Source organism: Nelumbo lutea, chromosome 3 (genome assembly GCF_056320005.1).
Source record: "Nelumbo lutea isolate HS-2025 chromosome 3, American lotus-T2T, whole genome shotgun sequence".
Lineage (NCBI taxonomy): Eukaryota > Viridiplantae > Streptophyta > Magnoliopsida > Proteales > Nelumbonaceae > Nelumbo > Nelumbo lutea.
The window spans coordinates 20208015-20280103 of NC_142686.1; the positions used below are offsets into that span (position 1 = coordinate 20208015).

Below are 72089 nucleotides of genomic sequence, written 5' to 3' on the forward strand. Positions count from 1 at the left end.
AATGGGTGGTCCGGAATCATGTTGGAGGCGGTGTTGTTGTTCCATGGGAAATAGGCTAGGTTTACAAGCAAGCATTTTAGCATCCTTTAGAATATCCAACGTGTACTTACGTTGGCTAAGAAATATGCCACGATCATCACGAGGTACCTCAATGCCCAAGAAATAATGTAAAGGTCCAAGGTCCTTGATGTGAAAGCAGTCGCTAAGATACTCTTTTAGGGCTACAATGGCGGAAGCATCATTCCCAGCTAGTACAAGGTCATCAACATAAGCTAACACAACAAGAAAGCACCCCAGCTTGGTCATGGTGAAGAGTGTATTATCAGCAAGATATTGCATAGATCCCCGTTGCTTTAATGCTTGTGCTAAGGTATCAAACCAATTTCTTAAAGCTTGTTTCAGGCCATATATGGACTTATCAAGGCAACATACACGTGCATCTCCTAGGGAAAGTAAACCTGGCGGTGGTAGCATGTAGACTTCTTGCAATGCTTCATGTAGAAAAGCATTATTGACATCCATTTGGTGAAGTTCCCAGTGACGTGCCGTAGAAAGGGACAAAAGACATCGAACAGTGACAAGCTTTGCTACAAGAGCACATGTGTCAGTGTAATCCATGCCTTCGGTTTACGTGTAGCCTTTTGATACTAGGCATGCTTTGAACCGCTCAACACTGCCATCTGCTTTGTGTTTGACTTTATAAACCCACTTGTAGCCTATGGACTTGTTTCCAGGCAGAAAATCAGTGAGGGTCCATGCATTAGTTCTTTCTAAAGCGGTTAGCTCATCAACCATTGCTTGGCGCCAACAAGGGAATTGATGTGCTTGGGCAAATGACTTTGGTTCAATGGGTGTTTGCATAAGGTTTATTTGGAAAGCTAAAGGTGAAGATGTAAGATAATTGGAAATGGGGTATCGTATTTTGGTAGATGATAATGTAGGACATACAAAATCATTAAGATGGAATGGAGGACGATGAGAGCGAGTGGGTCGGCCCAAGGTAGGCGTTGACAAATATGAGATTGTTATAGGATCAATATGTGAATCAATCTCACGAGGTGGGTCAACATCAATAGTTGGACCATGGGTTGGTTGTGAGCTCATGTCAGCATCATCACATGCTGGTAATGGGATCACAATATCTAAAGAGTAACCATTTTTAGATGAATGTCCAACAAACGGAAATTGGTCTTCAAAAAAAATGACATCCCGTGATACAAATATCTGCCTAGTTTGTAAATCATAAAGGCAATACCCCTTTTGTCCTTGATGGTACCCAACAAACACACATTTACAAGAGCGTAGCACAAATTTGTCTCAGGCCACCTTGGAGGTAATAGCATAAGAGAGGCAACCAAATGCCTTCAAATGATTGTAAGAAGGAAGTTTGTGAAATAACAATTCATATTGAGTTTTTCCTTCAATCACTAGGGTAGGTAGATAATTAATCAAGTATGTTGCATTTAGGATGCATTCTCCCCAAAATTGTATGGGTAAGTGGGCCTGAAATCGGAGAGCCCGCGCCACCTCAAGGAGATGCCTATGTTTACGTTCGGCAACTCCATTTTGTTGTGGAGTGTCAACGTAGGACTACTAATGCAAAATACCATGTTCAAATAAATATTCTTTCATGAAATCAGAAAGAAACTCAGGCCCATTATCTGAGCGAACAGATTTTACTTTGGCTTGAAACTATGTATTGACCATTGCACAAAACATAGTAAAATAGAAGTACATATCTGACTTGTTATTGGGCAAGTAGACCCATGTGGCTCATGAGTAGTCATCCACTATAGTGAGAAAATAATGTGCTCCACTAGGAGAAGGTGTACAATACCCTCCCCATAAATCATAGTGAATCGGTTCAAAAGGAGTTGCAACCCTTGTGTGACTAATGGGAAATGACAATCTAGTTTGTTTTGCTTTCAAACAAGTATCACAACAATTATTCTCAGGCATCATGATGTGCAAACTAGGGATACAAGATAAGCAGTCATAAGAGGCGTGCCCCAATGATGAGTACCAAAGGGCGGAGGGAATTGTACGTTGAGTATGAAAAGCAATAGAAGAGCTCAAAGCTTTGAAATGGTATAGTCTGTCATGCGTTGTCCCTACCCCAATCAGTGTCTTGGAGGCAAGGTCCTACAAGACAAAAAAAGGTGGGGAAAAATAAGGCCACACAATTCAATTGTGTAGTAAGTTTGCTTATGGACAACAAATTGTAGTGAAAACCATGAACAAATAGGACATCACGGAGCATAAGATTAGGGGTCATCTTAGCATCTCCTTGTGATTGAACTGATAGTAAAGAGCCATTCATTAACTACACGGGTTTATGGGTTGAAGTGGTATTAGAACCACTAGAGACGTGCTCAGTAGGTACCATGTGGTCTGTAGCGCCACTATCCAATATCCATTCAAATGGATTAAAAGACCAAGATGACGAATTTGTCTTACCAGCAAAGTTGGCTGAAACTGACGTTGTTGGTGGTCCAGAAATAACACTAAGTAGTTGTTGATATTGGTTAGCAGTCAGCCATGTAATAAGAGAGGATTCCACAGTGTTGTTGGATGCTGAAGCAACATTAGATTGATTCCTTTCATTGCTGACCTTTGACACAGCACGTGGTTTCTTTTCTCAATTGTCTGGATAGCCTACCAGCTCATAACAACAATCTTTGGTATGCCCGGTTTTCTTACAATGATCGCATCTAAATTCTGGATGTGCCAATAACGTGAAGAGCAGCTGCCTCCATAACTGGTGCCTTCTAGACAAATAAGAGATGATGTTTCTCTTCTTGTGAAATTATGGAATATACTTTACCAATACTTAGTAGAGGATCCATTCCAAGGATGTTGGATCTCACTGTATTAAACCGATCATTTGGCCCAAGGAGAAATTGATACACCCATTCCTTCTCTTTCAACAAAGAATTCTCTGGCTGCACCACCGGATGAACATGAAGGTACATTTGTATAGATGGAGAGCTCATCCCAGAGTCCTTTCATCTTTGTAAAATAAGAAGAAACTAGGAGATTTTCTTGCCTTAGTAAGGTTAATTCACACTTTAGGTGAAAAACCTGTGGAGCATTTCCTTGTGAGTATTTGTCTTCAAGATCCGTCCAAATCTCACAAGCACTTTCAACATAGGCAATGCTTTGATGTAGATGTCTAGACAGGGCATTAAAGATCCAGGAAACCACCATTGAGTTGCACTTTCTCCAAACAAGTAATTCTGAACTTCTGGATTCATTAGGCTTCACAATCGACAAATTTGACCTTATTTGTCGCCCAGAGAGCATTTAACATGGCTCTTTTCCAAGTTGAATAGTTATCACCATTCAATGGACAGGACACGAGCACAGTTCCAGGATTATCAGACGAATGCCGATAAAAAGGTGATGTCGGATATGTGAGGATTTCATTGATGTTGCCGCTGCTAGTGTTAGCCAAATTGGTCACCATGATCACCGATCAAGAGAAGAAGCAAATTCGTGATTGAGGAAAGAAATAAAGAAATGACCACTAATCAAATCGTATTGCAGAGAAAAAAAACACAGAGATGATCACCGATCAAGAGAGGGAGTAAATTGAGAAAAGAAACAAGAATCGATGGCTGATCAAGAAAAGAAACAAGAAACGATGATGTATTGCAAAGAAAGGAACCAATAATGCACAGATGCAGTGCGAACCACGCTTTGATACCATGTAAAATTGCAAGAAGCAACTAAGAAAAACAAAGAAAAAGCACCTTTGTTTATTATAGAGTTCAATATATATACTTACATAATTACACGTGCTCTAACTAATGCTAACTAACGCAAGCTGTCAGTCCAGTTGGATAGCTGGACTAACAGAATCCGTTCCAACAGATTTACATGTGTTGTTATACTTTATCTTCCATTTCATTCCACTATTCACCATCGATATGTAATCAATTGAGGTAGTAGTAGCCAAGGTTCAAAGTATAGGCCCATATCGGCCAATATGTATCATTCTGGGACCCCTTCGATACGCCCCTATAGTGGGTGTATCGAGAGTCTGATCGGTTCAAGGGACAGAGGAGCCCTAAACCAACCCCTGAACCGATTTCATAAAAAAAAATAATAAATAAATAAATAGTATCGATTCACCTGATATGCCCATATTGGCGTATCGGGTGTATTGATATTTTGAGCCTTGGTAGTAGCCAAATACTACAATCTTTCTCTATTTTTATTAAATTTATTTGTTTCAATCGAATGTCAAAATGTTCAAGCCAGCACAAGGATTAATAGTCAAACCTATTACACTTCCTAATCTACCGACCAATTCAATATCAAATCAATAGAAGCCCTTCTCATTCTCCCACCATTTTTTCTCCTAAAACCTTTCAATCACCTTAAAATTATCTCTCGACATCTCGGTCCACCTTTGTCTCTATCTCTCTACAAGGATTCCCTTCTCTATCTCTTGCATAGGCTTTTAAATCTATCGGTGAACCTAGCCGTAGAAGAAAAGCATAGAGAAATGCTATCAAGGATTAATGGCGTCGTTGGGATGGAGGAACCATGAGAGAAAAGGATGATGTTTCATGGACCAGGAACAATGTTGAAGGAGGAATAGACAATAAAGACAAGATGGGATCTTCGTTAATGTTCAAGTCTGTGCTTAAGGATGACTTGAACATGAATAGCAACGAAAACCCATCTCACCATGACTTTCAAACCATCCAAAACCATCACGAAATCAAAGGCATTGCTTTCTTAGTGTTATTATGGTTCAATCTTAAGGTAGAAGACAATGAACAATGTTTTATTTTCAAGGGTAGTTTTGACATTTTGAAAATTTTTAAGTTGCACATGTCATCACATTATAAGATAACTGACAGACTATTAATAGTAGGGATTAAATTGACACTTTTTGAAAGCTTGAGTAGTGCAGTGACACATTTGAAAGTTCGGGTACTAACTTGACACTACCCCCAAAGTTCAGGGCACTACTAAAGTGGAATTTACAACAATTCAAAATTATAAACACCTCCACCTATAACACCCATATGCGCCTATAAATTGGAATCAATTCCGAGTTGACACCTACTCCTACCGTACGATGGAGTTAAGATTTTTGGGAGTGGACTAAACAATAAAAGCCCCTATTTATTTACTTGCCCAACCTAGTCCCTTCGGGTTCACATCCACCCTCCACAGAGTTGCCCCCCAAATACATCCCACACGTTGTGGGCACACCGCGTGTCCGCCTACACGCAGATTAAAGAAATTCGTGCAAAGCTAATGGGATGGCCATTAGATCTACCCCATTAACTCTCTCTCGCCCAAAAGGGCATCATCCCCTAGGCTATTCTGTGTTTGTATCCTCTTTCTCCAGACTCTAATATCATAGTTGAAACCTTCACCTTCTATAGCTCGTCAGAGATTGCCCCCCTTCGAGTTCCGTCGGTCGACGCCAACGACCATTCCAACAGGAGGTAAGTATCCTCGACCTTCCATAAGTTTTTATCATTTTCTACCTTGTTTTTTTTTTCTCATTTTCTACCATTCTCAGATTTGAAACTCGCTAGAGTGGGAGCCCCCTTCGAGTTTGTTTATTTTGACTTTGTTTTTCTTCACTATAACAAAACCAACTGATTTCTCCGTATAGATGGTTCCCCTGAAAAGCTTCTCACCTGCAATCTTTACAACTTTTTTCTTCTTTTTCACAAAAAATTTAACTATTTCCATTGGCGATGCAGGCCATGAACGCGAACCAGACATTACCAGTTCACCACCACCACTAGAGACTGTGGTTCCTTTTTTTTTTCTCCTAAAAGGAACCACTAAAATCTTTTCAAGATCCCCAAAAGCTCATTTTGGGGTTTGGGCGATTTCTCCTTTTATCCTTTTCTTGTTGTTTGCTTCTCATGGCGACCATGTCAAATGCCACTACTAGTGCTATTAGTGTTGTTACAGTTACACTAAATAAAATTCTTTCCTTCGAGATTCCAAACTGATGTGTCCACTTCCTCCCAGGCTCCCATGGAAAACGGGAAAAGATAAAAACTTGTGGGTTAGAAACTTAGAGTTCAGAGAGAAAAAGAAAGAAAGAGATGAAAAGAAACAACTCCAAGTATGATCAAAACCAACCAATTTCAAGTTCTATCAATACACATTTCTACAACTCAAAAACTAGAATGTCATTGCCAAGTATTTTCTGTTTTTTTTTTTTTCCTATAATCATCATCAAATGAATAATTACATTCACTCTCCCCATAAGAAAGAGAATTAAAAGAGTGAGAGAAAATAAAATTGAAAAAATGGAAATAAGAAAATTCTTTATGGGCTCTTAAAGGCATAGATCAACAAAGAAAACTCAACTCTCTCTTGGTCCTTCTGCACTGTCTTCTCCAACAAGCACAACCGGCCGTCCAATCCACTTCTTGTCCTAAACATGAAAACAACATATCTAGAGTTTGGATTGAAGAACCAGTCATGAACATCCCACATCATATCAACTAGCAACCCATCAACAAAGATAGTCTGGTTTCTTCTATAATTCCACTCAACCTCTTCACTCGAATTACATTCCTTTTATCGATATAGATTGATAGCACCGGATACTTCAACCCTTCGTCTTCTCCACTGCATCTGATCAAAATGTCGTGGGCCGTCCCAATATCACATAATTGCGCCTTGGTCGAATACAAAGGGTTCCCTGAGAAATGCTCTGTTTGGAAGACCAAGGAGAAATGGGCAACCAAAACAACAATCTTGAACTTCTTGCAAATCACTTCTTCACCCATGTCTCCAAAGACCAGTCCAAGCTCGGAGTCAACCAAGACCATAATATAGAATCCATCAACTGGTTCAGGGCCTGAATTTCAGCTCTGAGATTAGAGTCTGGAGTAAGAAGATACGAACACAAAATAGCCTAGGGGATGATGCCCTTTTGGGCGAGAGGGAGTTAATGGGGCGGAGGTCTGCACGAGTTTCTTTAATCCGCGTATAGGTGGACATGCGATGCGCCCAAATACAAAGCATGGGATGTATTTGGAGGGCAACTCTATGGGGGGCGGATGAGAACCCAATCCCTTCTCTCTCATTCATTCCTCTCTCCCCCTTACCCTACTTTCTCTCTTCCTTCGCCCCTCCTCCTCCTCCCCCTCTCTTTCGATCACCACCACTACAAGTCTACAACCAGAGACCCAAACAGTAATGGAGGCCACCGAAGAAGAGAGCTTGCTGAATAAATCATCTAACTCCTGAAGATCGATTAGATCAACTACCCAAAGCACAACCTTTTCTTCCTCCATTTATATTAGCATTTGCATAAGTTGTACAATAACAGATACTCTGGCACTGGGCTGCGCATTCTTCAAGACTCATGCTTGTTGGGTTTGTTCCTGATTTTTGGTTTGAATTGCTACTTCTTTCATGATTGATTCAGAGTTTCTTTATTTTTATTCTTTAAAAGAGTTTAATTAATTAAGCCATGGGGTCAACATCATTCAAACTTGGAAGAACAGAAGCTTGGAAAATTCCTTTTTTTTTTTATCTACGCTTTGTTCAAATGGATTTTGATAATTCTATGGCCTGATTGCTTTTACGTACTGCCAATGAATTTGCCCGATTCTTCAGAATGAAAATCCCTTGCCTGTTCTGTATGAGGAGCGATCATGTTCTTGCTACTAGAGGCCCCAATTTTTGTTACAACACTCCATCTGTGTGTGAAGTTCACAGGAAACATGTATCATCCCCTTGTGTATTGCCATGTATCATCCCCTGTAAGTTTGGCCAACCATGTCTCTTTCTTTGCCGAGTATCAAAATATCAATATGCATTATAACACCATACCTACCTTATTACCTAGGATCTATTACAATTTTAGTTAACGGAATCGTTGGATTTTATTTTGAATTGAACTGAAACCGTAAATCGAAACTGAACCAAAATCAATTAGTTAAACAATTGACCGATTCTACCTTCGGTTTTTTTAAAACATTACACCAAAACCAAAACCCAAACCAAATTGATCGATTTGGATAATCAGATTTTTTTGTTCAATTCCATTGGTTCGATTCTATTTTTAGGTATTTTGGTTATTTATAAAAAGACCTAACCAATACTGTTTTATTTTATCAACACGAGAGGAATGCCTTTTCTCGTTTCAAACTTAAAAACCCCTATATATATATCAATGTATCATGTGTCTCCATGATCAATGATAGAGATATAATACTCCTACACACTACAGGAAAATGGGGCTACAGCTACGGCACTTAAGCTACGGTAAAAAAAAACCATAACTAAAATATGGGATATAATCACGGACAATTTGATGTCCGTGACAAAAAGTTGAGTTATAGCTATGGACAATTTTGTCCGTAGTTAAAAGTTATTATGTCCGTGGCTAAAAGATATTCATAGCCACGATTATAATATATCTGTGGTTATAAGTTATCAAAGTAGAAGTTGAGCTTTAACTACGGACACTTTGTTTGTGGTTAAAAGTTATTCTGTTAGTGGCTAAAAGATATTTATAACCACAGTTATAATGTATCCGTGGCTATAAGTTATAAAAGCAGAAGTTGAACTTTAGCTATGGACAATTTGTCCGTGGTTAAAAGTTATTCTACCTGTGGCTAAAGAGCTATTTATCACTATAGCCACGGATAACTATAATTCTGTGGCCATAATTACGAAGTTAATCATCTTTAGCTACAACCATTTTATTCCTAGATCATAAATAGTAATTGATGTAACCGTTTTCGGCCACGTACCAATGTTTTGTGATATAAAATTTTTTGGCAAAGTACCTCGTTATTCAACCCGGTGGTGGCGTACCTTAGTGACGAGCTACTTGGTGGCGAACTGCCTGGTGGCGAACTGCTTTGGTGGCGAACTGCCTGGTGGCAAACTGCCTGGTGGCGAACTCCCTGGTGGCGAACTGCCTGGGGGCGAACTGCCTTGGTGGCGAACTGCCTGGTGGCGAACTCCCTGGTGGCGAACTGCTTGGGGGTGAACTGCCTTGGTGGCAAACTGCCTGGGGGCGAACTACCTGGGGGCGAACTGCCTGGTGGCGAACTCCCTGGTGGCGAACTGCCTGGGGGCAAATTGCCTTGGTGGCGAACTGCCTGGGGACGAACTGCCTGGTGGCGAACTCCCTGGGGGCGAACTACCTAGTGGCGAACTCCCTACTAGGCGGTCGATGCCTTGGAGAATGGAGCTCCCTGGTGCGGCGCAATCCGACTGCCCTCAGCATGAGGTGGTCTTCTTTCCTTTGTAGGCTGCGGGAGATGAGGGACCTGTGAGAACTTCATCTTTTCCTCCTCTTTGTAGGTGGCGGGAGCTGAGAGACCTACGAGAACTCCATCTTTTCCTCCTCTTTGTAGGTGGCGGGAGCTAAGGGACCTCCGAGAACTCCATCTTTTCCTCCTCCTTGTAGGTGGCGGGAGTTGAGGGACCTCCGAGAACTCCATCTCTTCCTCCTCCTTGTAGGTGGGGGGAGCTGAGGGACTTCTGAGAACTGCATCTTTTCCTCCTCTTCGTAGGCGGCGGGAGCTGAAGGACCTGCGAGAACTGAATCAGAGGTCCCAGGGGTACTTTCCCGGTGGGGGCTCTCCGATGCTTAAGTTAGCACTCTTATTGTAGAGAGCATTGAAGATAATATGAGAGAGCTAGAGAGCAGGGTTACATCCCTTTCTTTTCCATCCCCTTCCCCTTTGGGGGGTGAGGTCTTTATATACCGGAGTCTTCGCGAGTTAGGTGGGTGAAAAGCCTCCAAACGGTAAGACTCGTCGCATCCGGTCAGAACCGGGGTACGGTGGTGAACTCCTCGAGGTCGTCAGGCTGGCGCTTGTGTCAAGCGGCCAGGTCGGTGTCTAGATCAGGTCGTCAAGCTGGCGCCTTGGCCGGATCATGCGCTAGGCTGGTCCAGGTCGGCCAGGTCGCGCAGGTCGTGCACAGTTCGCGCAGGCCGCGCGGGCGCCGTGCAGTTCGTGCGCGCCGCGCAGACGCGCGTCAGGCTGCACGCAGGTCGCGCCAGGTCGGCCAGACAGGTGCCCGGGTGGGTCACCAACTTCGTAAGTTTGTTGGCTGGGTGTTTTCCTAGTTGTCACGATGTGCCACGTGTCACAATTTTACTAGAGGGCCAAATCTTCCCTCATCAGTAATCATATAATATTCATTTAAAATATATTATTTATTAATTACCTTTTTAAAGTATATTAATAATTAAAATTTTATTAAAGTAAATGAATATAATAATTAATGATTTCTATTTAATAATAATTAAACTAGAAAACAAATTATTAATAATTTCATAAGTATATTAATAAAAAGAAAATAATTTCTAAAATAGAAATAAATAAGTATTAATTATTATTTGATTAATTAAATATTAACTAATAATTTATTTAATAAATTATTTCAACCACTTTACCAATTTTTTTGCCTCTGTGTAATTTTTAACTTTTTTTATTTGTGAAAGATGAAAAACTAAAATAATATATATATTCTACATATTTCAAAACAACATTATTTATTCTATATATAATAAAACATATAACACTAACCAATGTTTAGAAAGTTGGACAAGACTGGCTAGTCAAATTATTGTTAAACCATGACCCAACCCTTAACCAATCCGATCATACACCTAACCCTATTTACTCCAAAAAAAAAAAAGTCAAAACCATCCACCAAACTGGTCTAACCCAAGAACTAATGAATTGGTCTTGGGTAACACTTTTGCTACCTATGTGTTTTAAAGTATTGAAGGCACCTTACCCTGCTATTTTTGCCATAAAACAAGGGTGATCATTTTACCGAGTTGGAAAATTTCACTCATGGTCCTAGATTTTGTGTTTAAGCCCTGGCTGAGACTTGGGCCCTCATTAGAGCCCCAAATTTTAGGGTTGGGCATAGGCCTAATACTTTAAACTTGCCTGGGGCTTAACTTGACTCACAAGCAATGAAAGCTAGGGTTAGTCAAATTTGGTTAACGAAATGAAAGCCAAATCGAGTTAAACTAAATAAGCAAATTTATTTTGATTTATTTGGTTCTTGGTTTCATGGTGGCTTAATTAGTTGGTAGGATCTCTGGTCATTGTAGCAAAGACCTAGGATCAAATTCCATTGCCACTAGTGTTGGGGGATATGGTACCTCTCATTGTGTAGTATATAATTATTAAATTAAGTAAAAATGTTTTGTATTTTTATATATTTTATAGTTTATTATTAATCAATAAGTATTGATTATTAATATACTATTAATTAATTAATATTAATAAATAACATTGGTATGGTACCATTAATAAATAGTTTCTTAACCATTTATAAATATTTTATTATTTATTAATAAATATTAAGAAGTAAGTAATAAAAATACATGACTGGCCGGTTATTAATAAAATATTAATAATGCATATACATTTATATATAATATATAGAAAATATGTGACATATATGTAAAATATATATAAAATATACATATAAATATATACAGGTCGGTTCAGTTAACCCATGGTCTTTTATAGGGTAACCAAAAAACTGAACCGATCCATCGGTTTTTCAAAATACCAAACTGAAACCGAACCGATCGGTTTAGTTAACAGCATTTTCCGATTTAGTTTTCTTGGTTCAGTTTGGTTTTTTGGTTTTTCATGGACGCCCCTATTCAATACTAATTTCCAATGCTTTAAAAACCAACCTGGAGGCTGAATCATTTTTGTCTTTGTGTTGTCGGTCACTATCTCAACTGATTGGGTCAGACCATGCCATATGGATATATGTGTGTGTGTGTGTGTCTAGTAATATATAAACATGTATTTTATCAATAAATAATATATAATTATGTTTTACATATAATATATGAAATTTTTTATATTTAATTTATGTTTTTTAATTTAGTTTTAAATTTTTATTTGTAAAAAATATAAAAAATTACAATTTGAGGCCAAAAGGGTTTTTTTTTTGCAAAACAATATCAAGGCAAGGTTGGGACACATTTCAAAAACAAAACAAAAAAAAAAAATCCCCTCAATCAAACATTGGAGTGCAAAGTCATGACCTCCTAAAGTCTGCATACACAGTATGCAACTTATAATCCGGTCACCGGGTCGAGCAGGTCAACAATCCAACCATCCATGTTAGATGGTTTTTAACAAAGTCAACGATTTTTTGACCTGTTTTGGGTTTTACTCAAACCAAACCTAGAATCTTGACTAGGTGGCTGTTATAGCGATTCAATTGACCATGTCATCGACGAGTTGAAAACACTACTAATTTCAACACAACTAAAATGACCCTAACCTATAGAAGTATGGTTCAAAACTCGAGAACAAGTCAAAACTTATTGACCAAAATGGTTGAACTATTATTTATAAAAAAAATGGTTGAACTATTGATAAGTTTTACCTAATCAGGGTTTTGGTCTACAAATTACAATTTTTATCTTTTTTGCCTCAAAATATAATTTTTATCTTTTTTATTTATAAAAGCTTAAAAATTAAATAAAAGTATATATAATTTATTCTATATATAATAAAACATATATACACTACCAATGTTTAGAAAGTTGGACCAAATCGGCTAATTAGACTATAGTTAAATCATGACCAAACCCTTAGCTAGTTTCCTCAAAAAAATTTGACCAAAACTGATTCAACCTAGAACTAATGAATTGGTCCTGGTTTTGTATAAACCACTCGATTTTTTTTTTAATTATCACTTTTAAATTACCGTGTATGTAAATTTTTGGAGGCCATAATTTTGCACTTAGTTGTCCTATTGGGGTTATCTTTTTTTTTTCTTATTATTATTTTGGGTAACTTTTTGTTATCTATATGTTCCAAGGTATTGAAGGCACCTTACCATTGGGCTTGGTTTGGGTTTATGCCTTTAGTCCAATACTTCCAAAGGCCATAATTAACTTTTTGCTTAGTTATCGGGTAATCTATTTTTTATTTTATTTTAGGTGCTTTTTGTGATCTATGCACTACAAGCGCTAGAGCCCTAGCTCAGAAGGTCAAATTGTTCAAACCATTACACAACCCCCATTTTAGGTTTGGTTTTCCTAAAACCCGCAAATCAGTAAAAAACCATTGATTTATTCACTTAGTTAGAGACCCATTTACCTTTGCAGTTGAACCATTGACCCATTTGACCCGATCACCAGGTTAGAGGTTGTACACAAAAAATAAAGCCCAAAGGATAGGCCCAAACCCAAGTCCAACTAGAAATTTGAAAACAGATTTTTTCTTTTCTATTCAATAAAAAATTATTTGTATTAAAAGACCTCAAAAATTATTTATATTCAATTAATAATTATAGAAAATAACTTTCAAAAAAATAACATTCATTATAGTAGTAATTTAACAATAATAGTGTATATTCATTATATTTATATATATACTAAAATAACATTTATTTTATTTTCAGTATTTATTTATTCTATTTTTGATAAATATGTTTTCAATAATTATTTATGAATCTATTTTTGTTTTGTTATTTAATAGTAACTTGTCAATAATTATTGGAGATTAAACAACTATTGTTTAACTTTTGAAATTTAATTTATTGTATTTGTTGTATTTTTGTTATAAATTTATTTTTAGTAATTATATATTTTTTATAATTTATTAATTAATATTTATTAGAGATTAAACTATTATTTGAGATTACACTATTTATTTACTTTTGTAATTATTGTATTTTTATTAGATATCTATTGTATTTTCATTCGAAATTTATTTTCAATAATTGTATAGTTTTTCTATAAATTTTCAATAGTTATTGAAGATTAAACTATTGTTATTTATTAAAGATTAGATTATTAATTTAGTTGAAGTTAGGAGTGCTCAAAGATTGGTTTAGTTCAGTTGCAAGTTGTTTTACTGATTGACCATTAATGAAAACCTGCCAACTTTGGTTTTATCAGTTTGGGTCTATTTTTGGTCTGGTTTGTTTGTTTAAAAGATCTAAACTTAAAAATTAAATTAAATTTAAATTTAATAAATTATAGCGGTATTATTAGAAAAAATAAATGTATGATATAAAATGTTTTAGACCAAGAAATATAGGAATTTTCCCAATTTTTTGTATTAAAAAATTATATTTAAATTATTAAATTATAATATATATCTATGATCGACTCAGTTTAGTTTTGGTTGATTTACAAATGGCCAAATTGAAACTGACCTAACTTGGTTGAGTTCGAAAATTGCTAAACCAAAGCCAGATGGAAATACTAGAAAATCGACCAACTCGAGTTGAGTTCGATCGGATTGGTTATTAAAAAGTTAAAATATAAAACAATTATATACTCCTATGTATTTCTATTGTTTAACTTTTGCCTTTAGCAAAGCCCGTGCATCGCATGAGTCCCTACTAGTGTGTGTGTGTGTGTCTATATATATATATATATAAGGAATGTCTTCAAGCAACAACTCCCACCCTTTTGACACGTGGCATTGTTAAACTCTAACCCCTAAAAAGTGGCCACTTCAAATGTTAGGGTAGTAACTGAATTTTATTCAAACACACCCATTTCGAAAGTAATGATTAAACAAATAATTTAGCTTAAAAATATTCAAAATATTAAATGGATAAAAATAAAAATAAATGAAATTCATAAAAATGACTAAACAATTAATACAAATGGTGTGATTCATTCTTTTAGATTTAACGTTTTTTGGAAGCATAACCTAATTTAGCTTTTAAAAATAAATTCATCAAATAAATAGTAAATACCAATTAAAGTGGGTTATTGCTTACAAATAAGACCTCATTTAATCTCTTAAATCATATTAAAAAAACATAAATTAGTAGTGATTTTCAAATAAAATAGATCAGAATAGATTGTCAATTACAAAGATGTAAGACCAATAATGTTAATTTTTCTAATTCAATTTTTTATAATTAAATAGCAAATCTCAAATTAAATGATACTATAATTGCCACTTAGTATGGGGTCATTTTCTAGATAAAACATGATAAATTTCTTAAAACAAATAAAAAGCCTAATCTAAATGTCTAATATAAATAATTTAAAAAATTAAAATAAATCAAATTAATGATTCCCATACTTAGTATGGGTCATTCCTAATAACTAATGATAGGTAACCCTAACATGGCTAACCCCGAAAATCCAATATGACGTTTATCTTAATAAAAGTGAATAAAGAAATTACAAAAGCTCAAAATTATCTTGGGTACCTTGAACTTCTCCCCTTGCATACCTTATACCATCAACCCACCTGGGTTAATGCAAGCTTGTGGACAAGGAACCTCGATTACCTCTCCATGCAACGCCACAAATCTTTAAATGTTTCTTATTTTTATTTAGTTTTTTATAAACAGCATAAATTATTGGCTTGAAGATATTTTATTAGTTGTTGTATCATGTATGGCTGGAAGCCACTGGTGTACTTTGTTCAATGTCAAAAATTCTGAAATGCGTGGATCGTATAACCATTAATTTCTCTACCTGAGGGAAAGCTGTAACACTGTAACGTGTATTTTATATGTTAATCTAATTGATTTAATTACTGAATCAATTGGACCACTGAACTGGCTTAAAACACAACCTACGAAAATAGTGCTTCGGTTATTAATAGTTTAATTACCATACTTGCAATAAGCCAACAATGTCAAAAGGAGCAAGACTGATCTAGAAATATTCTATGGACGATCAAATTTGAGAAGATCTCCCCCTCTTAAGGTTGGGAAGATCCCCTCTTCCCTCCTCCCCACGAGACACGAGGTCTTAGGGCCAATTGATAACAGCTGAAAATACTAAATCGAAAAGTTTATCATTTTATTTTTTATCTATTATATTTAGATTTAGGTGGCCTTTGATAAATATAAAATCTGAAATATGAAAAGTTAAAAAGATATTAAGTGTATGAAATCTAAAAAGAGATATAGATGCCTTTCAACTTTTTAAAAGCTCTGAATAGAGAAAGTTGTTTGCGTTGGATCAAACCTTTAGCATATGAAATTCCTTAATTTTGCAATTTTACCCCTAGAACGGATTATTTGGTAATTTTGAGTTTAAGTTGTACTATTTTATAAAATAATAATTTATTAAATTTAAAATAATATTGAAAAAGTAGGAATAAATTATGATAAATTATAAAAAATATTAAAATAAGAATTAAATTGAAAAAATATATAAGTTTATAAATTCAAAATTAAAATAATAATGAAAATAGTAATAAAGTTCATGAAGCAATGAAAAACTATTTAATACTTATCAAATTATTAAATTTAAACTATTAAAATATTTAATAATTAATAAAAAATTCAAATAAATTAATACTAATAAATTATTAAGAATAAAATTCAAATGCCGCTACTGAGAGTTGCAACAGTAGTGGTGGGAAGACAGGAGAGAGAGAGAAAGAGAGAGAGAGAGGGAGGGAGATGGAAATTGAACACTGTTGTTGAAAGTTGCAATGACGGTGGTGGGAAGACAGGGGAGAGAGAGAGAGAGAGAGGGAGGGAGATGGAAATTGAACACTGTTGTTGAAAGTTGCAATGACGGTGATGGGAAGACAGGGGAGAGAGAGAGAGAGACAGAGAGAGAGAGAGAGAGAAGGAGAGGGAGATCGAACACCATTGCTGAGAGTTGCAATGACAGTGGCGAGATGAGAGAGAGAGAGAGAGATCAAACACCACTAGTTCACCGTCAATGAAGAAGAAGAAGAAGAGAAGGGGGGAGAGAGAGAAAAGGGCAAAGGGAGAAACTTGCGGTGGAGATCGAAGAAGAAGAAGAAGAAGAGAGGGAGAAAGAGGGGCATAACGAGAATGGGCATTTTTTGTCTTTTAATGTGGTTTGAAAAACATTTGAGCGCATTAAGTCGTTGGCCTGCCTCTTACAAATTTAGATATGAGAATGCATTTCAGATCTTTTTTTCAGACTCAACCCAAACATAAGTGGCATCTAAAAAGCACATTTTCAGACTTCAGAGGTCTACAAAGTGTTATCAAATGCCACTTTATAGTTGAAATCAGAATGGGAATATTTCGAAATCAGAATCACTTGAAATTAGAATCAAAATGGTGTATTTCCCTCACCTATTTGGTTCAAACTGAAAGAATAATCAGAATTATAATTCTTGGGAGGGGGGGGGGGATGATGGGAGAATGCCATTCCACCTAGGGCTGTAATTGGATTGGGCTCAGATTGGATTCAGCAAAATCCAAATTCGATATGACTACTGAAATCCTGCACCCAAACTCCAATCGGATTTGAAGACATCAAATTCGAATTTGAATCCTAATGGATTTGGATTGGATTCGGATTTAATCTGATTCTGTTTTTATTTGTTAAAATAGCAAAAATAATATAAAAATTTTAGTTACTTTTCAAGTTGTATATGAAATAGATTAATGTAAATATAACATACTGAAATTATTATATATTAAATTCATATTTGTTATATATAAATTTATATAGAATATAATATTAGAATATATGTTTTTTATAATTTTAAATATAATTATATAAATTTTATATATTAAAATCAATAAAATTTATAATATAATCATATTCAAATTTTAATCGGATTGGATGGAGTCAAGCCTGAAACCAATCTGATTATGTAAATGCATAATCTGAATTTGAAATAATCAGATTGGGATTTAAGTTTTCAGATATCATTGACAGGCCTAATTCCATCAGGAATGGAAATTCCAGAATTATAATTGATTAAATGTCAATTTTCTATTTGATGTCTTGAGTTAGAAACAGACATAAAAATGTCTCTACTAAAATCATACATGAGTGGGGTGTTGGAGAACATTTCATCCATCAGTTGTCCATTTGGTACACGAATACACCATCGGATGCTCAAACCCTACCTTCTTTTGATTCTACACTCCATGAGATCTGCATATATTAATCCATCTATATTTCTGTAATAATAAGTATGCTCATTAGAAAATATTTATTTTTAAAATTGACCATTGAACGAAAATCAATATAATAGGGCAGTATCACATTCAATAGCAAGAAATCAAAAACAACGGCCACACATGAACAAAATTACACCATTTTTACTGATGTAGCAATTGTATTTGTTTTCAAAAGCAAGAAAGCAATCATGATATCAAACACTCCCTAAATGTTTGAAGCTGAAATGACAATGATACCAAACAAAATCAATTTTCCGTTTTTTTACCTAATGACATATAAAGCAAAAAATAAGTTTTATTTTAATTATGCTTGTTAACATTGTAACTTCACAATTCCTTGACAACTTGTTTTAATTTAATTTTCATTTTCTTTATTCGGGTTGCATGTCTGACTGCAACTACCGCCTACAATGTCAAAGCTTCCACACTTGTACTACAGTCTTAGCCTAAGATATCCATACTGTGCCATAAATGCAACGCGTATGAGTGGGGGGTATTCTTGTTTATAGAGTCTTGTGTTTCGACTTTCGAGTTCTGGCACTCCCAAGCTCCTAAGTCCTACCCCCTTACCCTGTAACCCTGTTTTTATCTAAATCTGACCCGTATATGACATGACGAGTTGACGACCCGATCTACCATCCAAGTTTTCGATCTCACACCTGACTCATGAACAACCCAGCAGTAGTAGCATGGTAGAACCAACGGTGCAGTGACCACTGGCCAGAACACTTCTCAATAATGTCTCTAATGGTGGGTTTTCCGAGGAACAATTAAGTTAGATTAATCAACCATAAATGGATGGTGGATGAAACTCTTTTGACTTTTTGGTGTTTTGATCCCTGAATTCCACCGTTTTGAATCCACCCCATAATCGATGTCCAACGTGTCTGTCTCTCTCTACTCGACTGTGTCGTCACCGCTCGTTTCTCCATGAATATTTATAGCATTTGTATCTCGTCTCTCTGAGCACCGATCGGTTTCTTTCTTTCTTTAATTTATATCTTTCATCAGTCCACTCGCCATTCATTGCTTACTACACCTCTACTCCCTGCCTAACCCTCCCCTTCTCACTCAAATGCATCTCCCACCGCCAGACTTGCCGGTTTAATCTCATTCTCAGCTCAAAAACTAGAACTACTCCTGCTTCCTTCGATCCAAACTTCCCGGCGGCAATGGAAACATCAAAGGTCTTTGTGACCCTCCTTTTAGTTCTCGCACTAGCTTCTGTGTCTGCTGCTAGACCTCTTATCACTGCCACCAAGCCTACCATCTCGTCGGAATCTGACCCACAAGCCCTTATTTCATCATCACTGGTAAGTCTCTCTCTCTCTCTCTCTCTCTCTCTCTCTCTCTCTCTCTCATGTTCAACTGTTGGTATGCAAAACTAGCTTTTCATATCCTTTTGTTCTAATTCCTTTGATGTGGGCAGGAGGAACCAAGCGTCATCAGGAATGTTGAATGCGAAAGTTTGGAGGACAAGGAGTACTGTCTGAGAAGGATGATGATGGTTGCTCATACAGACTATATCTACACTCAAGATATAAAGGGTCCTTGATTTTCTTCATTTACCTTTATTTTTTTTCTCCTTCTTCTCTCTTGTAAATTGCATCTTTTATGTTGATGTAATTTTGGAGACATGAAAATTTCTTTTTGAGACCTTTTTGAGACGCCTGAGATTCTCTGTTAGTCCCTGCATCTCTTTAGGAATGGACTTTCCGGGTTAACCATTTGATTTGAGTTGTCAAGAATTGGACTAGAATGCAAGGAAATTCATGGTTTCGTACGAGTTTCTGGTGGATTTACTCAAGCTTTTCTGAAATCAACTTCCGTTTTCCATATTGTATAAATGATGCAAATGGGTATCTCAAAAATCTCAACTGCACACAGATAACTCCCCTCAACAACTCTCCTCCCCCAATTACCACTATCATCCTCCCCCCGGCCAAAATAAGGATGATGAGGAGGCAAGCTTTGCACCAACCACCAAGTGGACTGTGCGGTTGAATCCCGGGCCGAGGTGGTGATAAGGAAGTTGGGGAATTAATGGTGACTGGTTAGCCCATTGTCGTATTATATTCACAACAGCCACCCAAGCGATGGAGATTGGAGTAGATGGATTGTCTCCTTACGCTCATAAGCAGTCAGGCCCTTAAAAATGGCATTAATTTGACCTAAGTTTTGTAGGATTTTGATTTTCTTAATTTAATTTGAGCTGAATAAAAATCGAAATAATCGGATTAATTCCATGTTAAAAGAGAATTAGATCACAATTAATAACTAAAAGGATTATGTAAATATATAAAAATATCGATTTTATGAATGTATTGATGGAGGGTGATTTGGTGTGACCTACATGTGGATGCGATCTGCACAAAAGATGACAACTCAGCGAAAAGAGTCCAATCAGCAATAGTTAGAGTTCGGGTGTTTGGTTACTTCGGCACAAAACTATTTCGACGTAAAGGTATCTCGGCACTTAATCTAGTTTGGGTTCAAGACCTGGAGTGACACGTCATCAATTCCAGAAGCTGCCCAATGAACTCCGAACCTCACAGGATCACAACACATAACGAAAGGCCTTATCTTCTCCCCACCTGGATCAGGCGGAGACAATAAACCTCCTTAATTGGTATGTTACTCTTCGACTAAAGTGGAAACGGACATCATCTACTCAGGCTGAAGATTTCCGGACTGTTTCGTAAGATCCATGGCAACTTAGCTATATAAGGGCTGCAACCCCTCCAAAGCCCAGGTATGCACGATTATTTATGTTCAAGTTCTTTAGCATCCAATGCTCTAGCTCGCAATCACAACACATTGCTAACTTAAGCATCAGAGTGACTTCATCAGGTTTTCCACCTCGGGTTTTCTAATCTGTTTTCTTGCTTTAAAAATATGAAAATGACAAAAAGCATAAAATTCTCATTTACTTCTCAATAGTGTGGCATTTTCCCATTTGAGGGAATGGCCATTCCCTTTCCATTTCTTGAGATGATAATTCATTTAACCTGATTTTAATTTCAATTCCGGTGGTTCTTGTCTGAACCAAGCATCCAGTAGGAATAGACTATTTTGATTCGATCTGATGGGAAAGTAATCTTAAATAGCCTGATACTTAATTTAATTATATTTTTAAAAATTCAAAAAAAAAAACTACAAAATTCTAAATGGGTTGAGAAGCAATATGACAAATGTAACAAACATTTTAGAAATAGTACTAGAAGGGGCTGTTGCAATGCACAAACTGAAGTTAAAAGGATGCGCATGTTACCACATTCGATCAGTTTATAACAATTGGTTCTGAGCGAGTTTAAATAGCCTTGCTGTTCTTTTTTCTGTTTTTAAAAATAAAAAACACTGAAATTTAAAGGGGTTGGGAAGCAACATTAGGAATCTGACATGGACAACTGCACTTGAGAATATTGAATAGATAAAAGATATATAATAAACGAATTCAACTATAATGTAGAAAGACATGATACTAAAAAAAACTTGTAATCAATCATCCAGTATTATAAGAGTGGTAATAAATTAGGTGGATTTTCAGCAAAATTCATTGGGGAGGGGGGGTTGATTGGTCATTACCTTTCCAATATCATGTCTTTCTTGCATCATAGATTTTTTCATAATAAAATATTATATATTAATTAATTTTTGAAAACTTTCATTTCCCTCGACCAAAAGAAAATTAATGCAAAATTATTACACAATTAAAACTCTTGGGCCACTTTAATTCCTCCCATATGAAGCTCCATAGTTCATACCAAGTTGGATATAATTAATTTCTATACAATGATGCATTTTTCAACTTAAAGATTTGCATAGAAGCATTTTCTTAAGAGGGCTGTGTTTGGTTGCAATGCAAAAACAAATATGTACTCTACATAAATACCCTCTTTCTAATTCAAGAATGCAAAACGGATTTACAATGTAACCTGTTTTTTGCATTCTTCCTGTTTGTTTGAAATCAGTGAAAAGCATGGGCCCCATCATTAAATGCCTTAAACTTTTGGTCAAATGCACAAATTATCAGACGAGTACAAAAAATATATAAAAAAGATGGATACAGTAATGTTCTCTCCTCAAGATACAAAAATGTCATAAAGCACATTTTTGGCCTCTTCATTGCATTTTTGCATGTCAAATAAACACTCACAAATCCGAACTGTGGTACATAAATACCCCAATTAGGCATTTGTACCACAAACAAGCGCAGCCGAGAGAACAAATTTTGCAACTCTTGGAGTTTGTTTTTTTCCCTATAATATGCGCTTGCAAATATAATCCAACCATTTGTTTGGTCGGAATCGGATCCAATTCTCATTCTAGTTTGCAAAGAAGAAAAGAAATCATAAGAAAAGAACCCCTAAACCCTAAATTAAATAATAAAATATTAGTAAAATAGTAATAAAATAGTACTATTATAATAAAATATTAATAAAGTAATATTAACAAACAAATATATTAATTATTAAATAACAATAAATTATTAATAGACTAGTAATAAAATATTATAAAAATAATAACAAATTCATAATATTAATAAAATATTCATAGTTTAATAATAGATATAAAGATATTAATTATTAAATACTGATAACATAATAATAATAATAATAATAATAATAATAATAAAAACTTGTAATAAAATTCATAATAAAGTGCTAATAAAATAATAATTGAATATTCATAAAATATTAATAAATAGTAATAAAGTACTAATAAAACAATAATAATAAAATATTTATAAACTAATACAAAATTAAAAGTTTTTTTGTTAATTCCAATTATGACTCAAAGGAGCCGAACAACATTGATTGGAATATAATCTAACTGCGATTCTCATATGAACCAAACAACCGTTTGGCTGGGTGGAATCATAATGATTCCGGTTTCTAGTGGAATGGCATTTCCTCATGTGAGGGATTGAGATCCCATTCCAGTTGATTTTAATTCCAATTCTAATTCCTATAATAACCAGACAAGCTATAGGAATGGATCATTCTGATTCCAATTGCTAATAAAATGGACCCTTAATTTATTAAATGCCCTTAATTGTATGAGGTTTTTTAGAAGATCCCTTAGGGCAACTTCATTCATCAAAAGAACTTGGTTTACATCTCTTGTACAATAATAAAAGAAAGGAAATCTGGAATTTTTGATCAAGTTTTTACTTTTGTACAAGAAGTAGAATGTTTGGCTACTTTGTGTGCAGCCATGTTTGTTTTTCTAGAAATATGGCAAACCGAAGAACTTGAAAAGCAACGCAGTAGATGCTTGCACTCAGCGACCAAAGTGCTAATAGACCACGGTGGCTCTGGCAACCCACCAACAAACAATGATCAAAGGGCTTTCTTTCTGACGAGGAACCACTCTAGCAAAGAGGAATTCATCAGCACTGCTACCAAGTACCATGCCACCACCAGACATGTTTATTCCAACAACGCCACCCACATTGAGTTTTACCACTCCCCATGGTGGTTTTGACTTTTGACCACCTAACTGTGCTTAGATCTAGAGAGGAAGGTAGAGTGTTGTGGGCCATGGCATCAGAGATAGAAGCTTGGATGATTGTTTCTGCAAGAATCTGGGCCCAGTTGATGATGATGGAGGGAGGACTGAAATTTGAGCCCTTGAAGACTTGATCATTTTGAGCTGTCCGTATGAACCTTATCTTAATAAAAGGTGGTTTTCATTATTTTGTTGCTTGTCCAATTCCAGCCAGGGATCGGTCCAATTAATAAGGTGGTTATCATCACTCTTCGTGTTTGAAAGTTTGCTGGATCCAAACGAGATGCAACGAACCAGCTGAACCAAAAAAAAGAAAAAAGAAAAATAGATGTTTCATTGATTCTTCTTCTGAACTGCAAAATGGGACACGACCTTTCTGGTACGCGATCAAGTCTGAAAAGGTTATCTTTGATGAACAGGAGATTGTATGGGTTGAGGATGACATTTTAAAATGATGGAAATGAACCGGGCAAAGCATATTATCTCATTACTTTGAATAAGAAAAAAACAAGATACGTAAATAAAAAGGTTTATACAGATATGTGAAATTAAGGGCAGAATGATCCCAACGGAGGGTAATTTAGAGATTCAGAAATGTTAAATAAACACAAAATAAATACATAAGAATATTTTTAAAAATTAATTAACGGAATGTTAACGGAGGGGGCAAAGTGTTAGAATCTGAGTTCATGGGAATCTTTGTGTTAAATATGGAAATAGGATTAAACTAATTGAATGCAATAGCTGTTTAGTGGTTACATGCAGATCTGTTCATGGGCCGGGTTGCCTGGCTCAGCCCGTCTAAACTTGGATAAACTTTTAAACCGACGGGCTTGAGATTGGGCTTACTTGGGCTTGGTCTTTTTCAAATAAGCCTGGCTCAGGAGTCAAGCCCGCCCAGCTTGATAATATTATATACATAATAGGAAATATAATATATTATATAATATTATGTAATAATAATATTAGTAGAAAAATGTATTATATAATAAAATATAATGTATATAGAATATTATATAATATGAAAATGTTATTAATATATTGTAAAATATCTGTCTAGGTCGAACTTTGGGCCTTATATAGGGCCAGGCTCGAGTTTAGTCAATTTCTGTTTATAAAGAAGCAAAACATGGTTGAGCCCAGCCTGTGAATAGGTCTAATTTCGTGGCTCCTAAGTCATGGTTTTCAAAATCAGATTGGACCAGATGGTTAGATCAAAAAATTTAGGAGCCAGTTCTCTTTCACCTTAAAATTATTTTTTGGCCAAAAATCATTAATTTGGTCAATGACCCGCTAACTTGGGTGATCAAATCATCGACCTGGACAGTAGATTTTGACCATATTTTATTATTTATTTTTTAAGTCAAAATTGGCCTTTTGAAACAAACAGTTGGACCATTTGACTCAAGAATCGGCCGCCAAAACAGTTCTCTATCCAGTCTGGTTTTAAAATCCTTGCCTTAAACAGTAAAATTAGGGGTCGGCCGCTATGAAGAAAGAAAAGCTTGAAGAAAATTCGCAGATATTTTTAGCCGTCTACGTTTATAGACGGTATGCAATCTCGATTAAAATACCGCCAAACTTTCTCTCTCTCTCTCTTATCCACCATATGTTTCTTTAACATACTTGCATGCTACTTCAATAATGAAATAGATATTTGCAGGCGCAACAGAACCCACTACTCCAACTGAACTTCACTAATCATGGCAACTTGTTCTCTAACTCCTATCTCTGCAATTTCTCTCTCCAAATCAACGTTGCATAATTCAACTAAAAGGTCTTCTTCATCTGCTTTGAGCACAAGTGCGATGGCTAAAGAGCTCTACTTCAACCATGATGGTTCGACCATGAAGAAGCTTCAGGTCACAATTTCAGTTGGGCTTTTCATTTTCGTTGTTTATTCACTCGTGTTGTGTTTTTTCATGAATTTCATGCATTTCGTGATGCAGGCGGGGGTTGACACGGTAGCAGAGCTGGTTGGGGTGACTTTGGGTCCCAAGGGTAGGAATGTGGTGCTGGAGAACAAGTATGGACCTCCAAAGATTGTTAACGATGGTGTTGCCGTCCTTAAGGAGGTAAACCGCGGATGCTTTTCAGTTTTTCTCTTTCTCTTAATTTCTGTTCTTTCATTCTTTTATGATTTGGTGTCCTTACTTGGTACTGATGTTGGATTATGCTACTTAAATCATGGTGCTCCTTGGAGAGCACTGTTTTCTTTGTGTTGTTCTTCGTACTTGGGCCAATTGTTAGTTCTTATGCGTTCCTCTATTCTTCTTTCTGGAGATGTGGCTCTGAATCACGGTTATGAAGGGTGAGCCCTTGAAAAGTATAAGTTAAAAACGGAAAGAGAAAGAAACTCTGTTTTTCCTATTTCGTCTTATATTTTAGTATCTATTTGGGTCTATGCTGCATGAAATAGAATTGAAATTTGAGAAGCATTGATTCAAATTACAGTGTTCTTTTTCTGAATTAGCAAAATGGTGGTTATTATTCTTGTTCACATTGATCGGGCTGCTGATGTGTATGGCTTCCTACCGATTATGGAATAGTTTTTTCAGATTTAATTTGGCTTGGTGAGGCCGAAATGGAGGGCAGTGTTTTTTCTCTTCTCTTCTCTGATTATGAGGGTTCTAATTTTTCATTTAATTTGTTCCAACTTGAAAAGACCCTCAAAGTCAATGATCAGTTACTATAATGTCCAAGAGGTATTTCTTGTACAGGTTTTATTTTGAGTTTATGAAGGTTGAATTGACTGAACAAATTAATAATAACGAGTGGAAGTATTTCTGTTTTCTCACTGTATTTTCCTTAGAGAAGTATAACCCTTTTGGACCCTTCTAGTTTTGGCCCTAGTTGGATAAATTGTGCAACCCTTGTACTTCGTGCTGTTTACTTACACTCATGGGGGAAAGAAAAAGGGAGAAACAAACAAAAGAGAGAGTTAACTATCACTTCTTGCTTTTTCTATATAACATTCTATTTCTCTTCCACTTTAATTTGCTTTTATTTGTATTTGTTTAAGATTCAATTGGAGGACCAACTGGAAAATGTTGGTGCAAAATTGGTGAGACAAGCTGGTGCAAAAACTAATGATCTTGCTGGTGATGGATCCACCACTTCTGTTGTTCTTGCTCAGGGTCTTATCACTGAGGGTATGAAGGTATAAATTAAATCCTGTACTTTTAATAGTGTTTCTCTTTTTCTGTAGCAGAAAAAGGAAGGAGAAAGGAGGAAGTGTTCCCTTATTCTTTCCTTCAGTGTTTTGAAGTAGTGAAGAGCCACGGTTATTTTGCAATTCTGCATACTATCATGGTTGCATTTGTTTTTTATTATTTTTTTGATAGGTCTGGTTGCATTTGTTATTAAATTGGAAATGTACCTTTAGGATGACATTCTTTTTGAAGTCCATGAAACACTTTTAACCTTTGCAATATTTTGTTTTTGTGGTTTCCTTGGGTTCAAGATACCAACATGGGCTCGTTGACAATGAGCCTAGATAGAAAGACTTGCACTTAAGAATATTGCTTCTTGGCAGAAGAATTACTTGCTAAAAAAGTTCAAGCTCATTTGTTTTTCTTAGGTTATCGCAGCAGGCATGAATCCTATTCAGGTCTCACGTGGGATTGAGAATACTGCAAAAGCCCTTGTTGCAGAACTTAAGTTGATGTCCAGAGAGGTAGGTTGCAGAATGAAGCTTCTTTATATGTTTGAGGGTAAATTCTGTTGGGGAGCTTCTTACATCATTGGTTCCAATTGGATTGTTGGGTTAATTCTGTTAATGGGGTTATGGGAATACCAATTTGCAAAGACGTAATTTATGCCACCAGAACTCCTGATGCGTGTTGTTTTGCGTCAATAGGATCTTAGAAAGCTGTCGTTTAACCAATTATCTCATGTACCTTGGCAATCATTTAGCTGCCAGGTCATCCCTGATATAGGAACCAGCAATCTAATATTAGAAACTTTTGGTTCCATGCCAGCTATCCTTATAGAAACTAAATGAGATGTTGACTGGATACAGACCTAACCTTTGTCTTTTTTATCATAATTTTTTTTTGGCACAAAGTGGCTGCTCTTGCACTTGAACCTTTGTTCTCAAGTTTGTCAACCTGAGATTTTACCATTGCACTAAGCAATGGCCCCCTTCTACTCCTATCAGAACGAAAGTAAAATAAAGCAGACAGAACTATAAGGAATAAGAAATTAAGAATATAGTTTAAATTCAGAATAAAAGAAAATATGCCTTTTGACTTGGACAACTTTTATATTATCTCATGCTGGCTGAGGTTAGACTGCCAAAGGTTCTACACCATGCAGGTTGAAGATCATGAACTTGCAAATGTTGCTGCAGTTAGTGCTGGAAATGATTACGTGGTAGGAAACATGATTGTAGATGCTCTCCAACAAGTAGGGAAGAAGGGTGTGGTCACCATCGAGAAAGGGAGATGCACCGAGAACAGTCTGCAGATTGTAGAAGGAATGCAATTTGATCGTGGATACTTGTCTCCTTACTTTGTCACTGACAGGCAAAAGATGTCAGTAGAGTTCCACAACTGCAAGGTAGGACCCTGAATATTGTTATGTTCTATGCTGTCATCCTATTAAGAAATTAGAAAATTGGAATTTTTTTTTTCTTGCAGTTGCTTTTGGTTGACAAAAAAATCATAAACCCAAAGGAGCTGTTTAGGATATTGGATGGTGCAGTCAAGGAGAAGTACCCCATTGTGATAGTAGCAGAGGGCATTGAGCAGGAAGCTCTGGCTCCAATTATTAGAAACAAACTCAGAGGTGTATTGAAGGCAGCTGCTATTAAAGCTCCTGCTTTTGGAGAGCGCAAGAGCCACTACTTAGATGACATTGCAATCCTGACTGGAGGTAGTGAGCTTATTATTAGAATAATAATGTCCTGAGTGTTCCAGATGATCTCTCGTTTATAATTACTAGTACCATATAAACTTTGACACAATAAAATGCAAGTGGACATTCATAATTAGAAGAGGCAATAATTGTCATTTTTCTTTGTAATAACTGTATGAGATTATGAATCTTGTATTGTATGTAGGATTTTCCATTGTTTTGCAGGTACTGTAGTCAGAGATGACATGGGGTTAACACTAGAAAGGTCTGGCAAGGAGGTATTAGGGACTGCTTCTAAGGTGGTGATAACCAAAGACTCGACACTGATAGTTACTGATGGGAGTACTCAGCCGGCTGTTAACAAAAGGGTTTCTCAGATCCGAGCCCTTGTTGAGGTCTGTACTCTTCCTTTTAGTGCTGATGCATGTTTCTTTTCTCCTCCATCAGTTTCAAAAGCACTATATACAAATGTCACAAACTACATTTCAAATTGGTATTTTATTTCTCTGTTCCAAGTGTAGTTCTTTGATTGGAGTAGAGCTTTTTATGTCATATGCAGGATTGAAATTCTGTTGTTTTATTGAACTCTGTTTATCTTTCTACTACATCATAATACTTATTAAACATCTCCTACTCTCCCTCTCTGTCTCTTCCGTTTTCCATATTCTCTACTGTATCATGGTTTGAACCATTTTCTTTCCTTTTTCCAACTCTCTTTATGATATACTGAATTTCTGATCCTTGCAGAATACAGAGGGAAATTTTCAAAAGAAAATACTGAATGAACGAATAGCAAGGTTATGTGGTGGAATTGCTATTATTCAGGTATCCTATTTGATAAAAGAATCTTCAGAAGTTGGCATTTTGAAAACTTGGAATCTTCATGTTTCAATGCCTTTCGAATCTGCTATGTTTTACTGTATGCCCTGATGACAGGTTGGAGCACAGACAGAAGTTGAATTGAAGGACAAACAACTGAGAATTGAAGATGCATTGAATGCAACAAAGGTAACAGATTCTCATCTACTCATGCTTTTAGTGAATTTTCAAGTGATTTATTGCATTTCTCTAAACAATTAACTTTCAGGCAATTTTTTTCCCCTGATTGGAAATGGTAAACTTTCAGGCAGCTATAGAGGAAGGTATTGTGGTTGGTGGTGGCTGTAGCCTGTTGAGGCTATCTCTGAAGGTGGAAAATATCAAAGACACGTTGGAAAATGAAGAGCAGAAGGCATTATACCTTTTCCTCTCCTTTAGATTTAGATATAACAATTGATCCTGTGGTAAAACTAATAATTCAATTCAGTTTTAGAGTGTTGGTTGTCTATTGTGTATTATGTTCTTGTTATCTAATTTTAAATTATAAATGTGGTAGCATTATTTGAGTCTTGATGTACATAAGACTAGGATATCTTATTCTAAATCACAAAACAGATCACTATTACAATTTACAGCCCAACAACACTGTCATGACAACAGCTAGTTGTAAATGCATTGTTTTCTTGTATTATTCCATCTGAACTGAGACACTGTACTCCTATAGAACTCAAATGTTATACATTATGCTATGTATATTTTCTTCCATATCATACATACTCTTCATACAGTCTTGTTGTTGATTTTTTTTTTGTTTTGCTTAAATATTTTACATTTTATAGTTACTTCTTTATGTTTTTGTTTTTTATTACTGTATTTGATTATGGGGCCAATGATATGAAGATTGTGTTATTTCATATAGAAATTATTTTTATTTTTGGGTGCAGATTGGAGCTGATATCTTTAAAAGAGCCTTAAGCTATCCATTAAGATTGATAGCCAAAAATGCAGGTGGAAATGGAAGTGTTGTTGTAGAGAAGGTCTGCATATAATTCCTTTTTGGAATACTTGAATGCGATTACTTTTTTACTGTTTTCTTCTCAACTTGTTTTCTCTTTTTATTTTAATTTTTGAATTTTATAAGAGCAATTATGCTAACATTTAACAAGATGTACTATTACAAACTATTTTGGTTTGCCAGGTCCTGTCTATTGATGATGTGCGGTATGGATACAATGCAGCAAAGGACTGTTATGAGGATCTAATTGCTGCTGGAATTATTGATCCAACAAAGGTATACTTCAATAGATCTTATAGAAATGTAATAATTATTCATTTATTTCTAATAGAAAAATTCTTTTACACCCTCATAATTCATAAAATGTAGAGACAAGCAGTATTTCTAATGCAGTGAAGCAATAACTAATCTCCTCCTAATCTCTTCAGCCACCTATGCGATGCCACATCCAAACTAGTGCCTAGATGTTGATAACATTGGAGACAAGTATTTAAATAAATATTGAAATACATTAGATTAGAACTGTACAAATGGTATAAAATGTTTTCAGGTTGATGGTTAAGTCCATCTTATGTCTCGAAACTATGTTAGTATCTTATTAATAATAAAGAAAAACTATGTTAGTAACTTGATATATAGGTGTTTGATGATGGTTGACATAGTGTGCATATGGATGCATTCTATTTGTTCAAAGACCAATTCTAGTGGTTTTCTATTAAGCTGGACATAGATGGTATATCATACATGATTCTCCATTCCTAATTGATCCAGGTGGTAAGGTGTTGCTTGGAACATGCTGCATCTGTTGCTAAGGTTTTTTTGACATCTGATGTGGTCATTGTTGACATCAAGGAATTAGAGCCTGTTCCAATGAGAAAACCAATTCCAAGCTCAGGTACTTTCTCTTAATATTATACATAATTTATATTTATTCCCGAACACAACCATTTCTTTGTTTCTATTTTTATTCTTATCCTCATGAGAAGGTCTTGTTGAAATTTTAAATTTTCAGCAGCAACACAAATTGGCAGTTCTTTTGTTCCTCTTTCTGCTCCTTGCATCATTTCCAGTGTCTTCCCCTGTTCAGCAGTCTATCAACAGTTGGGCACTTCTCTAGAGTTGCAGTTCACACCAGGAACTTCACTTTATATGGAGATTGGATCTGCTCCCTGCATCTACTGACAGGACACTACAGCCACACATCGGGAACTTCTCCCATAGTTGTATGTTGTCATTCATGGGAGATGTTCCAATGCACATCTGTAGTGTCCCATGGGTAGGTGTGGGGAGTGCTCTTGTGGGGAGCAGATCCAGTTTCCTTTAGATGGTGCAGCTGGGCTCCAGATTGTGTGGCTAGGGAAGTTAATATTAGGATTATAGTCCAGTTTCTTGAAGAAGAATTTGACAGGAAACAAAACCGACTCATCCCACTCCCAGCACCTTTTATCTGCCTGCCCCACTTGTGGTGTTAAAGTGTGAATTCTTCAGAGCAGTTTTGCTGCTTGTTCTTTTTTCCTGACTTTCCTGTTATGACTCATGAGGTTCCTAGCAAGCTTTACAAAGTAATTATATTGTGATTTGAATAAAAATGAATTTTTAATAATAATCTTCACATCTTTCTAGTACTCTTTGCGTATCTTAAAGTTATGGATATACACGCCTCTGGCTTCTATTATGGTATGAAGAAACATCCAGGAACACAATTAATTTGACAGAATTGATACCCCAAGTTAAAAACCAGATATCACTGTATTGTCTTGACAATAACTAATCCAGTATGTCTTGTATCATGTAGGTGTAGGACCTGTCGGTTTGAAGTCTGGAGTCTTTTAGATGAGTTGGACTGTCGAAAGTTCAAATTCTATGCTTCTTTGCTTTCAAATGAAAAAGACTAGTTCCCTGGCTGTGGAGATGATCCAAGAGAAGGGACTGAAAAGGATGATCTTCTGCACTGGTGGATTCTGGTTATCAAGCAGTCTAGAGATCAGATGAAGTTGCTTTCATGCACTTCATCTCCCTGAATATGTACTGGGGAAAAAGGGTTGATGCAAGAGCTGGAAGCTCAAAGCCACCTAGTTTTCAGCCTCAATTTTGGAAGGAAATGCTGCTGTGACCTGGTGAAGCTGGAGGAAAGCCAGAAAAGAATGCCACTTAAGGAGATTGCCACCATATTAAAATATGTACAAAATAATGAATTCGTGTTATGGATCAATAATGAAAATCTTGGTTTTTTTTTTCCTGGTTTTAGTTTTAATCTTAACCCACTTTAGAGATTAATATTTGCTTGTGGCTGTTTTTTGAGGGGAGGAGTGTCAATTTGGTATCAAAATATTGCCGTCTTTTTTTTATTGATAACATCAACGATCTTTTGGTGGGTGTTAATTTTTAGCAGAATAAATCAACCTTCACCGGCTTTCAGGAGGTCGTAGGTTCAAACCTGTGGTCTTCCCACTTTCTGATATTGTGCCATGGTAAGGTTGCTTAGCCTAAACGTTATCACGGTTTCCTTGATGTTCTCTTGAAAAAAACTAAATCCTTAATTACCCACTTTCCAACAAGTACAAAGGAAAATATAAAAAAAACACAAAATAAGTGGTTGAGGGAGAGGGAGAACATCAAAAGAAAGAACATCCCCATATATAACATTACATGTATAATATTGTTGGAGGGAGATTCAAATTTACAAGAATCTCTCTTTTCCTTTTCTTGTTTTTTGTCCCTTCCTCTTTCCATCATTGAATGACTCATTGTCCCGCATTGCTTGGGAAATGAGTGGAAGTGGAGTATATTTGTAATTTTGCTTAAATTGAACATTTTCAATTCTATGTACGTGAGGTTTATAGATATTCCATGTATGTGAATAGATGTGGGTAGAATTTTTATGGGTAGGTGATCCAAAGTCTCGAATAAGTGCATCATAGGGGCAAATACGATTTTAAAGAAAGTGACCAAATGGCACGACTCAGCCCTCCATCTTCTTGCAATTCCTAGTTTCAAATTCTTACAGCACGTTCACAAATTGTAACTTTGGTTTGGAAAGCGATTATCAATAAATTCTATATGCTTTCTTTACTATTTTTACAACAAATATTTTATTTTTTACTTATATATTTGTATGTATATATTTTATTTATATATTATTTTATTTCTATAATATATATAGAAGCTCCTATTAAGCACATGAGCCTCGGTTTAGATCGAAGTATCAAACTGAATTAAACTTTTCAGAGAACTTTAAAAACTCGTAAAAAACTTGATTCGTGAAAAGCTTGAAGTCGAATAACTAGAATTGAGCTTTTCACATTTTTTTAAGCCTTAAAAGGCGAAATTCGTTCATAAACTAAATGCTCAGATTTACAATCTATGAAGCATTTTCACATGCTATGATATCATGTTTGTGGTCTGTATCACATGAAACGGTTTTGGATATCTCTCGCTCTTTTTTTTTTTCTGTTTGTTCTCTCATTTGTTTGACAGAAATTCTCTTAAAACTCCCCTAGGCCCTAATTCTCTGATCCATTGAGCAAAAATCGATTAGAAAAACAAAAGAACGTTAAACTCTTTACTGAAGTTTTGAATTAACAAAACATTATCATTCATTTATTCATCATCAGTTTTTATTTTTTTTCGTCGAGGAAAATAAGTTCACTGGTTAATAAGTAAGAACTTCTACAAGGGCTAGGATGAATCTATAAAACAATTTTGCTTCTTCTCTTCGTTTCCTGTAACTCGGCAATTTTGGAAGGTGTTGCCTGTTTTCACAAGTGGAGAAGCGACAGACAGTCAGAGAATCCCAGTTAGAGTTTCCCCCCTTTTTTAACCAGGAAGCCAATCTAAGGTGAACACGAGTGAAAAATGATGGGAATTCCTCTACAGTTCCTAATGGATATGGTGTTAGCGGGGGTTTCTTTGATTATTGGTTTGGGAGTCTTCTCATTGGTTGCCTTCATTCTCTGCTCTGTTGCTTTCCTACAGAATGCTATGGGCGTCTCTTAACTTGGAGGAGGTATTTCTTACGCATTTCTGTAAAACCTGAGTCAAACTCAAAGCTGTTGTTAATTTGCCGGGAAAGATTAGCAGTGGTCGTTCTGCTCCGGACGAATAGTAAGACCAGTCGGACAAGGTCGAGAGAGAATCATGAAAATGGTTCACTCCCACAATGAGGCGGTTTGGGTTTGAAGATCGGGTCGAACCAGATCCCATCCCGACGGTTTGAAAACCCTAAACCCTGCTCTGTAGCTGGTAAAAGCATAATTTCCAAAGGAAGTTCGAGACAAAATTTCTAGACAAATCAAGCAAAGAAGAGAAATCTGAAAGTCGTTGACAGGGAAGAAAGAGAGGATCGACTCCTGTTCTGGGCTTTCGGATTATTCTGTTTTTAAGTTGAGGGTGATTTTTTGAGATTTCCAGTATATTATATCGCTCTGGTCAGGTAGCTCTAAGCTTCTAACTTCTTCTTTATTCTTATCTGGCTTGTAAAATAGTCTTGGGTAGCTTATGAAACTGGAGTCTGGAGGCATGTCTTCTAGTTAGAGAATGTGAAATGATCCTATAAATTTTCCTTGTCCTGGGCTTTATTTGGTTAAAGTTGGCGTGCATGATCGAAGGCAGCAGTAACTTTGGTTTCTTCTCTTGCTCTTTGATTGTTGTAGTTGTACAACAATGGCCATGGCCATAACCTCCTGCAGTCTTGCTAATGTAAATATTCTTGCATTTCTTAGTAAATAGCAGTCTTTGTGGAAGATTGACGGTTTACGGAGCAAATTCTATAAATTTTCCATCAGAACTCCGAAGTTATAGAACAGGTAACTTTGAAATAGGTTGAGAAATTCAACTAAACGGAGAGAGAGAGAGAGATTTCAATTGCAGAGAATATACTGGATCGTAAGCTTCCAATAAACCAGCTGGCCGATCTACCGTAACCAGCTGGTCGATCTACCGTATGGAATAGAATACAATGGATATGTAGAATCTTAATACCGAAAATGCCCTTATAAAAATTCATTTTGCTCCCCCTCTCTCATTTGCTCTCTTCTCCGTGGTTTTCTCTCTGCGTCGCTAAACCCTCCAATCCCCCCCTCTCTCTCGCCAATCCCACTCGCTCTACATCTGTCAGAGACATTCTATCGCTCTATCTCTCTCCCATTGGGTTGTAAGCTGAAATTTTTATCTTGTAATTGTTTTGACAGCCATAGCTAATGGGTTTCGTGCTTAAAGCTCCAACAAACTTTCTGCGACAGGAAAACCTTGTATCTTTCTCCAGAAGCTCTAGGAGGAACTGTCTTACTCTTAGAAAGCAGAGACTAACAGTTTCAATGTCATCCGTGGCCAATACAGCAACTTCGATAGCCAAGCCAGAAACTGAGAAAAATCTTGGGTTTCCAATTATGGTACTGATGCATTAACATTTGTTGTCTCTACTATTACCTTTATGCTTCCTTGTAGGGCATTTCTGGGCATTAGGATAATTTCATTTCGATTTGTATTTTCAATGATGTACTTGTATGATCAAATGCCTCCGTGTGGCTATCAAATGCCTCCTAATTGTTGTCTTCCTTTTTCTTCTAAGAATTTCATTAGGCCTTTTTATGTTTATTTATTTTATTTTATTTTTCAGACGTTTCTACAATGCTAGGAACAAATGCAAAAGTTGTTTTCTTTTTTACCCTTTCTCCAGATTTTGGTAGAACATAAAAGTTTTTTTCCCGGCTTATTTTACATAACTTTTTTTATTTCATTATTCTATATAATTAAACCTATTGTTAACATTCCAGCATGACCGCTGCTGTCTAGAAATATTTTTTTTGAACTTTATATTTGTGATAAAAATTCAGAAAATTTGAAGCTCTTTTTTTATTCTCTAATAAATATAACATGAGATGAAAAGTTTATAGCTTTTTTCTTTTTGCATTTTATAACAACCTCTTGTTATTGTACATTTTTTATTTAACTTTATGTATCGTTTTGTGGCAGAGGACTATCATATGTGTATGCATGTATGATTATTAGTTGTGTTTGTCTAGGTTAAATCGGGTTAATGATAGTTGACTAGGAAGTCTGACATTACTGTTCATATCATTAAAGTCATGTCTTTATATTCTTTTTCCTGATTGATGACCCAGAGGAGTCTTTACTGTTGTTTGTTCCTTTTCCAGGGGATCATGTTACTTTAATTTTTTCCTTTTTGGGTTTCAATGAAAAGAACCACTTAATATTTATTAAATCTTATTAACTTTCTATAGTAGAACATCCCAATCTTTGTTTGATATCTATGTTGTTGGGAAAAACAATGTTAAAGCAAACCATATCTTGTCAAGAATAAACATTGCTATATTCCCTTGTTGCATGTGGAATTGTAAATTAGCCTCATACTCTTTGGTGTAATTTTGTAGGTGAATGGCTGCACTGGAAAAATGGGAAAGGCAATTATACAAGCAGCAGTTTCAGCAGGACTTGAGTTAGTTCCTGCATCATTTAGCAGTCCAGAGGAAGCTGGTCAAGTTGTGCAAGCAGGTGGGAAAGAGATTCAGATATATGGTCCTCCTGAAAGAGAAGGTGTTCTTGCATCACTCTTTGATGAACACCCAAATCTGATTGCCGTGGACTTTACTGTGCCTGCTGCAGTGAATGGTAAGTTTTTATGTTTCTTTCTTCTAGAAACTTGTTTACTATGAATATGTTCCTTGTACTGGTGTCAAAACAATATAGCACTGATCAGCACTAGATATTGCATAGGTTTCCTAGAAAACTTCTTTTGACAGATAACAATGAGAATATACAGAGGAAAGAAGATAATATGAAGGTTATTGGTTTATTATTTTCATTAACTTTCTCTTGGCAATTTAGCTCCTAGCTATCCATATACATATATGCTTTGTCAAGATAATTAGATAAATAGGGATAAAATTTGACAAGCTCCTAATGATTTGAACTTCCATTGAACATGAAGGGATACGAGTATAAAAGATAAACAGCCTAAAGAGCTAAAATAATGGTGGCAACCTATTAGATAGGATTCTTGTATCCATATTAGTGGCTTGGATATTTGAGAAATGAAGAATAATATCTTTTATGTTTAATCTTCTTATTGGTATCTATATCCAGGCATCATATCTGCTTTAGTAAATAACAAAAGAAGGAAAAAAAGAGATGCATAGACACTATGTTTACTTGTGGCTGATAGATCGTGTAGGACCTCCACGATGAGATGGGATGCATTTAGATACAAACATTACAGCATAATTGCATGAAACTAAAATACATGTGTACTATCAGAAATTGGTAGATTCCATATGAGTGGAAACTTATACAAAAGAGTTGTCATTAATGTTTTCTGATGTCTAATGTAACTTGTGACCGGTGCATGTCCAAACCTTGGTAATCTCAGAACTCAGAAGCTGGAGCTTGTTGCAAGTATTTATTGTAAATTCTGTTATTATAATTATGGTCCGATCTATACCTCGAATGTTATAAGGTATGGAAACAGTCAACAAAGCTCATAACCATGCATGTATACATCCAGGGTGTGTACCTCATCCTTCAGTGGTTTTCACCAAGGAGCCAGAGATTTCCTAGGCAAACTAACACAATGATTGATGTTATCTGACTAGAGTCAATGACCCCCATGGTTTCACCATAATTTTGTTGCCTATCCAAGAGAATGTGATGGCTAGGAGGCTATCTGTAAATTATTGAATGGTAGCCATGGCCAATTGATCAGGAAAAAAAGGGGAAAGAAAAACGTAGTAGTGAATCTACTTGGGTCAAGCTGTTTTTGAATATTCTGTAACTTAGCTATTTGAAGAAAAAAAAGCTATTTGATGTTATTTTTAAATTTTACTGTTTTTCCTTTTCTTTTTCCCTCTCTTTGAAGTAGGACAGAATTCATTTTGCTGAGATCAAATAGTTTGGATTAAGGCTGAGTTGAGTTGAGATCTTTTTGTTTTTTTCTTTGATTGCAGGCAATGCAGAGCTGTACTGCAAAGTTGGTGTACCTTTTGTAATGGGAACTACAGGTGGGGATAGGGAAAGATTGTATAAGACTGTGGAAGACTCAAATGTTTATGCTGTAATCTCTCCACAGATGGGAAAACAGGTTTTTATATTCCTTTTTACATCTTTTTGTTTTTAGTATAGTTGGGAAACGTTTTATAGCTTGATTGTTCCTATTTCCAATAAAATCCATTGTGGTTGGTTTTTTCTTAGGTTGTTGCATTTCTTGCTGCTATGGAGATTATGGCCGAACAATTTCCTGGAGCCTTTTCAGGTTATTCTTTACAAGTATGGTCTTCTCTTTCTGGATTAATTATATACCTTCTGGTGTTTGATTTTATACATGGATTTTCAAAAGCGTTCCTGATTAAAACTATTAAATCATGTTACCATGATGTTGTCCATGATGAACACACAGAATCCTGCCGGGAATCTATTAAAAGGGATCTGCTGAGAAGTTATATACCAAGAATATCGAGAATGTAAAGAGGCTTCATAATCTGCTAAGAGACTCCACCCATGTTGCTGTGGTTCTTGAGAGGCCTAGTTGAATTGTTGGAGATGTATGCAGCAGGAGAAGAAATTTGTATGGTGCATGAGGAGAGGAATGGTGGAGAAGAAACTTAGAAATGTAGAGCAGAAGAATAGGGAAGTCAAACCTGATTACATTATTAGGAATTGGAGTAGCTTTGGGGGGGGGGTAGGAGGTATAGGAGTTGTCCCTTTCATGAGCCCCATTAGAGGGGGGAACATGAAGAGGGGGCTTAGTGAGGTAGTGGGCAGAATTTGGATCAAGATTCCCCTCACCCTGAAGAGGAGGCCCAAATAAAAGAGACCTCGATCATTAATTAATAAGCAACTGCCTACAGAAGTTGTATTGCGAAGATTGGCCTAGGTCACTAAATTTTCAGGGTCTTTTTATGGGAGGGGAAAAGTTTACGATGTCTATCTTTAGAACTTCAACTATGAAGATTACATTATTAGGAATTGGAGTAGCTTTGTTGGGGGGGGGGGGTAGGAGGTATAGGAGCTGTCCCTTTCATGAGCCCCATTAGAGGGGGGAACATGAAGAGGGGGCTTAGTGAGGTAGTGGGCAGAATTTGGATCAAGATTCCCCTCACCCTGAAGAGGAGGCCCAAATAAAAGAGACCTCGATCATTAATTAATAAGCAACTGCCTACAGAAGTTGTATTGCGAAGATTGGCCTAGGTCACTAAATGTTCAGGGTCTTTTTATGGGAGGGGAAAAGTTTACGATGTCTATGTTTAGAACTTCAACTATGAAGATTTTGTTTGGTGACGAGTTTTTTATGACATATGATAAAATAAGGAGGCTACATTAACTAGATTTTCCAAGGATGGAGGTGGACAGTGTCTGACATAAAATTTAGATAAAGGATTGAAGTTTCTGATACAATAACAAACCTTTATACAAGTATCAAAGTATCATAGTACTGAGTCCTAGCATAGAAAAAATGGAACCCAGTACAGCCTGAGCTAGTAAAATAATTGAAAAGTAAGTTTACTGATAGGTACTGGGCTTTCTTTTTGTGGTGGTAGTATGGGACCTTTGTATGTAAATGGGATTTGGAGCATCTATTGTTGTTATTATTATTATGATGACGATGATGATGATAAGTCGCTGATGCTCCTCTCTCTCTCTCTAATTATGTGTGTGTTAATTGGGTGTTTATACTTTATTGGGTGCTTTCAGAATGGGATTGGGAGGAAATGGTTCTCCTGGATCATGTTATGCCACCTCTACACATTTTTCTATCTTAATAAGTTGCCTAAAGGTTAAGGCAGTTTGTGGTTTTTAGCCAGAAGATCCTTTGTCCCCCATGTGATTCATCATAGTTAGCCCCCAACTATGTCTATGGGTGAAGTGAACTAATTCACTTGGCTTGTTCTCTTTATTCTACTACTTATCAGAAAGTGTAATCAACCCCAAAGATGGTTGTGTTCAATTGTGATTGTTTCGAAATATTGATGGTCATCTTTCACATAATTCTTAAGGTAATGGAGTCTCATCAAGCAAGCAAGTTGGACACATCTGGAACAGCCAAGGCTGTCATCTCCTGCTTCCAGAAACTTGGTGTCTCTTTTGATTTGGATCAGGTATTTCTACCATTCCCTTTATAGTCTACTACTGTCTCAAAGTGAAAAACTTGATGCTAAACCGTCAACTTGGAAAACTTGACCTGGTTTTGGGTTGTTATTAAGTGATGTAACACGATAAATTGCTTATATTTTCTCTAATTTGGTCTAGTAGGACTTTATAATTGAGGTATCTTTTTCCATATGTGCAGTAGGTTCCATTATTGTTCTTTATGCTTTATATTCTTACGTCTTATTGACAGATACAACAAATTCGGGATCCTAAACAACAAATTGAGATGGTAGGGGTCCCAGAGGAATACCTATCTGGCCATGCATTCCATATGTATCACCTTACATCACCTGACCAAACGTAATCTTACTGTCCCATTATATTTGTTATCTTGGAACCCGATGTATTTCTGTACCTAAAATCTAATAAGCACTAAATGCTTTGTTTCTGCAGAGTTTCTTTTGAGTTTCAGCATAATGTCTGTGGGAGATCAATATATGCTGAGGGCACTGTTGATGCTGCCATTTTCCTAGCCAAGAAGGTCCCAAATACTTTCCTTCTCTTCTAGGTTACTCCATGCTTTTTATTTTCTTGTGATATAAATTGATCATAAGAGTTTCTAATAATGCAGGTTCGAACCAAGGCTGACAAGAGAATCTACAATATGATTGATGTGTTAAAGGAAGGAAATATGCGATGATAGGTGGTTTTGATTTTTGAAAGTCTAATATAACTTCTAGTTGCTGTGATCATTATTTGAACTTAAAGACATGATTGAAAATTCAAAGATGGAGGGCGGATGAACTTGCTTTATGGAATTTTATGGCAAATTAAACTGAGTATTTTCCTCTTTCTTTCAATTGGTCAGGCATTGGTGCGGTGGTAAAATCTTCAGTGCATAAGAATGCGGGTTCCGGCTGGCCATTCATGCAAAAAACTGCAGGGAGGGGGGGTAATTAGATCAGGATGCTGTGTACTGCTTCGAGTATGCATTTGCACATCACTTTTCTATCACAAACAGTCCAGAACAAATAACCCAATTTTGTTACTTCTTGGTAAAAAGAGCTTTCTAATGAGTTTTCTATGTTGTGCTTGTGTAGATTTTGCATTTACCAACTAGGGTAGTCTCATTGGTGTGTTAGCTTGTTTGTTCCAGCGTTGACGTGGAATCAAATCTTGCAACGAGCACTTTGGGAAAAACCGAAAAATGGGTCAGGGGAAAGTTAATGATGAATTGCATTTAATTATGTGCAACGTATGGACCTGTAAAGTGGGCTGGGCTGCCCGCGGGAAGACACAGCCCAGCATGACTCAGGCCGTGCCAAACCTGGCCCAAACCCTGTGCTGTTCTGGGCTGGTCGGGGTTTTGCCGTTTTGATGCTTGTTTTCAATTTTATTATATTAATTTATTTTAATATTGTTGTAATTCTTTACAATTTTATTTTTATTTCATTTTGAAGTTTTTTTTTTCAATTTCTTGTCTATCTTGTTAATTTATCTTCTTTATTTTTCATTATTTTTTAGTTTTTCTAAAAAAATTGTGCTGCCCACTAGTGAGCATCCCGCAAAAATGGATATTGCTGGTACAACATATTTTCACCTGCTGTATTCAAAATTTTATTTGCCATTATAACTCCCAATGTCCCACTGTGCATGCTTTGATCAACTATTGCAGATGCTAACGTGGATCTCATGTACTAGCATTGGAACCCTGTATCTGTAGTGTCCACAGACTTTCAGGTGTCTTTCTGGCTGACCAGCTTGAATCGATAACTGTTTTGAGCTTGGTATCGTATGCTGGGGAGCCCATGAATGGTTGGTTCATTTTATTTGATTCTAGAGTCCAGACATTCAATCATGCTTTATTTTTTTTTTGTTTTTTTAATCTCTTTTGAAGAAGGGAATTGGGAAAAGAGACAGCCATCAAGATTGATAAAATCAAGACTAAACTCGTTAACAAAAATTCATAATCCCTTGCGTCGATTTTGTTGTTTTTTGTTTTGGTATTTGATGATATGCACCACACCCATCCCCAAAGTCAGTGGTTGAGGGAATCGAATCCACGACTATGTCGGATGAACCAACTAACATATCAACTGAGTCACCCCTCTTGGTGCTGAGAGAAATTTAGGTATAGGTCGTGATATATAGGCTTCTTTCCTCGAGAGGAAAGTTGTCAAACTGTTGTTGGATTAAAATGCCTTTGCCAGCATGCATAAGTTAGTGATCTTTTGGGACATTCCCGGTGAAAGAATAGGGCCCTAGTATTCAAAAATTCTAACACTGGGGAATTGGACGCTATATACAGATTATTTGCCATAAACAATTGAAATGTGCCTTTTGTAAGCAAAATTTCCTATTGCCTATCGCTTACCTGACTTTGGATCTCCTGCCCATGAGAATTCTGCCCACGCCTACCCACAATACACTATCCCCTGTGAATTGGGAACATCTCCCCCTGCATAATACTATGCAGAGGATGAGATGTTCTTCATGCGTGGCTGCAATAAACGTGGGTAAAGTTCTCGTGGACAGGAGATCAGGACTCCGCTTACCTTACCCTCCCAAGTCCCAACTCATTTTGGATTGATCTCGATTGATTGATTTTACAAGGAATCTGTTTGGTTTGGTAAAGTTCTTAGTTTACAATTTCACATGAAAATTATGGTTAATTGGAAACATAGTGCCTGTTTAGCAAGTGTTTTCCAGAAGATATATTACAAGATCTGATCGTTAAAAGACAGAGAGCTTTTGCAAATAGATCTTGGAAGACCAAAGATTGTTTGGTTGAAATATTTTACATAGATATCACAAAAGACCATAAAAGCTAGAAGACCATTTGGTAACGTGAATGTCTTGTGTGTGGGCCAACAAACCTTTCATTTAAGTATTTAACACGTGAGACACATACATTTTCTAAGGTGGTACTCACATACCATTGATGGACAAGTATGTGGAGCCAACGTACATTTTACAAGGTAGACCCGATATACCATTGGTGGATATGCATGTAAAGTCCATGTGCCGACATGTATGTGGGGACCATGTACATTTTACAAGGTGGGCTCGACATACCATTAGTGGACAAACATGTGGGGTCCATGTATCGACATGTATGTGGGGCCCATGTACATTTTACAAGGTGGGCCCAAAATACCATTGGTGGCCATGCATATGGGGTCCATGTGTGGACATGTATGTGGGGCCCACATACATTTTACAAGGTGGACCCCACATCCCATTGGTGGACATACATGTGGGGTCTATGTGTGGACATGTATGTAGGCTCATATACATTTTTAAAGGTGGATCCCACATGCATTTTCCAAGGTGAGTCCCACATACCATTAGTAGGTCTCACTTGCACATTCAAATAGTTTTTTGTGGAAAGATAACCCATTTTCTTCCAAATGTGTGCATCGTACAACACGTTTGAAGAAGACGGGGTGCTAAAAGACCGAAAAAACTTCATTTGAAGCTTCTTGAAAAAGCCTAAATTCAGGCTTCTGGTGTCTTTTATGGGTTGAAACTTTCCCGAATAGATCTTTCTATTGGCAAACGGGAAAAGTCCAAAATTCAGGCTTTCAGGCTTCTAAACAGCCTGAAGCCCACGCGGAAAGACTTGCCATACGCGACCATAATTATTTAGTGTTGGTATCCAATTATCCATCTATAACTGAGTGATCTAAGGCTCAGTTTGGAAGGAGTACAAATGCAAATATGTACAACGTAAATACATACAAAATAGGGTAAATTACAAAGACCCCCCTATACTTTGTTTTGCGACCCTGTACTATGACCATGAGACAAAGACCATTAAGTCATATGACAAAATGCGCTAAATTATCAAAATACCCTAATAAATTTTTTCTATTTTCTTTTTTTTTGTCCTTTTTCTCTTAAAATTTATTTAACTTATTATTTTCCCTTTCTTCTCTTTTTTTCCCCTCCCGTCCTCTCTCATTCTCTCCCAAAACAGAGCCAGAGACTCTCCTCTTGCAGCACTTGCGGAGCCGAAGCCGGCATCACATCCCGACCTAAATGTGCTCGTCGTGGTTGGACTCGTGGACTACTTACTAACTACCGAAACCATTTACAGAAGATACGCGATTTTGGCGTCATCATGCCCACCGACTACTTACTAACTACCAAATTGTAGATTATGCAAATTTCCTTTCCAAGCTTTTGATTCTCCGATTTGAATCTACATGGAACAAACCTATTTCCTCCCTCCCCACTCTCACTCTACCCTTCCTTGAAATTTCTCTCCCCTTCCCATCCTCAATCGTCTGATTCTTTCCTATATATCCTCACTTCTTCCAACATTCGTTGGATTATCGGCCTTATTTACTTGGTTCCTCTTTTCTTCTTTTTTCTATTTACCTCCATCTCATGTCTATCGGTCGAAGGCCACAAGTGGAAGCAACCGATGCTTTGGTCATTCGGTTGACTCCTTGCTACCAGTCCGTGCTTGCTGTCATGCTGGAAAAAGCAGGGGTTTAGGCCGGTTTTACCTACTATTGGATTTGAACCAATGCCTCTCGTCGTATGAAAGTGATACTCTAACCACTGAGTCAAGTAGGTCAAGCTGAGTCAAGTCAGAGAAAATAGACCTAACAGAGAAAGCCGCACAACTAGAGTTCTCTGTGGGGCGGACTCCCTCTCCCTCTCTGCTCAAATGTCTTTGAATCATGAAAGGAGAAAAATGGAGAACAATCAACAGTGTTGTGGCAGTTTAGCGATCAGCTGAGGCTACAATCAACAAACTTGGCAAATCTTTCTCTTAACGATTCAATATGGGGGAATTCAATGATGAGCTGAGGCTACAACAATCAGCTGAGTCCATGAGCTGGAGCTGGCGTCACGTCATGGTTGGACTCGTGGACTACATATGCCAAAGCCACATATCTTTTGTAAATGGTTTCACAGAAGAGAAGCAATGAAGAGATGTATTGTGTTCATTGGTTTCCAGAGGCTCCACAAGGCATCGGAATTGAATTAAATGGGTTCAATCCCGATGCTGTTAAGGGGAAGGAAAAGAAGAGAGATTGGGGGAGAGAGAGGAGAGAGAGGGAAAGAGAGAAATGTGAAGGAACAAAAGGGTAGTATCCGAAGGTTGGGGAAGATGAACAATATTTTCTCCTAATTATTATAAGGGCAGTATGGGGATTAAAAAATATTATAATGGCTTTTTTGGATGGAAAGCTAATGGAAGGGGGTCTTTGTCTCACGATCATAATATAGGGGGGTCTTTGTCACAAAACAAAGTACAAGAGAGTCTTTGTCACAGACCCCATAATAAGGGGGTCTCTATAATTTACCTACAAAATAATACAAAATATAAGGTTTTGCACTCTATATATTTACATCTGTACTCCTTCCAAACTCAGCGTAAGGGTTATTGAAGGCTTTGCAGCAGCCTTGATTGTTAAAAGAATTTGCCTATCAGAGAGAATTTCCCTGCAACATTATTGCCCTACTTCACCTCTCATCCCTAGTTCCAACTCAATGAATTTTTGTCTGGATTTTTACAGGTGCAAATTCCCCATGCTTAGAGACAAGTAAGGGCATGAAATGGAGGGCTAGGATGTATTGGACATAACAGCTGTGCAATGGGAATATATCCCTTGCCATTTATGGGAGATGTTCTTATACGTAGTGGTGGTGTTATGTGAAAACAATTTGTGGTAGCAGATCCAGAGTGGAGATGGGAGTGGGCTGATCTGAGATCTAATCCTGTTTCTTGTTGATAATTGGTAGGATTGGATCTTCACACAAGATTAGATTCAATTAATGTAATATAATCCCATCATACATGTATTTCCTTCAGGGTCCAATGGACCTGGTATAGATACGAAGATATCTAGCTAAGGTCCAAATCCTTTTATTCCATCTAGATGGATATGGATTGTTTGGATCAGCTCCCGATCTGATGCGGAGCAATCAAATAGTTCAATGTCTCGTAACGAAAATTTAGGCCTCGTTTGAGAGCGATTATGACATTTTTTGTTGGTAAAAAGGGAAAGGGTGGGCTTTAGTGTTGATTGAGCTAAGCTACTTTGGAGAACCTACCAAAAATGACTTTACACAGAAATTGTTCTCATAAATGTATTTCTGGCTTTTTGAAAAATTTTTCACCAAACATGACTTTATGATTTTCTGTGAGGCTTACCTTACAACACCAGACCAGATCCACTAAGGCGGTGTTTGGAACCGTGCCGTTGTTCCAGAAAATGGTGATACATTAGCGCCACATTGGAAAAATTGATATTCCAGGAAACATCAATATATTTGGAAATGCTTTTCCATAAAAAAGGTGCTCCAAGCTATGCCTTGGAAATCAAGAAGGCATGGTTTGGAGCAACACTGAATTTGACATTTTCTCATATTGGAGCTAATTGTTGCCAACGAGGACATGATGTGGTGGTGACGTGGATTCCCTATAATGGGTATCAGTGTTGAAAACAGATATGGAGCACTGGTACCAAACAGAAGGTGTTTTTATTGCTTTAGAAAACACGTCCTACCTTGCAGCAACGTTTCTAAACAAAAAAAAGGACACTGTTTTCATAGAAAATGGTGCTTCCAACCCACATATAAAGCCATTTTCAAAAAAACAGCGTTGTATCTGCAATATCAATGTCAAACATTAAAGCCCTCCTAAACGAGAGATTAGCTGAACTATGCATGAGCCATTGAACGATAGTTAATTTTGGATTTTCTGTGCACACTCTGCTAGCAGTCTGCTGAATAGTGATGAGACCTCTTGTTAAAGGAGATAGCATCTGCACCCCATAGCTGCCTCTCAGCACATCCCAATCGTGTATTAGAAACATCTTCCATTGACAATAATAAATTGGGATTTGCTCCTCACACCGATCTCACAGTTACATTCTACCATGCATAGAAAATATTTTCCATGAATAATAACATATAATTATGTGAATTCTACATTCTGCAAGCACATGAGAACATTTGATATGAATTTAACGTACATACTCATATATGTAAGATAAATATTAAGACCTCTTTGCTTTTTAGACACGAGACGTGTTTGGTGCAAGCTCTTAAATTATATTTGAATGCCTCTTTTCAGATACGAAAGTTTAATCGAAATGGGAGGCATGAAAATATCGAAAATATCCTCTATTTTTTTTAGAATGACGCGCATACCCCCGGCGCCCCCCCAAACCCAAGACAACCCTACCAGACGCAAAAACCCCCAAACCCATGAAACTCTCTGCTCGTGTGAAAGCAAAGGCATGGCGGTACAGGCACCTGGAAGGTTCGTTTACAGTTTCGTTTCTTCTTTCTTCAGATTTCTTAACTAAAAACCTTTATTGTTTAAGGGTTACAGGCGCCTACCAGTTCGTTTCTTCATCAAAGGTATCTTTATTTCGATTTTTGGAATTTTAGCACTTCTCTTCATGAGGGTTTGTTTCATTTAGGTTCGTTGTTATTGGGTGTAGTGATGATAATAACAAGGTTGGGTTTATTTCTGTGGGTATTTATTTTTCAAAATTTACTTAAATGCCAGATCTTCTTGTTTTGCTATGCGATAATTGATGTAGGAAGTTGGTTTTCTTTTCTTTTTAAATTTCTTGAAAGAGCCTTGTTTACATGTTTTGATTATCAATTTTCTGGAATAGTCGTTTAGTTTGTTTCTCTTTTGACATTTGGGCAATGTAGAGTGTTTTGGTGAATAGATTTTCCAATGAAGTAATTCCACCTTCACGTGTGGTGATGATTTTTCTGGACTTGGTCCTCTTGCCCTTCAATTTCAAGGTTTATGATGCAGGACGTTTGCCCAAATAATTTCAAGGTTTAATGGTGGAGAGTAGAAGTAATACCACGTCTATGTTTCTTTGAACACCCAGCACCCATCCATCTCTGTCTCTGTCTCTCTCTCTTTGTGGTGTGTGTGTGACTTGACTGTGTCTATCTCAAATTAATCTGCATTGACACACTGGTTGCTATTTATAAAGGAAGACATGGAAATGAAGTATTAACTGCTAATTAATTTGCTTTAACATTATAGAATTAATCCATATTTCTAATTCGAGGGCGAGTGGATCTCTCTTTCTGTCTATCTCTCTTTGACCCCAACTTGTGCAGGGTCTAAATTATCTAATGGCATCAAAAGCCAATGTTTATTCCCTTATTAAACATTTATTATGTTATTTATTAATCATTTTATTAAATTTTAATAGTTGTTAATTATTTTTATTTTGTTATTTATTATTTATTAATTATTTTTAGTAATTATTATAATTTATTATGTATCTAATTTTTATTCATGATACTATTAATTAATAATTAGTAACCATTAATTTTTATTGATTATTTTAAAATTTATTAAATTTTAATCATTTTATTATTTTTAATAGTTATTAATTATTTTCATTAATTGTTAATTATTTTTAGTAATTATTATCAATTATTATGTATTCAATTGTTTTTTATTCGTGTTAGTTCAATATTATTAATTATTAATTAGTTACCACTAATTTTTATTAAATTTTAATAATTTTATTATTTTTTATAGTGATTAATTATTTTTATTAATTTAATTATGTTTTTTACTAATTAGTAATTATTTTCGTAATTATTATTTATTTTATATGATTTTAATATTATTTTTTAATTTGATAAATTATTTTATATGAAATAGTACAAATTGAGATCAAATTTATCAAATAGTCTATTTTAGGGGTATATTTTAGATGTTAACAGTTTGGTCCAACACAAACAAACTAAAGTATTTAGAACCTTGAAAAGTAAAAAAGCATCAATGTCTCTTTTCAGATTTTAGATAGTTTTAATATTTTTTTAACTTTTCAGACTTCAAATTTCAGATTTATCAAACGCGTTTAATTTGATAGAAATTAAGAATCAACAATTTTTCATCAACTTTTTAATATTCTTCATAAATCAAACCAAATATAACTCAAAGGCTTTAGAGTCGTTATGCCTCTAGAGACCGTGTGCTTCGATGGCTTTGGTACATTGTTTAGAAAACAAGACCAGAGTCACCACTCACCAGACTGCTGCCCCACTTAAGCAGGAGCGAGGAGGAACCACGTCTTCACATCTTTCTACTTTTATCATTTTATAGAGGTTTTGACTTTTGACCACTAAACCACTTATTAAAACTGAATCGAAAAGTTATTATTTTTTTCCTTTCAATGTTGGATCTGGATTTCAAACCATGAACCAGACATCCTTGTGGTTCAATGTTTGGTCCGGATTTCAAACCATTGTTATTTGTAACAGTGGGATATCAAACCGTGAACCGGGTAGCTTTTTGGTTTAATGTTTCTATAGGATATCAAAACCAGACCATACAACCCATTTGAACTTGACAAATAGTTTTCTTTGGTTTAGAGAACTTTTGAATTTTGATAATCAACCAAGCTATCTGGTTTAAGCAGGAAAAACATGAACTTACAGTCCGGATTTCAAAACACCAATGCTTTATAATTCATACTTGATCTAGATATCATACTTTTTAGAAATATGGGGTCACAGAAATTTGGAGGAAAAGTTCAGAGGTGTGTCTAAAAACATTATCTTTAGTACGTTATTTATCCTCACTCAGATTTATTAAATTTGCTGTTGGGTTTAGGGGCGGAGCCACGGGTGGCGGAAGGGAGCCATGACCCCCATATGCCTTCAGACTTCCCATAATTTAAATTCCACTTGAGTTAGAGGTAAATCTGTTTCTAGGATATAACGGAGTCTTGGGTGAGAGTCTTCAACTAGCAAAGTTAAATATTCTTCGGAAAAACCTTTTGTTAGACGGTAGTAGAACGAGGAAAGAGAAACAAGAGTGATTTTCAAATAGCTTGTGTGTGTATTTACTTAATTCATGCTCTTTAAATAAATTTTAAAGTCATAAAACAGAGGAAGATATTGATTCAGAAAAAAATTCATTGAACAATCACAGTTTCAAGCATTATCACAATTAAAATGTTAATAAACATTTAATAACGGTTAACTTTGAATAATCCCTCCGATCACGTGTTCAAACAGGAGCACCATTCCAGTTGAACAAGGATCATTAATTCGATTCAGGACGTAGACTGACGCAATGGCATTCGTCATTCCTACCTACATTAAACGGGTCGGATCCAAGTAGATAGGTCCAGAAACTTACATTAGACACGTTGCAATTTAATAAAGCAAAATTCGCCACGTTTCCCGACGGACAAATCCAGCGGCAAACTCTAAACCCGAATAAAAATCCAAATTTGCCACTTCTAGTCATCATGTGGGTGTGGGACCCGGTGTCCTAGATCTAGTCGGTGTACGCTAGAGTATGGTGTAAAGCAAAACAGTAATTTCAATTAATATTCTTTTATCCAAATAAATTGATACACTTATAAACAGGGAATCATAGATTTGGACGATTGGAATATTCGACTGCGCATGGACGTACTGTAATACAAAGAGCTGGCACTACTACATCATTCTTTCCATCACCTAGCAGGTTGCAATCTTATTATCCCATCCCAATCGTTCAACCTGTCGCCTCGCGCTTATCGCGTCCCATCCAATAAATATTTGTAAAGACGAAAGTGCCCCTAAAACCCAAATTAGTCAGTGGGTCGGGCTAAATGGCAAACTCACACTAGCCTCAATGGGGTTTGGGTCCGGTTTGTTTACATGGGCAGCATTTGCATATATAGGCATGGCTGAGTCCTGAGTGCAGTTGGTTTCGGGTTAGAATCGATTCAAATCGGGTTTCGCGCGGGTAAAATGCCGTTCCCAACTTGACCCGTGGGCCGTGGGCCGTGGCGTCCCTACCAAGTACTAACAACGTTCAAACCGGAGAGGGGAGGAGGCAGCAGTTAAATACTTAAATGCCAAGGCGACCAGCGGGAACGGGCCTTGCACCGACTGAATCCGGTTTCGAACGGGAAGGGAATCGAGTGGTTGAGGGGGGAAGTGGGAACTGGGTAGTCTCAATTGAGTACCTTGGGTTCGTGAAGCATAAATAGTCGAATATTTGAGCTTTTCAAGTTTTCCAGTTATATAATTCTGTTTAATACTTCGTTTTCTGCAATACCCAGATTTTCGGTTTCTGGGAGTGGATTGGTTTCTGAAGTAATCTCTGTTTCTTCACTGAGGAGTAAAAGGTTCGGTTCTTTCTCTTTTCTGGGTTTTGCTGTAATTGCATTAAGTCTCTTTTAATTCTCTCATGTTCTTTAATCTGTTGGACGGTTGTAGTTGACAATTGCTGATACGGTTCCCCTTCTTCTGTGCTTTGGTCTATTAATCATTCTTTTTTCCCTTAATTGGGTATCGCTTGGATGATTTATTTTTCGTATGTGGATCGATAAAAATCCTTAAAAGCCATACCTTTTAAGTGGAAAAGGATCAGAAAGTTGTAGGGCCTTTTGTTTATTATCTTTAGGTAATGTTAGAGGAGATTTTCTCGTGACTTTCTTGCAGAATGTGCACTTCTCTTGTATTAATGTACTCTTTAGAATGGCGGGTTTTGATCCAGATTAATATGTCCTTTTCTTCTCTGAAAAATGGGAGCTAGTCGTTAATTGAATATTCTTTTCAGGCTAATTTCTTAGAAGAGCATTATGGATTTGGTTTGTCAGAATCACGATTTTTTCCCTAAACGTATGTGCGTGAAGTTAATTGAAGGACTAAAATTCCATTGAACATTGTGAATTTGTTACTAGATTCTTGTTGAAGTCCCATCTTTGCTTACTTTGCGAGTGTCTAAATGCTGGGTTCTTTTCTCTTCCTTTGTTTTCTCCATACATCCCAGATTGTTCATATGTCATTCAATCTGATGGATATTTCATCAACAAACACTCAAGTTCTCTGATATTGAATGTATGTGGTCTTCACTTGGTCAAAAGAAAAAAAAAAAGATGCCCAAACTGATTTCTTCTCATAGAATTATAACTTCTTGTGTTAGAAAGTACAACTTTTACCTTTGTAATGTTTTTCACACAATATATTGGATCTTTGTGCTACATTTCTGGCTCAATTTGCACGTAAAGTTAGGGTAAATGATTGATCTCCCAGAATATGCTATCTTCTGGTGTTTGGTTGCATGTAAAATGGCCAAGGAAAAACATTTTTCAGTGATTAGTATTTGTAGGAAAATGGCATTCCTTCCAACCCCCTATGTATCATTTTTTGAAACCATTCACATTCAATTTCCAACTTAAGCCAAACACTAGGGAAATGATTTGATATCCTATTGTATATCATTGAGCAACTAATTGCAGATTTTTATGTCTTCAGAAATGTGATATATCAATCTGCCAGATTTCCCACTGATATTCTCATTCTTCTAACAGGAAAAACAAATGGCCGTGCCTCTTACAAGAATAGGCCTTGCAGGGCTTGCTGTTATGGGACAAAATCTAGCCCTCAACATTTCTGAGAAGGGATTTCCAATTTCTGTTTACAACCGAACCACCTCCAAAGTTGACGAAACTGTTGAACGAGCTAAAAGGGAAGGAAACCTCCCCTTGTATGGCTTCCATGATCCTGAATCCTTTGTTCGTTCTATCCAAAGGCCTCGAGTCATAATCATGCTTGTTAAGGCTGGGGCTCCTGTTGACCAAACAATAAAAACCCTTTCTGTGTACATGGAAAAAGGTGATTGTATAATTGATGGTGGTAATGAGTGGTATGAGAACACTGAGAGGAGAGAGAAAGCCATGTCTGAATTAGGTCTGCTCTACTTGGGAATGGGAGTTTCAGGTGGTGAAGAGGGTGCCCGAAATGGGCCATCTTTGATGCCTGGAGGGTCCTTTCAGGCCTACAAGTACATAGAAGACATACTTCTCAAGGTGGCAGCTCAGGTTCCTGACAGTGGCCCTTGTGTTACTTATGTAGGCAAAGGAGGATCTGGAAATTTTGTTAAAATGGTTCACAATGGGATTGAGTATGGAGACATGCAGCTAATTGCAGAGGCTTATGACGTCCTAAAATCAGTTGGAAAGCTTTCTAATGAGGAGTTGCGCCATGTCTTCTCAGAGTGGAACAAGGGGGAACTTCTGAGCTTCTTGATTGAAATCACTGCCGATATTTTTGGCATTAGAGATGACAAGGGAGATGGGTACTTGGTTGACAAAGTTTTGGACAAGACTGGAATGAAGGGTACAGGTAAATGGACTGTTCAGCAAGCTGCTGAGCTATCAGTTGCTGTTCCCACAATAGCATCATCTTTGGATGCACGGTTCCTTAGCGGGTTGAAGAAAGAAAGGGTTGAAGCTGCCAAGGTTTTCAAATCAAGTGGAGTTTGTGGCATCTTGACTGAGCATACTATTGACAAGAGGAAGTTGATTGATGATGTGAGGCAAGCTCTTTATGCATCCAAGATTTGCAGTTATGCACAGGGAATGAATCTGATCCGTGCTAAGAGCATTGAAAAGGGGTGGAACCTGAAATTGGGAGAGCTTGCTAGGATTTGGAAAGGAGGTTGCATTATCCGTGCTGTGTTCTTGGACCGTATTAAGAAGGCCTATGACAGGAACCCTGATCTTGCAAACCTTCTAGTAGACCCAGAGTTTGCAAAGGAGATCATTGAGCGACAATCTGCTTGGCGAAGAGTTGTCTGTCTTGCTATCAACTCAGGTGTCAGCACCCCTGGTATGTCATCCAGTCTTGCATACTATGACACTTGCAGGAGGGAAAGAGTTCCAGCAAATCTGGTCCAAGCGCAAAGAGATTACTTTGGAGCTCACACTTATGAGAGGATTGATGTAAAAGGATCCTTCCATACTGAGTGGTTCAAGATCGCTAAACGATCAAAGATGTAAGCTTTTGTTTGTATTCTTCTACCTAACCAAATGATTGTACCTAATAATGTTCCTTTGAGAGTGGGAACTAAATAGTGGGGTAGAGTTTCACTATGTTATTTAGTGGAATCATCTGTTCAAATTTGAGTAATGGAATATTGTCAAACTGTGCATTTTGCTTAGTGTGACTGTCTTCCGCATACACTAGCTCATAATGCTGGATTAGACATTACTTAAACTCCTGTTTCTTTTGTTTTGGTGTTTATTCTATATTTCTATGGATTCCAGTCATGGTGAAACTCCAATTCTTTGTTTGTTTTCAAACAATGGCAACTATTAATTCCTGTTTCATGTGGCAGATGCCCTTTTGATCTGGTTGTATATGCTAGATTTATTCTTGGATCTATAGCCACATGCCTATCCACAGATATGAATTAGATTGATAGGTGAACTTGTCTTTCACTGGATGATTAGAATTCACTCACTGCTGCAACTTCTGAGATATGGCACATCAAGCTGAAGAGTAATCAAACATCTCAGATTTGGTGACTGCATATGCCATCTGTAAACGAGTCCACAGTTTTTTATTTTTTCGTGTGGGAGGAATGATTATCTGCAACATGAAATTTATCAATGACCACGAAGAAATGGCTGTTGGTTCAATTTTCCTGCGAAAAGAAAACACACGCACACAGACCAAAAAAAAGTAGACTGCAACTTGTCTCTACGTTTGATGGGCTTATGTTCTCCTATTAACCTATTATAGGTCCTGCTTATACAGAGTCGGGTGTCTTAGGAATTCTATTTGGCCATTTCTCATGTTTCAGAGCCTGAACTCTCTTGTATGGAATTTGTATTGCATGCGATTTTGTTTGGTTCAGGTTCTGAAGGTTCGGCCATGATAACATGCCTTTTGACTGTGATCCTCTACTGAACAATATAATCTTGAATTCCATGACACTGGACCATTAGTTTTTAATTTTTCTTTTTTAATTACACATGGGAGTTCCACCTGAACAGCATCTATACTCAAGCTAATTACTGCATTACTGTAAATTTTGTTATCTCATCATGCTTTCATAGATGTATCCCTTGCAGGCTTATCCCAACACTTGCCTGCTCTTTTGTGAGAGTATGGCCTACTTTCAATTAATACCATGGATGCCAATCTATTTTTCTATGGTGAAGCTCTTCATTCAAGCAATCATAATAACCTTGGATGATCTCTATACTTTCTCTTGAAATCAATCTCTTGATTTCACAAGGGAACCCGAACTTGGTTGCAAGATCACCATTCATATCGCAGGCTTCTCCATATAGTTTGATGCATAGAATGAACAGTAATCAATCTTGCAAATTGATGTCCGCTTAAATTTTGGGTTGTACTGGATGCAGGGATCTGAAGTTCTGAAACACTGGAAACAGACCAGGCTGCTAAGTGACTATTTGATCTTGAGTCTTCTGGTGTTAGAAGCGCTTAAGCAGCATCAAAACCATTCAACCTTTGAGTCCCCTAACATTGGAGCTTATCAATGTGAAGGATTTTATCTGCCTGCATGATTCATTGGGTCATTTCTTAACTTGAGAATCTACAGGGCCAATCTACCAACAACCCAGATGAAGACATGGGATCTCATGTATGGAATCTGTATTGGACAATTAATGGGCTATGTAAGGTCCAAGTCTAGGCGCTCAATATATCATTTCTTACTCACTGCTCTCTGACTATGGCTCTCCCACGTAAAATGGTCGATCACAGCTCTTTAAATTATCCATGGAGACCCATATAAACAACATTTATTATCATGACAGGCCCATCCAAACAACATTAATTGTCATGACAGCTTAGCTCATCATACTACAGATTTTCAGAGTTGTGCATCTCTGCCTGGCTGATCCAACACTCGACACTCACCATTCACCACTCCCCTTTTTCTGCTACTCTTTCATGTCCATGGTGTACTGGGGAGGGCTAACTACCATTGCATTGAATGAATATAGCCTACTTCCTTTGCATTAATACTACCTGTTTCTCCACTAACATTTATTTTCCAGCTTTTGAACAGGCATTGAACTTTCATTTCTCTTAAACTGTACTGTAGTCTGTAGACGGGCCAGAGCTCATACTCTGTCTTGGTGTATATTGTTCCCTGTCCTATCATTCAATGTTGTCAAACTCAGACCAGACGTAGAACCATTTTGGTCACTGGGTCATGGGTCAAATAGTCCGACCATCTGGTTCGATTGTTTTGACTTGCTTAATAAAATACAAAAAATAAAAAAAAGAATTTGTTTTCCAAGTTTTCTTTTAAACCTAATTGACATCAAAGAGAGCATAAAACACTCGATATTAGAGGTCATAACACGCCTACTATTAAAACATGTATTTGGATAATTAGGAATTAGACAACCCAAAAACCATTTTGTTCTGAAAATCCTTTCAACCGTCTGGTCCAATCCGAATCTGAACACATTGCTATTACTTAATTGTTTGTACTACTGACCCTACTAGTATTTACTACTACTGCTACAACCATTTTCTGCACACAGACATCTCTTGAGGGATTCATGGACATTAGCTATGATTTTATGTGGCAGTACATTTGCCGTATGGTCTGTCGGATTGCTTGGTTCATGTCACCATTTACTGTGCTTTTAGCATTAGACCGAGTGTCTGAGAGTGCACTGTGTACATTGAAGAAAATACTGTGGATGTTAAGTCCAGCTAGCATAGTTGGAAAAGTCTAGGAGGGTTGAAACCTGGGCCTGAGATTGGGTCCACCCTCTTCACCAACAAATCATCAAGCTCCCTAAGGCTGTGTTTGGTTTGAAAGAAAAAGTAGGGAATGGAAGGGAAAGGTGTGTAGGAAAACCCATATAAGGTTTGTATAGGTTTCCCTAGCTCCTTCCTTTCCCTACCTTATCTTTCAAACCAAACACAGCCTAAAAAAAGAAAATGTGGATAGAGGTCAAAAACCAGTAAGAGGGCAGCCTGAGTCATCTTTCTGCATCCATTCTTCTACTAGTTATACATGGTTAGCTTATTTATCTATGGACTGCTTTTGTACTTTCAATCAAGTAATATTAATGTAGAACAGTAGAAGTCTAGAAGATAAGATATTCTTCACAACTCTTTCCTTAACTTGAGAATTAATTTATAAAGTAATTTGATGCAAGCTTGTCGCCATCTCAGGTTCCTCTAGAGTCTGCCTACTTGGACTGTCTTTTTCATTTTCTCACATCACGGTGTGTCTTATCTTACATTGCCCATATGATCAATTATTTGGAGATGCCTCATAAAATGTCTGGTGCATTGCAATAGAGACTCGTTTATATCTCTTATAGTTTATACCCTTATTACCCAACGAAAATAATTCTGAACTATTTGTCATTCTGAAGATCTCTTATGGGTCTAAATGTTCAATACTTGAACAGTTTATAAGGAGGAAACATGTTAAGAGGTTTATTTCAATGAGCATAATCAGATTCTGGTCTCCTGCTTTTCCTCTCTTGAATCCTCAAGGTCAACCTTACAAATGATAGAATTAAATGTTGTCACGCCTCTGAAGCTCTTACAGTCTTACCAAGGGCCCTGCCGTTTGTAAGCTATTACAGATGGCTCGCACAGAGTCCAATATCGTGGGTAGGAGATCCAAGCTCGGAATATGGATCAGGGATGACCTGCTTTGCCCCACTCTTTACTGGGGCAGGTTTGGTAATGTCTCTAATCAATCAACTGATCAAGTTAGGCTTGGGTTCAGGTTCCAAAATTTCAACCACCTCTGAATCCCTGATGGATTATAGTTGGGCTCCATTATGATGTGCACTCCATGTATTGTCATAGTCATACCATGAAGACTAGTGTTTAATATAGATTTCAAATTTTCTTAGTTTTATAAATCTTTTTATTAAGATCTTTACCATATAATTTAGATAATTCCCTTCATTAAGTTAGACATTCAAAGAAATACAGTAAAAATATAATTAAAAATCTAAATGTCTTTTCATCCTTTTAATTGCACATACACATGCACTTCTCCTATTTTTTTTTATATCTTATTTCACTCTACCGGGTTTTTTGACCGGAAATCGATCGGATCATCTGGTCTTCACAGTAGATATTCCCAATGCACGGCTGCAAATGAATGTGAGGAACAAATTAATCTGATCTCTATAAGGTGGGGCAGGTTTAGGTAAAGGTGAAGCGCGTTGGATCAAGTTCAGATTAACCCTAGTCATACTCTAAGGCTCCGTTTGGTTTGTGGGAAGATTTGGATGGGATGGGATGGAAAAGTGTAAAAATTTATACTTCCATTGTTTGGTTTTATATATAGGAAAATAATGAAAAAAGCATTGTTCATCATCTCCTACCTTCGGACAGTGCCACCGGAGATAATAGTTCGGATTAACAGGTAGCAGCAGATTGTTTGGACTAAAGAGAAACCTATTTTTCCTATTCGGAAGAAGAAGAAAAAGGAGGAAGGGGAGTGATTGTTCATCATCTCCTACCTTCGGACTAACAGGTAGCAGCAGACCAAACCCCCATCTCTCTCCATTTCTAAATCTTACTTGCATATTCCTCTCCCTCTCCCTCCATCATCTTCTTCGTTTGTTAGTCCTCTGTCGAACGTCTCTATCGACAGCGAGGGAAGAAGTACACCAGAGTACCAGAGCCATTGGTGAAATCTCATCGAACCACCTTTTGCTTCTGGGTTCGAACGGGGAAGAGGAGGTAGTAGACGCCAATGGCTTTGGTGCAACCCCTCCAGCTCTTGCTTCTGGGTTCGAACGTCTCTATCACCAAACCAGCTCCTGCTTTTGCATTCTCCACACAAGACGTCCCTCACTCCCTCATCTTTCTCAAAATTTTCCATTGAGGTCGCACGGTTTTGGTATGGCCCCAAATCCATGATTTTGAGACCTGACATCTCACATTTTTTTTCATCCTATCCCTCTCTTTCCCTCAAAACAAATGAAAGAATTTTTTTTTTTTTTTGAAATATTCTCTTTTTCTCATCCCCATCCCACAAACCAAACGGAATCTAAGTCTCTTCATGGTGTTCACACCAATGCATTAATTATTATTACTCCTTTCAGAAGAAACATATAGCACTGTATATATGTGTTGTAGTAAGGTACATAGTACTACATTTATTCTTTGCCACGACGAAAGGCAGCTCTATGATTTATTCACCAAACTGGGGGTTGAACTTGTTTTGTCATAAAGATGCGTCCTTGGTTGAAGCTGACACGAAAAACCCATCTTATATATTTGTGGGGCTCACTAGCGGCAGAGACAAGAACTACATATGATCACCATAAACTTAGACCATATATATTACAATGCAGGATAATCAGGTTTAATGCGCAATGCCACCGCCAGACTAGCTATATAGTATCGGGCTCTTTGAACAAGGAGAAGTTTGCAGACTGAATTCCGTTCTTTGACTTCTTTTCATATCTTTAATTTGGTGGTGTTTCTTAATCAGGAGTAAGATTGGTTCTTTCTACTTTGATGTGATTGTTCAACAATTGATGTATGTATATATGTTGCCACAAGGCTCCATTAATTTTCTTTTTAAGTCGTATAGGTTGAACCAGTACACATCTAAGTTGTGTACTCGAGGGGTAATTCTTTGTAATCTGGGTGATTCCAGGAGTTTGATCGGGTGGCATATTCAAGGAGATAGATTGCAACATGAATGCTTTTGTTTTCATTTTTTTGAAACCATCACATCAGATAAAAAAAAAAGTTCTTCAACACTGTTTTTGTTTTCAAAGGCAAAAAACAAGTTGGCTATGTTTTGAAAAAACAATACATGTTTTTGAAACCCATCAAAATAATAGTTTTTAAAATAAAAAAAAGTTTAGAAACTATATGGTTTATGGAATATTATATTAGATAACTAGATGAAAACATGTTTTTGAAATCAGGAATTCGAAAATATGTTATTGGTTTCAGTTTTGAAGAACATATACACATCCAAGATCAGATTTTTGCGTTTTTGTTTTGAGTAATAATCTGATTTCAAATCAGATGGTTTTGATTTGTTTTTGGAACTAATAATTCATGTAGTAGAACACCTCTTAATACTGAGATGCATTGGGGGCACACCTCTGGCCTCACCTCTTAGGTCTTTTAAAACCATTAAAAAAAGATCTCATTAAAGAAATCAAATTTTATTTACCTCATAATTTTTTAACAATTGTAGAAAAAAATAAATTTCTTCATATACATATGAAACATTTTCAAATCACATAACTGAGGGCACATTTATCAATTTTATGAAGACAAAACTCATATATTATATTATTAAGGGTATTTTTTACTAAAATAATCTATTTCTGTCTTATCAATTCCGTCTCTTTCATTAACAAATTAAACCTGTTTTAGTTTTGTGGACAAAGAAGATATAAGGTAAACCCAACTAAACCCCAGTTGAGGTATCAGTAATTTACCATTTTCTTTTTTTGAAAATGAGTAGTTCCCGGCCCTTTTTCCCTTTTCAAAACTAGGATTTGCCCATATATCGATCACATCCCCCACCCACCCACCCACCTAATTAATCTTCATTATTATTTGTAGTTCTGCCCCAACACGGATATACTACAAATGAACTTTTTTTCAGGTTAGTAAGCTGGCATCATCAAATACATGGTGCCATGGTGCTCTGCAGGAAGCTAAACTACCAGCTAGTTGTGCCGTGGGCTCCATCTTAACCTATCTATCCATATTTCACGCAGAAGCAGAAGAAAAATTCTAACTTGCAATCTTACATTGAATAATATAATTGGAAAAGCACAGCTAATTTCCATTAATTCTCCAGTGTTTTATATCAGTAAAAAACATTGTAAATTTTATTCCTGGTTCATCAATTGCCTACGATGAATCTACATCTGATTTCTTAAAGCCACAGTTTGAGCTACAAATTGGATACTTGCAGAGAGACGTAATAATAAAAAACCAACTCATTCAGAATTGTGTTTGCATCGTCCATACACGCATAAGTTTGGCTATATATCTGACCCTAATACTGTTGAAGATTCAACTATTATACAGGAAGCATAGAGCACAGACATGGATTATAGTCTATATTTTGCTCATCTAATCTGACAATCATGGCCAGAAACATGCTACAGTCCTAAAAGGAAATCTGAGAAGGAAATTAATAAAATGTCTCTATTTTCCTTTCTTGAACCAGTTAGTTTTTCTTACCTTTGCTCCATTCTGAACATGACTGGTAGCACTGTTTGCTGGCACTGAGTCTTCTTTCTCTTTTCTTGTTCCTCTCCTTTCCCCTCCTTTTTTCATGTTTCTGTGAGAACTTTTGTGTGGATAGTACTCGTCATCATCCTCATCCTGATCATGCTCCAACCTGCCCACGCCATGGCCATCCTCACCATGCTCAAATGGATGTTCACGATGACTGGGACCAGTTGAGGCATCCGAAGCCATGGAGTCATCACTGTCATTGTCGTCGTCGCTACTGTTGCCGTCGTTACCGTCATCATCTTCTTCTTCATAATCATGGTGATCATCATCGCCATCATCATTATGTATGGGGGAGGCAATATACATCGTCCACCCAGATTCACTGCTACTACATTCTTCTGTACCTCCAAAGAGTTGGGAAGACTCCATTATTGTAGGTAGCTAGAGGAAGAGAAGAAAAACAAGAAAAAAATGGACAAAGAGAATGCAAAGCTTGGAGTTTTTAAATGGGAAACCGGAGAGCTATATCTAAACTGTAAGACCAGATATCCTAATCATCTGGGAAACCCAACGATACCTTTATTTCTCTGACCCTCTCCATCAACCAAAAGGCAGCTTCCACACCAAGAACCCAATATCGATCACAACCCGGTAACTACATTAAATTAACCTATATTATTCAATAGCTAGAACCAAAGTTCAGCACCTGGACATCCTAACACCATTAACTCTCGGGCTTTTAATCAGCGGGGCCAGCTTTTTATGCAGACAACAGAGAAACCCATCTCACAAAAAGAATAAAAGCCCAAGTTCTTAAATTTGATAGAACCGGGGTTGCTCGGTTGGCCATTAGATTTCACACCTGAAAATACAATCTTCTTTATTTCTCTGCCTTTGTCATAAATAAAGAGGCAGCTTTTAATGCAAACACACAGATGAACTTACACCACAAAGTAGAGAGAATATGAGATCCATGCCCTTAAATAGGGTAGAGCCGGACACCTTCACTAACTACATGTATTTATCTTTCACAACTTTAATTCTGTCTTGTCATCGCCAAATGGGTCAGCCTTTTTTATGCAAAATGCACAGAACCCAACTGGATTTTGGGCTTTCAGATGAGGCTGGGTGAGATCATGAGGTTGTCAAGAGGTTCAATATCATCAGTCTGATATTGTTCCAGTCACTCCACAAATTAAGAAGGCTAGTGTCTTTTGTGTCATGGGCGATGAACATGGAAGTTAATTTTTATAATACTTTGTATAGGTATTATTTACACAGAAGAAGTATTTTGTGATTGTTGAAGTAATCATAGTTGCTGGGTTTCAATTATATATAATCGTTCTTTTATATATGTTGGATAAACAGTGCACATTTTGGCTGAGTTGCTTTCATTTTTCACGTGAAGGTTCGTTCAATATCTTTTGCTATCTTTTAATTTAATTTTCGTAGGGTCTTACAATAGAGCCCTCTCCAATTGGGATTTGGGAGAGGAAGGAACAGATCTAAGGATATCTGCTAATGAATAAATTCAAAGTGGGTGGGCATACCTGCCCCTCTTTTTCTTGGTCGTTCCCCATTTTGCATTCTTCCCTGACTAGCTCTTATTTACCGTTCAGACTAGACAAGTAAGAATCCTTGCATTATTCTTTGCTGCATGCACGTCCTTTGGTCTTGTCCTGGGGGCTCCATGTGAAGATATTAATTTGGAAGTTTTCTTTGATAAATGAGACAACATCCCCTAAGTTAAAGATTGGATTCACCACTTTTCACCTTGTGGGTCTGCATTTTACTATTTTATTTTTTTCACTTGTAAACAGTGCAATTAGGTTTCATGTTAGGTCAGTAAGTCAGATGACTCTGACTGTACTACTAAGTATAATGCATAATATATATATGTTAGATGTTAGTTCTAAATATATAATCCATCTCAATCTCATGGTTAGTATAGTATGCAATTATGCATCCATGGTCTATATATGGATTTATAAGTGAAAGCCAAAAGGAATTATTATATATGCAATGTTAGGTCAGCTGACTGGAGTAGATAGCTCTCCCATAGAGTCATTATTTTAAGCAGGAGGTCAGAAGTGATTGGCAGACCCTTCTGCATGTAAAACTAGTGGCCGGCCGAATGCCTGGACAGATGTTAGATATATCCTACAGAAAGTGAACCCATATCACTATTATATATAGCTGCCGAAATTATCACAAAGGAAAGCACAATGAGATGAGACTAAATCAAAGGTTGGTCCATTTCATATTAAGAACAAACCTTGTCAGAAGATGCCAGCTATCTTGCTGGTGAGGTTTTTGGCTGGTTGCAGAGGAGATTTGGATCCAATCCCACCTTCCCCAAGGATTTGGGGGCCTGAGGGGTTGAGGGAGGGCTACCTTTAATTTGTTGCGTTGCCCATGTGCCTTGGCTGCTCTTTTTAGGTTGTATTTGGTACCATTTCTGTTTCTACTGAAATCTTCTGGGTTGATCAATATAAATTGATATACATTGTTGTTATTTGGAACCATTTATGATTGAAACAGGCATACCATGAAAATGAATGTATTACAGGTTGTTTCTGGAGATGCTACATTTTTTGTTCCAAAAAGAGATTGATTCATATATGATGTGACAATACATACCTTTTACCAATTTGTATTGATCAATCCAAAATGTTTTCAGGTAGAAACAACAATTCTATCAAACAAAACCCTAATTAAGTGTACTTCTATGGGGTGCGACAAAGATGCAAACATACTCAACTGGAGGAGTCAGAATAAATTCTAAGGCTGAGTTTGGAAGCAGTACAAATGCAAAAATGTACAGTATAAATATATACAAAATAATACAAAATATAAGGTTTTGCACTCTACATATTTGCATTTGTACTCCTTCCAAAGTCAGCCTAATGGAATTTAGTTCTTGGGAACTTTTGATACAACAAAAACATGGATCGAAAAAAAAATTTCTTTTAAACAAGATTTTCATTCTTATTAATGGCAATGGAGATTTCAAAAGCCTACACGTGTTTTACTGAAAATTAATAAATAAACAAAAGGTGATCAGATCTACTTACTATGTAAGAAAGAATGTGTCATTTTGATTTGGGGCAAAAGACTAAAACATACCTTAAGTTAAAAAAAAAAGACAATATACCTTATGACTCTTTTATCCTTCATTTTCATTTTCATTTTTAAAATATACCCTGAAATTTTCAAACTCTTTTATATATCATTCTAAATCTTACAATATGGTCAGATTTGACAGTATAGAAGTTTTGTTTTAGATCTAACCAATGACAGAAACAATGCAAAATAGGGAAATAAGATAACACACTTGCAATATGCATTTCCAACAAAAAAATCTGGAACTTAAAACACATTCAATTTGCAGAACTTAAATTAAGTTTTAATGATTGAATTCCAATTTATCAAATAAATGACATCATCATAGTTAATGACCTTATGATTCAAATGCTATGCCAATTACTAAATTGCAATAATTCCATTTCACGTGGAACACAAAAAGGCTCTATGTGAATCATACATGAAACTCTCTCTCTCCTCTTTTTGTTAGGTAAACCAGTCCATTGGCCATCTTTTTTTTCTCCTCTCCTCTCACATTCTTCTTGTCAAAAGGATAAAATAAGATTTTTAAAATTTTAAATGAACTCATTTGTGTCTTTTCATTGTTGGAGGGTAAGTTTTAAGTTTGAAAAACTTAGGACATGTTTAAGTTAATTAATGAAAATTCATTACCCTTTGATTTAATGACCAAGATTGATTGCCGCATTGTTACTTAAAACCTCCCTAAGTCCCAACTTTATTGAAAACATCTCAAACTTTATCCCAACTTTTAAATAATGTAGAGGCCCGGTTCCCTTGTTAAAGTTTTATATACCACAAAAGACTATTACCCAACATCCCTCCCATCTTGAGACTTGGGAGTAGGGCTGGCAATTTTGACCCCAACCCACTTGACCGACCCAACCCACCCACATGATAATCCACCCATTTGAATAGTGGGTTAAGATGCATTAGGAAAAAGGGGTTAGGGGTCAAGGGTTACCCATTGACCTTTTCTTTGGGTTGGATTTATTCTCCTGAAACCCTCCCTCTCCCTCTCTTTCTTTTTCATGTCGACGCTGTTGGTCACCCCTCTCTTCCTCTCTCTCATGTCATCGGTCACCCCTCCCTGGCCCCTACCTCTCTCTCTCTCGCCTAGACCTCTATGGGAAGCCGACCACCACTCTCTCTCTCTCTCTCTCTCATGTCGCCGATCACCCCTCTCTGCTTCTCTCGCCCAAATCTTCAATTAAAGCCAATTGTCGCACCAATTTCTAAAATCTATTCGCCCAGATCTTTGATTAAAGCCGATTGCCACACCGATTTCTCAGATCTATGGAAGGTGGACATTGCACCATCACTCTCTCTCAGATCTTGAAGATGGTTGCTACACTGATTCCTCAGATCTATAGAAGGTAGACGCCACACTAGACACCACCCCTTTCTCTATCTCAGATGTTGAAGTTGGTTGCTACAACACCACACCACCACCCTCTCTCTTTACCACTCAAATCTCCGATTTGAATTAGCAAACACACCCCTACTCCTCTTCCTCACTCAGATCTCCAGATTGAATATTCGAAACTTGGAGCTCGGCTTTTGGAGTAATACCTGTGTTTCAGCCTGATATTGTCATTATTTAAGGTATTATAATAAAAAATCAATTACCAAAGCGGAAACATTTTCATTTTACATGAAAAAAATTGATTTTTTACATTGGCACAATCTAATATGAATATTACCCAATGACAAAATGCCATGAAAAATCTTTTGATTTTTTCTAATATGATTTTTTTGCAGTTTCTAATTTTTTTCCAAAATATTTTTTTTTGAAAAATGCATCATTTTCTTGTTTTTCTGCATTTCTTTTACTTTTTTGCTATAATATATAGATTTTTGAATATTATATCATTTTATGTATTTTGTAGTTTCTGTTTTTATCCAAATTTTATGTTTTTCTGAGTTTTTTGTCTTTTCCAGTTTACTTGTATTTTTTTTGCAATTTCTGATGTTTATCAATTTTCTGTGTTTTTATGTGTTTTATATTTGAAAACATTTTTGAACATTTTATCTTTTTTTCTGTATTTTTTTTAATTTCTGGTGTGTTTACATGAAATATATATGATTTACCATTTTCTGTGTTTTAATAAGTTTTTATTTTTTATTTGAAAAATTGAAACTTTTTATATTCGTTTATTCTATTTTTTGTACAATTAAAATAGAAAAAAAAAACCTACTTTAAATTATAAGGTCAAATGGATAGATCAGGGCCAGAGTAGGTTGTGACCCACTTTGACTCATGAACATAAATAACAAATGAATTAGAGGGTCAATATGGATGAATTGATACTCAATCCACACTCAACCCAATCTACCCATTTGCCACCTCTATGAGAGGGACAGACTGTATAGCATCTTAACCTTTGGCATGTTTCTTCACAAAAGTGGTCACTAGACTTTGATCCCCATTGTTTATAAATCATACATGAAATGTTAAATAAATAATGATAAAAACGAGTTCCACAAACTCATGAATCGCTCTCTAATTCACATATCACGTATCTTCCACATGCAGCACGAGAACTGGCGCTATGTCCTATGTTCTTCGTTTCAACTATCTCTTTCACAACCGCCCATATCATTAATTGCTATTAACTTAAGTATACGCAGCTGGAGGTTTAGAATAATGACACTTGGCCACCAAACTTTTGGATTCCAGTACTTTGCTTCTGGCATCAACACTCTATCAGTTAAAAACATTTGATTAGATATTTCTAAAGCCCCAAACTATTATGTTATTTTATGAAATCATTTTCCCTTTTAATTTAATTTTTTTATATCCTAATTCTTACATATTTGATGTTTCTAATTCTATCAGTTTTCTTTAATCCATGTTCACTTCAGAACACCTTGAACATCACCCAGGCTATTCATCAAACTTTAGGCACCCTAAAACAACAAAAAAGACAACATAATGGAAATACATCAAACTGATTTGTCAATGCACTGCTCCAAAAATGATGGAATACCAATAAGCCTGTGTTTGAAAACGGTGCAAATAAGTATGAATGAAAAGGGTTTATATAAATAAAAAATTTAGGTTACTTTTGCACTAACAATTTATCTTTTTATCAAATAGATTTTTAGTTGTAAAGCATGAATTCTAAGAAAGCATATGTTTTTCTTTTTTTTTTTTTTTATTCGAAAGCCCATTTGAATACAAATTTATTTATTTTTTATTGATGTACTTTTACATCTTATTATCAATGTAAATATGTAGTAGTCTGTCATTTGTCAATGCATAAATGTAATATTGCCAAACACAGGCAAAAGTGAATTAGAGTGCAAATTAACCCTGAACCGGGATTTACACTCTATTTGCATCCTTTCCAAACACAGCCTAAATGATGAAGCAATTATCCAAAATGAGTTTATTTTGACCATGCATGAAGCCAAGAGAGGGAATTAAGAAAGTTTTTGATAGTGTAAAAATTTTGTAAATTGTTTTGATTTTGAAACTTGCCGCATGGTGATTAGGTGGGTGTTTGGCATCGATGCCGTTTTCTGAAAGAAAACGGCGCTGCATCAGAGAAAGTGGCGCTTCAAACAACACCCTCTTGTTTGGTACCGTTTTTATAGAAAAAACGTTACTCCAAACCACGCTTTAGAAATCAAGAAAGTGTGGTTTGGAGTAATGCCAAATTCAATGTTTTCTGTAAAAATGGCGCATTGTTGCCAACGATGTAATGATATGGCATCAATGTGGCATCATCTTGGACACTGGATAATATAGATCAATGTTGAAAACGTTGCTGCCAGCACTGGTACCAAACAAAACCAGTGCTATTTTCTAAGAAAACACCTATGTGGCAGCACCGATTCCAAACAAAAAATAAGCACTGTTTTTATGAGAAAACGGTGCAATGTTCTCAACATTGATGCCAAACACCTATTAGATGTTGGTTAGACCATTTGTCGCATTTCATGACCATGTAGAAATGATTGCAATACACAATATATCAACCTTCTCTTTCAATACGAATAATGGGTGGGATATGAACCGGGTTTGAGCCTTATAACTCGGTTCATGAATCTTGCAAATTTAATGGAATTTGTATTATAAATAATGTTTTTAATATAATATTTTACATGTATTATTTTTTTTATTTTTATATGAAGTTTGACTCGTTGTCTAATTCGAGCCAATCTTAACCGAGTTCAAATATATAAACTTTTGTGTCAAGCTGAATTTGAACTCAATTTTCTAGTTCGAATCAAGCTTGAACTTGAGGCCAAACCTCATATTTCTCTACAAAATCAAGTTCAAATAGCCAAATATTTAAATCTTGGCCCCTATAATCATTGGAATGTCCATATGAAACTTAGGTCTTAGTACACTTGTTTTGATGTTCTTCAATGTCAAATATTGGGACAATACAAGCATTTTAGCACTCTATTGGATGTCCAAATAGGATGGCAACGGGATGGGTTTGGGGCAGAGACCATACACCCCATCCTTGATCCCAATCTCCACAGTGATAAAAATGACCCTTCATTCTCAATCCCAACCAAATTTCCAAAATTTCTAAATTAAAATATTTAAAAAAAATCAATTTACTTAAAATAAGGAAAAATTTTAAATTATAAAATGTTATATATATAGTCGAGGCGGGGTGAGAAATTCACTCTCCATCCCCAATCAGATATCACTATCAATCCCCACCCATATTCCCGCCAAGATAATCTTCATCCCCAATCCGAATCCCATGGGATATGGGAAACTGAATACCTGATAGGACTAGAAAAAATTGCCATTCCTAGGTCTAGACCACTGCTTAGCTCCTGAAATTGACATCTAATTTTGACATTGGCACATTTCTAGACCACTGCTTAGCTCCTGAAATTGACATCTAATTTTGACATTGGCACATTTTCTTATCATTTTTCTTTCTTTCTGCTGTCAAATATTGTCACTAGCTACTTTGATAAAATTTCAAACAAATATTTGATCATATGCACCATTTAATTTCGAGTAAAATTATGGTTCAGAAAATCTTCATAATAATACAGTTTTTTTATGTAAAATTTCCCTTTTCCTCACTGTCCACCTCAATGGTTGGCCCCCCCTAATGGGTTCATTTATATTTCATTTAGGTTTTGACCCCATTACAAAAATTTCCTGGCTCCACCCCTGGTATCACGTGTTACATGAAGAGAGCTCTATAGACACAGGACAGCAGAGACTGTCAAAATTGGACAGCCAAAGTTGTCTCCCATTTTGATTATGGATGTTTTTAGTGAGTCAGGATCACCTGCCCATGAGAATTCTGCCCACGCCTACCCACAATACACTATCCCCCCATAAATTGAGAACATCTCCCCCTGCATAATACTATGCAAAGGATAAAATGTTCTCCATGTATGATTCCAATAAACATGGGCAGAATTCTTGTGGGCAGGAGATCCGGGCTCAGTCATGGCAGGAACAGAAGCAGCATAGATCAGTGTTGATATTTGCAGAAAGAAGAAATAAAGAGAGAAAAGAATTGAACTTAGGCACTTTCAACTAACATCTTTCGATCAGTGTTGATATTTGCAGAAATTCTAGTTCCCCTAAATTGTACATATATTGTCTTCGATCGATTGTGATTATACCCTTTATTGGAAAGAAAGAGATTTATTAGCATATTTTATGGGTATTTTTGTCATATTAAATTTAGATGAAATGATTCAAGTGATGGGTCGAGATAATTTTTGTCATTTAGAAAAATATTATTTGCAGTCAGATCAGATGCACTACTTTATCATGAGACCAGATGGCAACTTTTATTCAAGAGATACTTCTTTCACAAAACTTCTGATAGAAAGTTCTTAGAGTTAGGGGTAGATTTGAGCTGAGCCGAATATCTGATTATTTGAGCTCAGTTCATCAAAAAACTATGAGACTTGAGCTCAAACTGGAATTCGGCTAGACTCAAAAGTTTGTAAGTTTGAGTTCAACTTGGCTCAAGCTCAACTGTGAGTCAAATTTTTTATAAAAATAAAAACTATACATATAAAAACATTTTTTATTTTACACATAAAAATTAAGAATTATAAAAACTAGTTATTATTATACATATAAAAAATATTTATAAAAAATAAAAGCTTGGTTAAGCTTGTGAATCTCATGAATCGAGCTTTATTGGGTTTGAGCTCAACTTGAAATCCAGTTTAGATTGAGCCAAATCTAACTTTTCACAAGTCAAGCTTCAATAACTTGTGAAAAACCCGATTCATGTCCACCCCTACTTGGAATTATCTAAAAGTTGGGTAAACTTTTGCTCGCCTGAGGAAGCTTTCATGTGGCTGCTTTTGGCTATGTAAGGTAGGCCTCACCTGAACAGCCTATAAATAATGTTTGGTGAAAAATACCTAAGGTCCAAAACAGCTGTGTTTTTTTACAGAAAAAAAAAAAAGAAAGAAAAAGTTTAATTTTTTTTTGTGAAACTTCTTTAATTAGGGCCCATTTGGGAGGGCTTCTATATTGATTGAGCTACATTGACTGTATCATTGTGGAAAAACCACCTAAGATAGCTTCACTGAAAAGTCAAATTTTGAACATTTTGATTTTTTATCAAACATGGCTTCACAGATTTCCGAGTTTCTCAGCTCATGTAACACGAGAAGCTACTGCATTAAAGCCCTCCTAAACAGCCAACAAGTTAATTTTACAAAGCAATTCAGCCAACCCTCCCAAGCTGACCCACATTGTCAGTAAAACCAGGGAGATTTTAGATAATTTTCCTGAAATTTGTCTATGCATAATATACTATGAAGATGGGTATACCAGTTATTTCATTTCTTATGTTGTCAATTAATTGACTTTCTATAAGGCTATGTTTATACAGAAAGAGAGATGGAAAGTTGAGAGAGTTTTTAACAAAATTTACGGATATACTAAATACTGCTCTGAGGGAGGTTTTAGAAAGTTTATGATAATCTTTATTTACCATCTACAAGAGAGCTATAGGTATATATATATAGGTGGTTTCCAACATATAGACACCGCCAGATGGCAATCTCCTACATAATAGGCTTAGGATTTGCAGAGAAGCCCACAATATAAGAAAGCTGATAGCATTATATATCCTGGGGATACAACTAGTTTTGGATTCGCACTCGACTCTACAAGAACTTGCATGAGTTCACTGGCTTTTTCATAACCTGATTCAGAATTAACATGTCCTATAAAGTTTGCATTGTGCAAAGGATTAGGTCTGTAACTCTGCACCTAGGTCACCCATCACAACACCCTATATAGCCATGATCAACATTGGGTAATGGCCTGAGAAATTTTAGGTATTTTTTGTTAAAGGTCCAATTTCGATTGTGGAAAAACATGATATCCGAAAATTTTGTGACCAATCAGCTAGTATATCATAAACATGTTAACCAATCAGATGGAATTGATTAAAATTCATGGGTAGATTTTGATTGATCAAAACTCTTTCAATATCATATCTTTCAATATCATAAATTTTATATTTCAGTTAGGGTTTACCCAATTTAAAGATTTTAAATATCAGGCTTGAATAAGGGTTTGGACTCGTTAAAAACTTAAACAAATTCCCAGCCCAACTCGACTCAAGTTGCACCCCTAATTTCAGGGCAAGAAAATATTTTCACTCTCCCCCGTTTTGTATATGTGGCTCATGCTTTAATTAATTAAGCAGTATCAGAAGAAAAATATGTATTTTTCACTCTACCCCTCTTACACAAATTAAAGAGAAGATAGCCATGAGGTTGACAAATGTCCTCCTAAGAAGGACAGAATACAAGTTGAGAAATGTCCTCCTAG

At 36.4% G+C, this 72089-nt stretch overlaps 4 protein-coding genes and 1 pseudogene across 8 annotated transcripts; 4 read left to right on the forward strand and 1 right to left on the reverse strand.

Moving 5' to 3' along the window:
- Positions 1-6312: 6312 nt before the first annotated feature.
- On the reverse strand, positions 6313-7289 carry LOC148863429 (uncharacterized; annotated as a pseudogene).
- An 11457-nt stretch (positions 7290-18746) lies between these two features.
- On the forward strand, positions 18747-19678 carry LOC148863430 (uncharacterized). Its single transcript, XM_088979712.1, has 2 exons — positions 18747-19208; positions 19325-19678. Exons 1-2 carry the CDS (start codon positions 19068-19070, stop codon positions 19448-19450), a joined length of 267 nt encoding a protein of 88 aa, XP_088835838.1. The 5' UTR covers positions 18747-19067; the 3' UTR covers positions 19451-19678.
- Positions 19679-25006: 5328 nt separating this feature from the next.
- On the forward strand, positions 25007-32374 carry LOC148863431 (ruBisCO large subunit-binding protein subunit beta, chloroplastic-like). The gene is made up of 14 exons (XM_088976667.1): positions 25007-25268; positions 25356-25481; positions 26429-26566; positions 26987-27082; positions 27724-27966; positions 28047-28281; positions 28489-28658; positions 29011-29088; positions 29200-29271; positions 29390-29494; positions 30027-30119; positions 30281-30373; positions 30869-30992; positions 31893-32374. The coding sequence occupies exons 1-14, from the start codon at positions 25110-25112 to the stop codon at positions 31928-31930; spliced, it is 1770 nt and encodes a 589-aa protein (XP_088832793.1). The 5' UTR covers positions 25007-25109; the 3' UTR covers positions 31931-32374.
- Positions 32375-33726: 1352 nt separating this feature from the next.
- LOC148863432 (4-hydroxy-tetrahydrodipicolinate reductase 2, chloroplastic-like) lies at positions 33727-41282 on the forward strand. Of its 3 annotated transcripts, XM_088976670.1 has the most exons (11): positions 33727-34529; positions 34819-34902; positions 35287-35487; positions 36490-36727; positions 38059-38192; positions 38303-38377; positions 40105-40206; positions 40449-40558; positions 40652-40739; positions 40830-40901; positions 41067-41282. In XM_088976670.1, exons 3-10 carry the CDS (start codon positions 35296-35298, stop codon positions 40896-40898), a joined length of 1008 nt encoding a protein of 335 aa, XP_088832796.1. In that variant the 5' UTR covers positions 33727-34529; positions 34819-34902; positions 35287-35295; the 3' UTR covers positions 40899-40901; positions 41067-41282. The 3 variants fall into 3 exon arrangements, with proteins under 3 accessions (XP_088832796.1, XP_088832795.1, XP_088832794.1); XM_088976669.1 differs by lacking the exon at positions 34819-34902 and having other exon boundaries at positions 34040-34529; XM_088976668.1 differs by lacking the exons at positions 33727-34529; positions 34819-34902 and having other exon boundaries at positions 35094-35487.
- Positions 41283-47423: 6141 nt separating this feature from the next.
- LOC148863433 (6-phosphogluconate dehydrogenase, decarboxylating 2-like) lies at positions 47424-54155 on the forward strand. 3 transcript variants are annotated; one of them, XM_088980479.1, is made up of 3 exons: positions 47424-47584; positions 51271-51336; positions 52525-54155. In XM_088980479.1, the coding sequence occupies exon 3, from the start codon at positions 52534-52536 to the stop codon at positions 53992-53994; it is 1461 nt and encodes a 486-aa protein (XP_088836605.1). In that variant the 5' UTR covers positions 47424-47584; positions 51271-51336; positions 52525-52533; the 3' UTR covers positions 53995-54155. The 3 variants fall into 3 exon arrangements, with proteins under 3 accessions (XP_088836605.1, XP_088836604.1, XP_088836603.1); XM_088980478.1 differs by lacking the exon at positions 47424-47584 and adding an exon at positions 50928-51179; XM_088980477.1 differs by lacking the exon at positions 47424-47584 and having other exon boundaries at positions 51074-51336.
- Positions 54156-72089: the final 17934 nt, after the last annotated feature.

Bases quoted from the DNA above. Each gene is read 5' to 3' on its own strand.
- LOC148863432 (XM_088976670.1), top strand. From the start codon at position 35,296: ATGGGTTTCGTGCTTAAAGCTCCAACAAACTTTCTGCGACAGGAAAAC. The intron at 35,488-36,489 runs GTACTGATGCAT...GTAATTTTGTAG, and splicing joins ATCTTGGGTTTCCAATTATG to GTGAATGGCTGCACTGGAAA. The intron at 38,193-38,302 runs GTTTTTATATTC...GTTTTTTCTTAG, and splicing joins CTCCACAGATGGGAAAACAG to GTTGTTGCATTTCTTGCTGC.
- LOC148863430 (XM_088979712.1), top strand. From the start codon at position 19,068: ATGGAAACATCAAAGGTCTTTGTGACCCTCCTTTTAGTTCTCGCACTA. The intron at 19,209-19,324 runs GTAAGTCTCTCT...TGATGTGGGCAG, and splicing joins CCCTTATTTCATCATCACTG to GAGGAACCAAGCGTCATCAG.
- LOC148863433 (XM_088980479.1), top strand. From the start codon at position 52,534: ATGGCCGTGCCTCTTACAAGAATAGGCCTTGCAGGGCTTGCTGTTATG.
- LOC148863431 (XM_088976667.1), top strand. From the start codon at position 25,110: ATGGCAACTTGTTCTCTAACTCCTATCTCTGCAATTTCTCTCTCCAAA. The intron at 25,482-26,428 runs GTAAACCGCGGA...TATTTGTTTAAG, and splicing joins GTGTTGCCGTCCTTAAGGAG to ATTCAATTGGAGGACCAACT. The intron at 27,083-27,723 runs GTAGGTTGCAGA...TACACCATGCAG, and splicing joins TTAAGTTGATGTCCAGAGAG to GTTGAAGATCATGAACTTGC.